General features: G+C 34.2%; 1 long non-coding RNA gene across 1 annotated transcript; it reads left to right on the top strand.

The window, feature by feature from the left end:
* Positions 1 to 27,225: 27,225 nt before the first annotated feature.
* On the top strand, positions 27,226 to 62,840 carry LOC129058327 (uncharacterized). The gene is made up of 3 exons (XR_008523429.2): positions 27,226 to 27,358; positions 61,912 to 61,955; positions 62,598 to 62,840. It is a non-coding gene; the product is annotated as an uncharacterized LOC129058327 (long non-coding RNA).
* The last annotated feature ends 9,249 nt before the right edge of the window (positions 62,841 to 72,089 follow it).

Below are 72,089 nucleotides of genomic sequence, written 5' to 3'. Positions count from 1 at the left end.
CCTCAAATTCCTATATTGAGGCTTAATACCCAATGTGGTATTTGTATGTGGAACCTTTGGAAAGTAACATGAATGGAATTAGTATCCTTATAAAAGAGCTACCAGAGGGCTTCCTTGCCCCTTTAGCAACGTGAGACCATGCTTCACACGTAAAGATAAAAAAGTGAAAAGACAGTTGTCTATGAACCAGGGAGCAGACCCTCACCAGAAACTGAATATGCTAGTGGCTTGATGTTAAACTTCTCAGCCTCCAGGACTGTGAGAAACAAATTTCTACTTTTAAGCCACCCAGTCTATGACATTCTTTTAGCAGCCCAAATGGACTAAGACAGAATTTGGTACCCAAGAGTGGGGTGTTGCTGTAACAAATACCTAACAACATGTGAGCAACTTTGGAACTGGGTAATGGGTAGAGGCTGGAAGAGTTTTGAGGTGCATGCTAGGAAAAGCATATGTTGTGAACAGACCATTAAGGGTGATTCTGGTAAGGGCTCAGAAAGAAGAAAGGAGAGCTCTAGAGCAAGTTTCAGTCTTCTTAGAGAACATCCCAGTAATTCTCAACAGAATGTTGGTAGACACATAGGTGGTAAATGCCAATCTGATGAGGCCTCAGATGGAAATAAAGAATGTATTATTGGACTCTGTAAGAAAGATTATTCTTGCTTTAAAGTGGCAAATAACTTGGGTGAATTGTGTTCCTGTTTTAGCATCTTGTGGAAGGTTTAACTTGCAAGTGGTAAAACTAGATATTTGTCTTCAGAAATGTCTAAGTGCTAACACAGTGGACTGGCTCTTCCTGACTGCTTATGGTAAAATTCAAATTCAAGATGGAAATGTTAAGCAAAAAGGAACCAGAAATTAAAGATTTGGAAAATTCTCAGGCTATCTATATTGAAAAGAATGAGAAAAGCCTTTGCGGAAAGGTCACCCCAAAAGACCAATCAGCCAACACAACAGAAGCTCAGGACTATTGTTCAAAACAATGAAAGAATAACTCTAAAGACCTGTCACTCATTCCTTCTTTCCTATTTTTCCCTTTTAGAACGGAAGTGGCACTTCCATTCCTGTTTCCCCATCGTATTTTGGAAGCACACAATGTTTGATCTCACAGGTTCACAGCTGGAGTAAAAATTTGCCTCAGGGTAAATCATACCTTGAGTTTCACTCACATCTGATTTAGATGACACTTAAATGAGATACTGAACTTTTGATTTTTGAGTTGACTTTGGAAAAAGTTAAATTTGGCCAGGACTGTTGGCATGAAATGAATTTTTTTAATGTTTTTTGCATATGAGAAATAAATTAATTTTGGGGAGCCAGAATAGAATGCTATAGACTGAATGTTTATGTTCCATAAAATTTGTATGTTGAAACCTAATCACCAATGTAATATTGAGAGGTGGTGCTTTGGGGAGGTGATTAGTTCATGAGGGCATAGTCATTATAAACGGGATTAGTACCCTTATAAAAGAGACCCAGGGAGATATCTTGCTCCTTTGGTCATGTTAGGACATGCAAAAAGGCAACCAGGAAGCAGGCCCTCACCAAACGCTGAATCTGCTAATGACTTGATCTTGGACTTCCCAGACTCTGAAACTATAAGACTTAAATTACTGTTGTTTATATTCCACCCAGCCTATAGGACTCTGTTATAGCAGCTAGCCTAAGAATTTCCATTTTCTAAACCCTTGTTCAGCATTTTATATTTCTATTATTGGCAAATAACTATCAGTTATTTGGAAGTAGTAGGTTGGAAGTAGGGTTCTTAATATTGACGATGCTTTTAAATAATATTGTTGTTCACAAAACATACCTCCTGTCGCAGGTTCAGGAGAGAATGTTTTCCTTATAAGTTTTCCTTTTTCATTATTTAACCTCCTTTCATTGTTTGTGTTATACTCTTCAAATTTTTACTCTGCACAGAAATATACTGCTTATTCCTGTCTCATGATGTGAGTTGCTGCACAGAAGCAAATTTTGCAATAGCACACCCAGGGCTCTCTACTCCTAAGAAATAGCCATTAGTTGCTAATGCTTTACTGTGTGTTATACATATGTTGTCTTCTGGTAAAATCTATTGGCTTTGGGTTCTATTGTTTCCAGTATATTCATTTGCTTTTATTGTTCTGATTGTGACTTTAACATTCTGCTTTTTTATGCATCTTTCCCAAGTCTTCTGCTCAGCTTTATTCTACATCCTTCCTTGCTGCCTCTGTGTTGGTTCTTCATACTCTGGCAATGTGTGTTTGAAACCCTGGTTTCAAACTTGTTTCCTTAATCACTTGTTGAGCAAGGCAGCAAATATTCTCCCTTGAAGCCATTTGAAACAAACACTCTCCAACTTTGAAATGTATTAATACTTTTCAAAAGAGAGGGCATTATGAGTTACACAGTAATGTTTGTCAACCTTATGTTCAATAATATGAAAATCTGCTTTGGAAAAAATGATGTATATGACTCAGCTTGTATACTATACACATTAATAGGTGCCCTTGAATCAGTCCTTGAATTCAGCTATTTTGCATCAGTAATCTTCCCTCTGGTCACTATGTCATTAGAGTGAACTTTATTTTTGGATTCTGCTTATCAAACCATGCCTTTTTGATGTTTGCTCATGTCATGCCTTGCTCATCTTCTCATGGTTTCTATCATCTTTCTGCTTTAGCTCCTACTGTCCTGCTGAGTAATCAAACAAATCTCTAGATACTGTGGTCTTGCTGCTCATCTCAGTAAAGGAAAAAAACAAATAACAGCTGCTGAAATTGTGAACCTTCCTTCCTGGCTGTCAAATTTAGTGAAAACAGATGCTTCAAGAAGTCGTTTGTAATTCAAGCAGGCACAGAGGAGAAAAAGAAACCACTTATTTGCTGAAACTAGAGAAGTTTTGCTAGGCCAACCTAACTTCCATCTTACACACTGGCTGAAAGAAACAGTGCATCCTTATTGTCTTGCAAGTGCCCAGAACTACCTTTCCAAAATAGGGTCATCTCTTAATTAACAATGCCTAAAAATATGTCCATGAAAAGTATATGTTATAGAAGAAAAATAATTATAACTAAATGAAGTAAATGTTTTAAAATTTTAAGTATTCCTCTAGAAAGGTAAAGTATTTCTACTTCTACATGTCTTGGCATGAACCAGAATACCTAAACCATTGGAAAGAATATTAAACCAGCTATTGAAAGATGTCAGGTCTGGCTAAGTAAGATTCCACAAGTCATTTATACCCATGACCCTTATATTTTTTAATGGTGAAACGAGTGCCACTGAATCTGATGACATCTACATTTTCTTACAACACTAAATTTCCATGATTCAGTAAATTGAATGCCACTTTTCATACTTTATCAGCAAATGATTGCCAACATAGCATCATCATTCTAATGAGGCCAAAAGTTTGATGATATATGATAATAGAAAATGTTGTTGAATTTACCAAAACATTACCTGTGCCCAGTTTTTTTAGTAACAAACCTTTAGCATAAAACATATTATGGCTGCAGTTAATCTTGTAGCTAACCAGCTAATGAATGTGTCCACTCATTAGTACTAGTGGGAGGAAAAACCCCGAAAACAATAAAAAACACAAACTTAAGACATCCACTCCTTTGTTGGTCTTGTAGGAAGAGAAAAATACAAATTCTAAGTGTATTTGTGGCTTCATACAATCAGAGAAGTATAAAGGAACCTTAGAATTCAGGGATATGGAAGAAGAGAAGATGGTTATGAGTCTGTTAGGATTTCAAGAGGACCAAAATACAGAAATCCAAAACTGGCTGGCCCCCAGGAAAAAAAAAACAGTTTGGGGGAGAGCATTAAAATGATGAAAAGTGAGAGGTAAATAAGAAAAGAATGAAGCTTCCTCTGAACTACAGATAATCACCGTTCATACATATTTCTCAGTTAACATATATTTGTTGAACACCGAGGAAAGTTAGTCACATCTAGACTTTCCTGTAATCATCTTAAATGCCCGTTACAGGTCCCAAGAAGTAATAAGATTGATATGGATGGTCATAAGCAACTGGCATTTACTGAGTTCTGTTGCTTTGCATTGAAGCATAAGTGCAATTCAGTTAAAACCTTATGCTTCCATTGAGATGTACTCCGATACCTTTTCTTGGGATCCAGCTTCTTTAAAATTCTTGACTTTTTGGTCAACATTTAAGAAGTCTAACTCCTTAGTGGACTGACGCAACTAGATGAGGTCTTAAGTCTCCTTTATTCTAAAATAAGCTTTCTCCTCTAAACTTCTTCTCATAATAAACTAATAAAAATTGATAATAATCGAGGTAAGCACCAGAATAAACAAACTTATATAGGCATCTATGCCTTAGAGAGAAACTCAATTTTTCCATCATTTTCCTCTGTATGCTTTCCTTAGTGTCACCTAATTCTCTACTCTATATGAAACAAAGTACAAAATAGCATCAGAGGCTGCCTTTACTTACATTTTCATAACATTTTATCTAGCACGGGCAAGTTGTTTGCTTATTTCTCCAAGGATCATCCCTAGATCACTAAGCAGTTTCACTGGAGATGCATTCAATAAACAAACAAAACAGAAACAAAAATCTTTATAGTAATAAACACATTTTATTTTTCCTAATGTATCCCATTTAATATTTCCTTCAAGGACCTGTGGTTATAATAGCCATTTGAAGGCTGTATTCAGGGATCCTGAATGGCAATCAAATGCCATACCTTCATAACTAATTGCTTTCAAAAGAAAAATAATAAATAAATATCACTCACTGTAGACTTTCCCTTAATTTACTCAGAATTTATCCAAATCTTGAAAGATAAGGAGGAAGACTCAACTTTAAAAAGTGCAGCCCCAGTACAATCCAACTGTGACCTCTATTGAAACTGCTATTGTGGAAATCAGTGACCATTAATTTACTAAATCTATTAATCTATTTTCAGTTCTCTTCTTACATAGCCTATCAATAATATTTGACACAGTTAATCACTCTCCACTCTTATAAACACATTTTTCACTTGGATTCCAAAACAGCATATCAGTTTTGTTTTCCATTTACCTTTACCTCTCACTAATATCTCTTCCTGTCTTGTTTCTTGGTTTTTACTTTGCTCCCTAATCTCTTAGCATTGAAGTGCTCATAGCTGTTTTAGCGTTTCTTCTCTGTTGAGACATACTATTTTGTTCACATTATTTAAAGCTTATGATGCCCAAAGTTTTATCTCCATCCTAGACCACCAGTCTCAAATCCTGGCTTGTATATTCAATTTCCAATTCAATATCTCCATTGGGTATTAAAATACGTCTCAAATTTTATCTCAAATTTAATTTTCAAATTGAATTGCTGATCTTCATTTCCAAACCTGTTTTACCTGTAGTTTTTCATATCTCTCTTAAAATCAATTCTGTCCTTCTAGCTGCTCAGGCTGAAAAGTCAAAGACTCATCATTGATTTGTCTCATTCTCTCACACACCTCATCCAGTCTGTCAAGAAATCCTGTGGGTTTTATATTCAGTATGTATTCATTTTCTGATCCCTTGTCAGCACCTCACTGTTATCACTTTGGGTCAAACCATATCATCTCTTCTCTGGATTACTGCAATGCCTCTTAAGTGATCTCCCTGCTTCTATCCTTTCCCCCATCTGGAATCTGTTCTCAACATAGCAGCGAACGTAATCTTTTAAAAACATTTATCATATTATGCTCTCATCTGCTCAAGTTCTTCAACGTTTTCTTTTCTCACTCAAAATGAATGACAAAATCCTTACAATAGACTACAAAGTCCTACATTATTCAGCCCCCTCATATTTTTCTAACGTTATCTCATTCTGCCTATTCTCTTAATCTGTTTTCCTGGAATCTTCCTGTGTACATCTGCATGACTCACTCCTTCAACTATTTTAAAACTTTACTTACTTTCTCAATGAGGACAACCTTACCTGATTTACAGGTGCAATCATTTTGGTACACCTTTAGTTCATTCTTCTCCAGACATCGGATCACCTTCCAACACACATACATTATTTAAATATCGGTTAGGTTTATTGCCTGACAACAACTATAAGGACAGGGATTATTATCTGCTTAAGACTACAATGTTGAATAGATGTAGTTACTCAAAAAATAGGTATAGAAACAATGAATAAATTAAAACAAGTGAAGGGTCTATGGGGGGCTGACCACATCTAATAGAGCAACACTGACCTCAGGAGGAAACACATACAGCAACTCCAAATGTAGTGCCCCATAAAAATTCTAATTTGCGCCATTAAATCCAACAAGTAGTGGGATTCGAGGAGAATTATTCTTTGCTATTTATGACGTTTCACTGCATGCAGTCTACTTTCCATTATTCACACATTAGTTTTATAATTCATTTTCCTTCTTGGTACAAATGTTGCCTAACATCCATTTCCTCTGTATTCCAGTTTATCTCTAACTCCTACTCTAATATTTTACTTAGTTCAATTTCCTAAATGTAAACTTACTTTGTGCAGCCTATCTCAGTCTCTGCTTGGTGTTTTGTCCCTTACTTTCTATTTACTTCTGATTGCTTCTAGAATGAAAAAGGCCTTCCTTAACTTTCTATGACTCTATTTAGTATCTTTACACATTAAAACCTGTGTAATCTACTGAGAAAATCATGGAACTGAGAAAAAAAGTGCAATAATAACAATAATAAGCACCCATTTTTGCTTGTTTGTTTGTTTGAGACAGAGTTTAGCTTTGTCACCCAGGCTAGAGTGCAATGGCACGATCTTGGCTCACTGTAACCTCCACCTCCCGGGTTCAAGCGATTCTCCTGCCTCCGCCTCCCAAGTAGCTAGGGTTACAGGGACCTGCCACCATGCCCAGCTAATTTTTGTAATTTTAGTAGAGATGGATTTCACCATCCTGGTCAGGCTGGTCTTGAACTCCTGACCTCAGGTGATCTGCCCGCCTTGGCCTCCCAAAGTGCTGGAATTACAGACATGAGTCACCGCACCCAGCCCAGCACCCATTTTAAAATTACATCTACCCTATGGGTTGGATAATAGTGTCACCATTTTCCAGATGAACAAAGTGAGATCCAGTTTTTAATTGACTTTTCTAACTTCACTTAGCTCGTATGTGTCCAGCTTTCAATGCCAGGTATATGCGCTTTCAAAACTGAAGTTCACTGTACAATGTTACATTGCCTCTTTAATCCATATATCCAAACTCACACTCTAGTGCTTTTTCCATTACATAGGCATTCTTCCCTCATGTTTTAGGAATATACTATTTGCTGTCTCTTCACCCTTAGGCATTTAATAATCATTTATTCCTCACACTTCACTTCAAAATCTATTTTATATACAATGCATTCATTATGCATGCTGAAATTGCAGCCAAAGTAGGAAAATATCCAAATATCTGTCAATAAAAACATGTGAATATTTGCTAGTGTTAGAAAAAGTCACTCTTCCACAGACGACTTTTTTTTCTTTTAAATTAAGGTTACTGGCCAGCCCAAACATGATCTCACCCATAGCTTTAGTTTTTAGGTTTTGTTTTTTTAAATTTTTTTGTAATTGTCTTTCCATGAGTTAAATTAACAATCCAATTAGCAGCAAATATAACACAGGCATTCAAATCAATATAATATTTATATCCCCTAAATTTAGATTATTTCCCAATAAAGAAACATGTTTTTTTTCCCTTTGACCTCAAAGGAAAAAGAGAAAGCCTCAAACCTCAGAATATTTATACTGCTCTTATTGAAAGTGAAATAATATCTGAATGTGAGCCAAAGCCACATTTTTCTTTTCATCTAGAATAGGGAAAAGTAGCTTTCTGGATGTCTTTTAATCCTGTTTCTGGGAAAAGAGTAGCTGATTGTCACTTTGACAATTCTGAATCTGATTCTGTGAGGTGAAACGGAGAAGGGATAAAAACTACCTGTTATACATATCCTCCCACTCTACTGCTGCATGATTAATACAAAACTAACATGATTTACTCATAGTGAAGCTGTTACTGAAACCCCAGGGGTTCCATCTAAGTCCTGCTGCTCACCATACAGAAAGCAGATAACTGAGACAGAAAGTACCGCTAAGGAAGAAGGCTTTAATTGGGTGCTACAGCCAAGGAGATGGGAGATCAGTTCTCAAATCCATCTCTCTGACCGACTAAAATTAGAGGTTTTTATAGTAAGGAAGAAATGTCACCATGTATAGGAAAACGGGAATTAAAGAGGAGTAAGCAAGAGGAGTTGGTCAACAGGAAGCAGGTGGTCATTTAGACAATCATGATGGGTGAGGGGTCTGACATCTCATTGTCCAGATACAGTGATCCGGTCAGTTTTAGACCCCGATACTATCCTGGAAGCCTGAGGGTTGGTTTCCTGACAAAGGAACTCAGGTAAGACAAATGTAGGTAAGACAAATATAACCTTCTCAAGTTTTAAGACTAGGAGAATCCATTTCCATGTTTATTCAAATAAACATCAGCTCTATGGAACAATTGAGTGAGTTTCAAAGCTAATAAAATCTAGAATTTACAAAAGTCTTGAAAACTCTGTGATTTATCTAAATGTGTCCTCTAAAGTCAAACCCCCAACTGCAACTTTTGATTTTAAAATTAGAAATTATATTTTGATTGTCTACATGGCAGCTCAACTAATTTAGTATGCTGATTTTTAAAAAAACTAATCAATCTATGTATGTTGTTGTCTAATCATGTGTTCAGCTTTCTACTTGACCCGGGAAACTAAAATATATGAAGTCTACTTGCAAAGAAGGGCAATCAATATAGCTCATAGGGAAAGAACAGTTAGAAATCATTCTATTAAAGAAAAAAATCACTAGATAAATGGGGAATACGTACATTAGGAAGGAGAAAAAGCAAAGGCAACTGGCAACAAGAATGAGGCTAGATAAATTGCATTGTTTTAATCAAATAAGTAACGTGAAAGTGATACTTCAGGAAGATGAAGTTAATAATCTGATCCAGAGAAAGAATGAAATTTGCTGACAGAGAAAAAATGCTTTCAAATAAGAAATTAAAGTTTGGATTTATAGTAGTAGAAATGAGATTTTATTTGAAGGAAAAAATCTATAGAATATGGAAAAGAGCTTGATGAGAAATATAAAAAATAAATACAAGTCAGTAAGAATCTAAGATAAACTTCTACGCAAGAGAGCCTACGGGTCCAAACCTAGGAAAAGAGCTCATGAGTTTGGGTTAAGAAAAGGACTGGAATAAGACAGTCAATGTAGCTACAAAGATGATCTGGAAGGTGGCACCCAAGGACAAAGCCAGAGAACAGAGTAGGATGCACCATAAAACTGGAACATCAATCAAAAGGAATTCAGGCTTCAGATTGGCATCATTTTTTCTGATAACTTGATTATGATTCTTATTTTAAAGCATTCTGTTTGTGGCTAAAAATGAACATTTATCTTATGCCTCAGTAAGTTAGAAAAGAATAGGGGAAAAAGTAGAAATAAGAAAATAATAAAAAAGAATAAATTAAAATATTAAATAAATGTGGAATTAAAAAAGCCAAAATTAGCTTTATATCTGTTTAAGATACAAAGGAGTACGCCACTGAAAAGAAAAACAAAAAATGAGGCATTTCTATAGATTTTAAAGCAGTGCATTGATAGCATAATATTATAAACATCTTGATAATAAATTTTAAAAATATAGTAGGATGAACATTTTCTGGAAATAAACACATTTCTGCTAAAATTGAACAAAGAATAGAAAATCTGAATAATTATATATCTAATACAGAAATTATATTTGTTTAAAAAAATGCACTGGTTAGCTCTGAAAAAAAAAAAGAGAAATATCAGTAATCTTCTGCAAAATATTCTAGTGATAAAAAAAGAGGAAACAGTTTCCAAACCATTATATGAAACCAGTATATAATTGATAGCAAAACTTTACAAGTTATAAAAAGAAATAAATATGTTCATGATAAAGAGATAAAAAATTTTTAAAATAACATATTAACTACATTCATCAAGTTACCAAAAGGATAATGTATCTCAAATGAGGTGTTTCTCTTTTCAAAATGACACTTTGTTTTAATAGAAAAAAAGTCTATGTAATCCACTACATAAATTTAAAAAAAAACAAAAAATAATATGATCACCTCATTAGACAAATAATAAGCACTTGAGAAATTTAAGGCAAACTTCCAAAATGATTCTTAGCCCCCTATAATCTCTTCCTCTAGAATGTGGACTGAACTTATGAATATAATGTGATACCACCCCCATGATTTAGTTACTTTAATTGACACTAAAATACAGAGATTATGTGGGCCTTACCAAATCACATGAACCTTTTAAATCTGGGTTTAGAGGTCGGAGACTGGGGAAGTGAGAGATTCAAAATACGAGGATTTGACATGCCAGCTTGAAGACAGAGGAAACAACATGACAAGGAACACAGAGAGTCTCTAGGAGCCAAGACTGGCCCCCAGCTGCCAGCCAACAACAAACTGTATTCTGACAATTGACAATGACCAGAATAAGTTTCAAAGCACAAATTTTCCCAGAGCCTCCAGAGGACAATTCATCCCAGTCAACACCTTTATTTCAATCTTCTGATACACTGAGCAGAAAACCCTGCCACTTCTGACCTACAGCACCGTAAGCTTATAAATGTGTATTGTTTTAACCCACTGTTTGTGCTAATTTGTTATGCAGCAATAAAATACTAATACAAATATCCAGAAATAGGTAAAACAATATCTATAAAAATCTATAGCAAACATCATCCTAATGATGATTAAAGGTGTTCGTCCTGAAATTATTAATGAGACAGGAATGCTGTTACTACATTGCACTGGAGTCCTAGTGTCAGTCTAACAATCTAGAAAAACAACTGAGATGAATAAGAAATGGAAAGAAAAAATTAAACTGTCGTTTTTGCAGAGGACATAATTGTATATGTAGAATATCCAGAATAATTAACACAGAAATTATTAGGGTTAATAACTAAACTTAAATAGCAGCTAGAGAAAAGATCAGCATGTGAAATTCTATATGCAAGCAAGAAGTGGATAATAAAAATTTTACCCTGAAATTTTCTTAAAAGCAAAAAATTTTAAACAACTGGGAATAAAAGTTTTGTGTTTTTTTTTAATTTTCAGAGAACTTATAAAAGACAAATAAAGGGTGATATGTTCAAGGATTATTAGAAGAGTCGATATTTCTGATATTCTCCAAATTAATCTATATATTCATTTCAATTAATGACAATAAAATACTTAGTACATTTGTGGTGTGCTTGTGTATGTAAATTGACAAATTGAGTCTACACACATACACAGACAGACACACAAACACAAGGGGCAAAAATACCTAAGAAAATGCCAAAAAGGCACAAAGTAGGAGGATTTAACAAGAAATAATGAAGTTAGGCAAATGGACCAATGCAAGAAAGAGTCTCCAGAAACAAACTCAAATATACAGAAACTTTTGATTTATGAATAAGATAGTATTGCTGAGCAAAGTAGTGGAAAAGAAAAGTCTTATCAATAAGTAATGTTGATTTACTTGATATCCACAGGGGTAAAAATAGCAACACTTCACATCATTTGCAAAAATAAATTTTAAATGGACCTAAAATATGTTATGAATTGAATTGTGTTACCCATGAAATTTATATGTTTAGATCTTAACCACCATTGCCCCAGAATTTGATCTCCTTTGAAAATAGAATCATTACAGATATAATTAGTTAAGATGAGGTCATACTGGAGAAGGATGGGCTCCCGATGCAATGTAATTGGTGTCCTCATAAGAGGATGAAATTTGGACACAGACAGGCACACAGGAAGAACACCATGTGAAGATGAAGGCAAAGATCAGGATGATGCTTCTCCATGTAAGGGAACGCCAAATATTGCCAGAAAACTACCAGAAGCTATGGGAGAGAGAGGCATGGAAAAGGTTCTTCCTAATAGCCCTCAGAAGGAACCAACCCTGATGACACTTTGATCTTGGATTTCTAGAGTGCAGAACTTGAGACAATAAATATCTTTAAGCCACCCTGTTTGTGATACTTTGTTATAGCAGCCTTAGTAAATTAATGCAAAATCTAAATAGTACAAAATATAAGATAGAGAAAAGTCTAAAAGATAACATAGAAGAAAATCATCACTTTTGCTTCAGGAAAAAAAATTTAAACAGGACACATATATCACTAACTAAAGAGAGCAACTAACAGATGAAAAAACCGGTAAGCTGAACAACATTAAGTATTTTCAGTAATAGTTAAGAGTAAAACGTCAAGGAAGAAGTCTACAGTCGGGAAGTCTACATTTAAATACCTAAAAGTGAAAAAAAAGATACACAAATATTTCCTAAATATCAGTTAGAAGCAGATAAATGCACAACAGAAAAATAAGAAAGAGATTTTAATAAGTACTTTAAATAAAACAGTTTCCAAATGGCCAAAGAATGTTTTTAAAAGAGCTCAACATCATTAGTCACAGTGGAAATTTTTGTGAAAAGCATGATGAGATATTAGTGCACATTGACAAAAATGACTAAATGTAAAAAAAAAAAAAGTCTTGTTTTTGGTGAATATTTAGCACTGTATCTCTCATACACTGATAGTAAGGGTGCAATTTCGTAGAAACATTACCTCCTAATTTAATTTACATGTGCCCTATGATCCAGTAATTCTGCCCCTAAAAATATATGTGTAAGTGCTCCAAGAAAACATGTGCTATAATGCTAATAGTTGTGTTATCCCTAATAACCAAAATCTGGAAGCAATTTAAATGTCTACCAATAATTAAATGTAAATGTATTGTTATGTAGTCATACCAAAATGCTATGCAGCAATGAAATTTAGCAAACTACATTTAACAATACGGGTGAATCTCAGACCAAAATTTTGAGCAAACAAATCAGATCTCTTATAAACCTACTATTTGATTCCGTTTGTAAACATTTCTAAAGAACATATAACTAATATACAGCGAATTAATTCAGAAAATCGTACTGGTTAAGATAGGTCATAAGAAGATTTTGGGTGCTGGTGTTGCTCTCTTTTTGATGTAGTTGGTGATTACACAGGTTTGTTCACTTTGGGAATTCAGTGACCATTCTCCCAGTCAATGAGTAATTTTCTGTCTCCATAATATGCTTTAATATAAAAGCTTACTTTAACAGAGTCTCTAGAAAATAAGTTTATTTGTAAGTAATAATGGTGAATAAATACAGTTATAATCACATAATTATCAATATTCATTAAAATACATGCTTTAAGATAGTTGTTATTATTGCATTTTTAAAGTATAATATTATTGATAAGAAAAATCATCTGTTTGTGACAAAACTTTTATTTTCATTGCTTGCAATTCTGTTTGGATGAATATAGTAGAATCAAATTCTATTATTTTGAAAACATTTCCTAATTATGATATATATTTAACAAAAAAATTTTAGCCTTAAGTACTCTAATGTGTCACCAGGATAATTGTTAATTTAAACCAGTGAAAATATAATTAGAATGACTTCTTAACTAAGGGTTATTTTTATGATAATTATTTGAAATATCACCGTCAAAGTGTTCATCTTAGCCCAGAAAAACTTTAGTGTTTCTTTCTCACGTATCGTATTGAGACCTTGGGTGGTCCATAGCTGGCTTAAAATTATCAGAGAAAAAACTAGAAAAGTGATTTTTTATATTGTGTGTGTATGTGTTTATGTATATATATATGTGTGTATATACATATATATACACACATATATACATATATACACATATACATACATAATATATATACATATATATATACATATATACATAAACACACAATATAAAAAACCTCTTCTGGTTTCATAATCACAGTGTATTTGTGTATATATATATGTATAAAATGTATATTTTTGTTAATGTATGTATGTTTCTGTGTGTATATGTGCATGTATAAAATCTGAAATGCAAATTATTTATAGACCTCAAAGAAATCCTGCTGGAGAGTTTAGAATTCAAAAATTATTTGTGATTGGTCATTTTACAACAATCACTGTACCTCATTCTTACTTCTTATGTCTCATTTCTTCCTCCTGACTTTATTTTCTTGCTGGAGTGAATCCTCTTTGCAGCTATCAAAGAAAATATGTGTATGCAATACTCAGTGAAGCCTGAAACATTTGGGAATATTTCATCTAATCTTTCAATTTTAATGAGTTACCTGTATATAAAATTCTGATTTTAGGTTATTTTCTTAAATAAATAAATATATTTATCTTATATTATATATATAATATATTTTTATATATTAGCTTAAGTATACATAAGCTATATATATATATTTAGCTTATATGTAGCTATTGTTTTTCCATGCCAGCAATACAGTTTATAAGATTAATGTCAATTTAATTGTTATCCTTTTGTAACAGATCTATTTTTTTCATCTTAAAGTTTTTTTTTAATTATTTCTTTGATTTTTAAATCTGGAAATTTTTGCTATATTGGGTCTAAGTATAAATATTTTCATAGTTATTCTATATAGAATAGCTTTCTACGTATTCTTGTAATATAGTCTTACATTTGTATCTGTGAAAATAATCATTTTTTATTTTTTTAAATAAATACATTATTTCCTCTGATTTCTCTTTTCTTTCCATCTGAGATCCATGTTGGTTGATGCAGGCACTTCTACATTTTGTATTCCTTAAAAATTTCCACATCCTTTCTTATTTTCCCTTCCTAATATTTCCTAACACAGTTTTCTAATTCACAATTTTCCCTATTTTTGTCATGTTTACTATTCAGTTCACCCAGTGAGTTCTTTTTCAAAAATTATGTTTTGGTGTCATCATTTCTTTTTTATTCTTCATTACTTCTTGTTACTGCTTTATTTTCCCAATTCTCTTTACCTCTACAAAAAATGTTTAATAAAATACTGTTTTATAAGTAGTAGTTTTGTTAGTTCATTTCCCACTGTGCTTGTAGATTCCCTCCTTCCTTCCTTCCTTCCTGCCTGCCTTCCTTCCTTTCTGCCTTTCTTCCTTCCTTTCTTCCTGCCTTCCTTCCCCTTCCTTCTTTCCTTCCTTCCTTCTTTCCTTCTTTCCTTCCTTCCTTCTTTCCTTCTTTCCTTCCTTCCTTCTTTCCTTCATTTTTCTTTTCTTCTTTTCTTTCCTTTTTTTCTTCTTTTTTTTCTTTCTCATGTTCCAAGACACATAGAGTTACCTTGTAATCTCATTACATATTCTTTTTGTGTTTTCAGAGTACTTGTCTATTAATTTCTGGGAGAAAAGATGTTGGTGAAAGTCTGAATCTTAGTTTGTGTTTATTCAAGTGAGTTCAGGTTTAGTGCCATTAGTGTTGTTCTTGTTCTCTGAATTTCATTCCCAAGTATCTTCTGATCCCTGCATGAAATTTCTGGTATTATCTGGAGAAAACTTCCTCCTGTGGCATTTGCTCAGCCTGTGAAATGAGAGTAGTTCACAAACCAAGAAGTAGGGCTGAAGTTGTTGCTATTGTTGCAATTGCTCTCCACCCAGAAATGATCTGGATTCCAGGGCTGTCTTGTTCCTCTGTCCTGAGGTCACCATAGATTGGTACTGCTTCTATTTTGCTCCATTGGAAAAAAGTTTGGTAACTGTCTTTCCAAGATCAATGAGGAAAATTTTTTTTCAATTAAAAAGTTCTTCCTTTTGCTCATGCCCTTGATTGAACCTTGTACATCTCCTACTCTGGTCATCTAAGCATATCCCTCCAATCCCTAAAATTCTGTAATGACAAACCTTGACACCTTGTGTCTCCACAAGGGTTTCTCCAAGATTTTGTGTCAGTTATCAAGCACCACTCTAAATTTATCTATTCTCTATAAATTCCATGGAATCTCCAGATCTGGATTCTAACTTTTCCAGAACCAGTGTTTCTTAGGATATTTTATAGTTTCATATCCATAACTTTAAAAAATAATTTTATATATGTGTTTCCTCATAATACAGTGAAACTCGGAATAGAATTTAATGATTTTGCATACCCTACATCTAGTACTATGCCTGAACATCTTTAGGAACTTAATAAATATGTATTGAATGCATAATCTTTCCATGTTGTATAAGAAAAATATTGCTAAACCCAAAAAAGGACAAATTAAGGACATACATTTAATAGGTTATTGATTGACAGTTCTTAATATCTCAACTTCTATAAAAGGAGAACACCTTCACATGAAGAAGCCAGATTAATTTCCACTTCAAGTCACTTGGACTTCCCTTGAGCTTTTTCAGATTATTAACATAGCCTATAAAAATGTCTGGTTAGAGAAATTATTCATAAGTTATTGTTCCTCTTTTTTAAAAAAATCAAATAGGAAATTGTGTATAATCCTCTGTCTTTAGGGCTTGTTTAACAACAAATAATAATATTTAATAAAAATCACTGGGAAACTTGTGCATCCTATAGGAAATGATTAAAATTATCTAATTAATGGGGAAAGGTAGTAGAAATTGCAATAATATAAACAAAGCAAGGAGAATGGATAATGTATTATATTCATTGACAAAATGCATTAAAAACAATGAGAAAATGTATTTTTAATGCTCAAGATACAAGATTAGGTCAAAAGAAAAAGAAAGATCAAATCAGAACAATGTTCACAAAATGATATTAATAGATCTAAAATTATTCTATATGTTTGTGTATATACATTCAAAGGCATTGAACAAATCCAGGAAAAAAAAATCCAAAAGGCTGAACAAAGCATACTGGGAAGGAATGGTATTTGACAGCAGGGCTGTGAAAATATTGCCTTAAATATGCATTTTCTGGGTTTTTTTTGTTAAGTATATCTATTTATCTGTGTGTGTGTGTGTGTACTACATAGAACTATCAAGTTATTTAGAGTTAAAGAAAGTGAAGAGGCAGAGAAAATTGATAATGGGTACACTGAATTGTGGAGACCTGCCGATGTCTAGCTTCCCTAATCCCTTCTTGCTATCCAGAGTTGGAAACCTATGCCAAGTAACATTTTTGGACAGGAAATGGTCATTATTTTATAGCCACAGTACCAATCACCACATCAACACTGCCTTCTTCCTAACATGATTGAAAAAGTTCCTTACACTATTTCTTGCCAAGAAATGGAATCTTCTACTATATTTAGAATTGTTTTAAAATAAGAACAGAAAAAAGGAACAAGGCGGCAGGTTGGCAGTGTTTCTTCTACAACTAAGTAAAGAAAAAAGCTCACAACTCTGGAACTAAAGGGAATCCTGCTCTTGCTTCTTTCCCAGGCTCAGCTCCCTCTGGGAAAATGGCCCTTTGGGAGAAACCCTAAGTGGCAGCCACCCAAACTCTCTCTCTGTAGACTAAAGGAATGGGCAAATTGCCCCAGTAGAGAGAAAAAAATGGCTTATAGAAGAAGTTTTCCCTCCCCCATTCAGCAAAAGCACCAGCCCTCAGGGAAATATTCCTTGTGGGCCAAATGCCAGGACAGAAGAACTAGAAACCCCTGCTTAAGATTCAATCGAAAGTAAGGTTCTATTCAAAGACATTGGAATGTAAAAAAAAAATGAAAAGGAGTTTATTGGAATGTGAAGGAAAGGGGGAAAACATTGAGGCAGGCAGATACATAGAAATGACAGACAAGATCTGTTAAAACAGAGTTTGTAAAAACTTTCTACAGTGACTAATAATATTACATGGAGCTACAGGCAATGAGAGAATTGTGATTCTTTACAGACAGAAAAAAGATTCTTATTTTATGTTAGTGATGGTATTTCCTGGATGTCTGCAACATTTTTTCTTCTTTCACATTCCAATAAGAGATTTTTCTTTTCAATTTGTTTTTCCTTTAGAGTTAGCTATATTTGGAAACAAACTATACTTTGATACATGATTTACTTATGTGATAGGACCTTGAGACACTCCTTATTTTCATGGACAGATTTGAATCATCTGGAAGCATCTAGAGGGAAGTAATTGGAATAATTAAATAAATGACCTATCTATTTCACTCCCTCCTTCTCCGACACCACCTCCAGTGGCCAAGTCACAGCCCTTTAAAAGAAAAGAGGAATTCCATGAGAATAACATGAAATGTGTAGCAGCTTACTGACGGAAAATTGATTGGGGTGAAGTTCTTTAGAAATGAATCTTTGAGAAGGCAAAGTGTTTACTGTGGTACCCTTTCTGGTCTAATGATGCCCAGTTTGCTTTCATTTATTATAGCTTTATTGCAAAATATCCTTACAGCAAAAGAAAGAGGCTAGGAAGGGAGATGAAGTTGGAGTGAATGTCTAATTGCCAATGGGAGCTTATATCATCAAAAAAAAATCTTCCTGGCCTCTTCACTTGAAAGATAAAGGAAAGCGTGCATTGCATTTGAACTCTCCAGTCTGGTACTAGGTTGTGTCTTCTGACTTCAAAGAATTAGCTCATTCCTTTCAACTGACCACACACGAAGTCTCTGAGCCAGATAAGAAATCATTTTATGGGAAAAAGGGAGTTTCCCAAGGTGTTTATAGCATAAAGCATATAAGAATAAAGTATAGAAGTATGGGAAAAATAAGAGACTTGGAACTTACTATTTATATTTCTTCTCAGAATCTCAAGTTATTTCCCCATCCTTAATAAGATTGTGATGCTGAACCTACTCAAAGAGAACAGAAAAAGAAAAATTAATACCCTCAGATAAATAACAAATTGATTGCAAAATTAATATATGATCCAGGGAGTGTTAGGCACCAGGTCATTGCACAAGTTCAAAATCAGCCCTTTATTATTATTCTCTAATGATTTCATACAGAAAAGCTTATGGTAATATGTAAAGTTCTGCTGCAATACTGGAAGGCATTATCTATTTGTTTTTAATTACCTTATGTAATATTATTCCAGCTTTGTGCTCTGATGGCTTCTGTTCAAATGAGAATTTTTTTTTTAGCAGATTCCCTTTGGGAGTTACAGCAATAGTGAGAAACGGTACACAGATAACAATACTCAGAGTGATAAGAGTTTAAAGTACAGTAATTATAATTAGCAAAGAGATAATGACATTTGAAAAAAAGATGAACAAAAAAACGGCAAGACCATGTGAGCATGAATTTACCGAGTTCGTTGTGCCCAAATGTTCTTCCAATAATCTCTGTAAAACTATAGCTCTGGAGCTCTGCTTCTGAGATTCAAATTATTTACAATTATGCAAAACTAACTCACTGGAAAAAGACATGTACAGGGCAGAAAGATTATTTGCAGAAGCACCATGCTAACTAAAAGTTGAAAGGTCCATATAAAGAGCCCTAAGGCCCTCAGAACCTTGTATTACCAATGGCTATTTTACACCAACCACTGTAAGTTCTGTTTCAGCTTTAAAATACAAATACCATGAAAACTGTCATGGTTTCAGAATTTCTTCACAGAAGAGGCTTAAGAGCTGCAAATTGCCTGGAAAGGGGAATTGCATACGGAGATGAAAGATTTGGAAGCCCACTGACTTCTCTTGTTTTGTATGATATAAATATACAAATATAGTTTTAGTATAGTGTTAGTAGGAAGTCTAAAACGTATTTAGAAATACTGTAAAAATATTTCATACTTAATTTATTAAATGTGAAATAAAACAAGGATACAATTATAAGCATATTATATTTACCTCAGTAAATATCAAGTGATAATCAAGTGACATAATCAGTGATAATCAAGACTTCTAGAATCAGAATATATTTCTTTCTTTCCAATAGCTAATTATTTTAGTGATAAACAGTTTCCTCTCTGTCCATATTAAGTTGTAAAATCAATTAGTTTAAGGACTTCACACAAATAATTTTGCAGTTTTTATGTCAATTATTGTGGTCAGTATTCACACTATTTCCCTTTTACTTTATGTGAGTTGCCATATGCAAATATACCTCCTAGCTATAAATGATGTTAATATTAATTATCAACAAAATAAATTAAGGCATTCAAGAGGAAATGATAAAAAAGTCCACTTTTGAACTGAGTATGCTTATAAAATAGGTCACCATTCTGGTGGCCTCAAATATGCAAGAAATCAACTCAGCTGACAGAAATGACACTCTGTAGTGCTGGAATCTTTAAGCTGGAAAGAAATCCAGTCTTGAAAGGTAGAGTCTACAAGTCATCACTAAAAGAAGGGTCAGAAAGCAGATCTTGGCTAGTGAGGGAAAGTGGTAAGGTCCAATCTTAAGATTAAAGATGATGGCTTCAGTCTACATCATCATTTATCAGCTTAGAAGAAGGACAGAAAGAAACAAAGGAGTCCATCACCATAATAACGGTATAAGTATATGATATTCTAATATTTGTTTATTTTATTATTAACCATTTCTCTGTTTACTTTACTATTTGAAGTCTCAGTACTAAATAGTGATGTGTCTACTTTTAAGAGAAGAAAAAAATTAAATATAAGAAGAAAATATGTTATGCTTAGGGAATAAAAGAAACAACTCCAATACAAGCATATGGAGAAGTAGCCATGAAAAATTGGAATTGAGACCCGGGGTCATTCCTAGATGATGTTAAGTATGATTTGAACTTTGCTATTGGGGTGGGACTATAAGTTATTCTATCCAGCCCCTTTTCAATTTTCCTCCAAGGTATACCTTGAAGGAAAATCCAAATAAAATTAACTGTTCTTTTTCTTGTCTTCCTTTGGAAGTCTTTGCTTTTCTTAGACGTCTTGGCACTTGAAATGATTAAAAATATGCATTTATTGAGATTTAGCCTCTGTACATAGCTAGGTGATGACAATTTGATATTTCAATGTATCTCAGAGAAACATGGAAACATCAGAATTATTGCATTTACAGATAAAAAAATGGAAAAGTAGAACTGAGATATATCCAAGATTATACAATGTGTTGAAACTTGGATTTACTTGTGTGGTTGCTGATTTTTAAGTCCATGGTGTCCCAACAGATCATCCTAAATAAAAGGTAAGTGTCATGGGAAAATTATTAAATCGAAGATATACAAGCTATAAGAGGTGAGACTTGTTTTATTATTCAATTGTTTATTTGTTTGCTTATTCAAAGAAAAATTTATTGATTTATTTTTTGTCCATTTATTTCACAATATGTATTATAGTATACCTGACATATAGTTGAAATATAGAAAAATAAAATCTATATCTCTAGTTGAGATATAGAAAAATAAATATATAAACAGACATAAAAACAAAACATTTTAATTATGTGATTTCTGAAACATTTTTGGTATAGATTTCCATGCTCAGCCACTGAGAGATAAACATTCATTAGAATTATCAGTCTGTCAGAATTCTAGGCAAACCCAGAATGGGTCAGCAAAGAAAACATTGTTCCATTCTAAGGATTTTGCAAGTTCATGTAAGCACTATCTAAATAAAGCAAACAAAACCCATTAAAACATGCACACATTTACACAAACACACATTTTTAACACATGTACACCAGAGACATTCTTACTGCATACTGCATCTTCTAAGAATTCCTATTTTTTATTTTGCTGACTACAATACAATGTGGCTTTATCAAGACAAGTTATTTAATTTGTGAAATGTTGTACAATGGGAAGAGAAGGAATAAATTTTAAAATCATGAAGATTCTTTAGTCTGTTTCTTCCTTTGAAGGCACATTATTCTTCAATAGGGTAAAAAATATCTCTCAGAATTTGTATTTTTGAAATCTCATGAGCCTACATTTATGCCAACTCAGAGCCTATAAAAATTCTCTGAGCTAAAACATCTGGAAATTGACTATGTCATTCATAAGTTGAAATATGGCTTTATTTATTTTAAAGTTGCTAGAAGATGGTTTTTCATATTTCTACACATTAAAAATACCTGAAAAAAGTTTCTGCGGCCTTTACAATGTGTATAAGTTGATTATAGTACTTTGTTGACAGACTTCTGGTTTCAAAGTCAGAATGACTAGCACATTGATTTTCTTGTGAGTGATTAAGTCACCCCACCTAGCAGCCTCACTGAGACCTATGCATCCAAGCCAAGCGATGCTCCTAACAAGGCCTGACACTTGCACTCACCATCAATAGATATTAGGGACTACTTGCAGGAATTTTGGTATTGCCATTTCAAAAAAATAAATGCCCATGATTACTATCAGACACCCTGTCATCTCATAGAGTTAGCTTTTTTTTTTTTTTTCTGGATTTTGGAGAACAGTCTACTACTTGAAATTTGATAGGTTGTCTCATCTGGTGCTCACAATACCTCCATAAGAAAGAAAAAGTGGTCATTTATAAAATGAGGTAACAAGTTCAATATGATCAAGTGGCTTAGGTATAGTCACTGCTGATGAAGACTCCCAGGCCTGTCAGCTAGGATGGTGTACTTGAGCTATGAATCTGGGAAGCTGACCTTCAGTATATCCTGAGTAACATGTTGAGGCAACCTGATGTACAGGAAAACATCTAGGCAGAGTTTCCATAATTGCAGAGAGGTGCCAAGAGAGGATGAAAAATAAAACCTATAAGGATGCCAAAAAGAAACTTTTTAAGAAACCTGAGCAAAACTGTGAAGCCTTTTCAGCAACAGCCAAGGCTCTTATGGAGAACTGAAGTCCAGAGAACCTTGACCAATTCATGAGAATGGATGATAAATTATGAACCGAATCAATACTCTCTTCCAAAACAAAAGCTGAGACATGCATTATAGATTTAGAAAACACAGAGGCAAGAGAAATCAGAGTACAGGATCAGAGTTGAACCTTAGGTATTCTTGTCCAGCCTCTTTTTAATTTTGTTTACAGATGAGGAAAATAGGGTATAAGAGTTAAACAGATAGCAAACTTGATAAAGCAAGCTAATGGTGAAACTTAGACTGAAAACCTGATTCTTCATCCTAATCCAGTGCTCTTCTTACCACAGATCTCAGCTCTGTCTGCTACATATAGGAAGGCAGTTACAGCTTCTAGAAATTCCTCCCATATTCTGGTCCCAGAATTTTTGCATTAGATGTACTACAGGGTGGTCTTCTCTTTCTGTCTCTCTAAAGATTGCAGTGCTTTGGACTGGGTTTTTTAATGAAAACACCAAAAGATCTTGCATTGAAGTGCAAAACAGCCATTATTCACACATATGTGAGACAATATCAGACTTAGATCTCTGTTTTATTTATGGCTTAGATCAAAAGAATAAAGTTCTTACAAAGCCTCTTCACAAGAGGTAGTACTTGTCAAAAAAAAATCTCTTTTGCTCGCTGACTAATCAGGTAGAGCATCTATGAGTATATGCTTCAAAGGAGGTGCATTTTCATTGTGTTCTGGCATAAATACAGTGTATGTGGCAGCCACATGGAGTTTCAGGGATTTTCCCAGTACCAAAATAAACACTAGCTTTCATGGGTTTTTTTTTTTTTAAAAAAAAAAGGAGGAATGACAAGTATCTTTGTAATTTTCCCTCTAATTTATTTAATACTTTTCATGAGAAGGTCTAAAAGAAAAACTGAAGTGGCACAGAAATTGCTATTGGCAATGATTTAAGTACGTGCGCTTTGGTAACACAGAGAAGCATAAACATGATAGAAACTATATTTTTAAATACTTTGTGTTCTTCCAGAGGAAAGAAATTTGGCAATTTAACTTTAATTGATGCCCTGAGAACATAGCTGGAATGTAAAATGAAAGCCAAGAACCCCCTACCAACAAATCAACTCAGAAATACATCTTATATAAAGAACCTCTGGAATCAGAACTAAAAAATAACTTTACAGACAAAGTTAAGCTATATACTTAAAAGTAGGCACAACTAAGTATAAAGAGGTATTATTATTATTATGTTTTTCAGATGGAGTCTCTCTCTGTCGCCCAAGCTGGAGTGCAGTGGTGTGATATCTGCTCACTGCAGCCTCTGCCTCCCAAGTTCAAGCAATTCTGCCTCAGCCTCCAGAGTAGCTGGGATTACAGTCCCACGCCAGATTAATTTTTGTATTTTTAGTAGAGACAGGGTTTCACCATGTTGGACAGGCTGGTCTTGAAATCCTGACCTCAAGTAATCCGCCCAGCTGAGCCTCCAAAAGTGCTGAGATTGTAGGTGTAAGGTACCCTGCAATAGACCTAAAGAGGTAATCTTAATTTATGACCTGGCGCTAGGAACTTGGTGGTTGTTAAATGAATATTTGATGATGAAGCTAAAAGAATTCACTGCAACAATGAGAATACATGTAGATAAATAGATGCACACATTTGTAACATCTGTTGGGTAGTTATTCAGTGCCAGATACTGCATGAAGTGTTTTAAATGCACTATCCAAAATTTTCTTAAATAGCCAATGTTAAAACTAAAAAGCAAATTCAGGGCTGCTAACTTTGAAGACCAAAAATTAAATTACTAAACTGTAGTGACCTCCTTTTATTATCAAATCTACCATAAATAATTTTCCATCAATTCTTTTTGCTTAGAAACATCAAAGGAAATAATTCTTGCTATTTCTATTTTAATAACATATGCAAAAAAATTGTCCTTTGCTTTCACAGCTTTTCTTCCAGGGATACCACATTCAAATTCACTAGGGATAAGGGTTGAAAAAAAATTTACAAGAGAGAAAGACTTGCACAGCCAAATCAGTCTACAGTTTCACAAATACATAAAATGGTACAATTCATTATGTCTGACTATTCCATTATTAGACATATTAAAAAGATGGATAGTGTCAGCTCCAGGGTATGTTATCTCTTGTTCAGTCTCAAACTAGCATGTCTATAGTGCACCAAATGATTCATAATATAGACCTTTAGAGAAGCTGAATGTAACTAAAACATGAAATAGGTTTGGCATATTAAACTAATCTGCTTTGGTAAGTGACCTTTCTGCAGCAGGCAAGCAACTATTCCATGGGTGCCCTGTTGATGTTTTCACTCTGATAGGCCTCATCACACAGTTTTATCTTGTTTCCCCAGCCCCCTTCCATTGATCATTTCTCTCTTGGGATAATGTGCTCAACAGTTATGTAAATCAAAGTGAAACATTCTTAGTTATCTACTTTTTCTGTTACATTGTCTGGATTTGGACATAATTGCTCCTTTTGTTCATTATTCCATGTTGATGAAACTTAAAGTGAAAATGTAAAAACAGTGTCTACCATAGATACAAACATCAATACATAAGAAAATATCCAAAGTTTCTTTGGTCTGGAGAAATTTCTGGAAATATCTGTTAAATTCATGATAAATTTCACCCAGAATCACTGATTTCCAAGTACATGCAGTGTTGAGAGTTGGACTCTAGAAGTGTTTTGTTCTACTACCCTTCTGTGTTTTCTTTTTCCTCTTTTCACTTAGATATCAGAATTAAAATAAATTTATTATTTTAAAGTCGAAAAATATACAAATATCCAGGAAAATAATTTTAAAATCAGGTATTATCTTATAGCTCAAAAATAGTAAATTATCATTTTATTGATGTTCTCCCAGACATTTTTAGTGCATGTATTTGTGTGTTTGTATGTGTGAGTGCTTGTTTTTATACCTAAACTGGGATGATAAATTGCCTTGTTATTACTTGGAGCACATTTTTCTCACTCATCTCTATGACAAGTTCATTTTGCATGTTTATTAATTTTCTATGCCAACATATAAAATTACCTCAGAATTTAGCAGCTTAAGATAACCTGTATTTATTGTCTTATGGTTTATGTGGGTACGATAACCTGGGTTCTCTAGACCAAGGTGCCACACAAGGCTAAGACCATGGTGTCAGCCAGGGCCACAGTCATGTCAAGGTTCAGCTGGAGCATGGCTCAATTCTAAGCCATCTTAGTGATTCTTTGTGGGTTGCTGGATTGAGGGCTTCAGTTCCTCACCGTCTGTTGGCTGGTAGCTACCAAAGAGATGAAAATTAAACATGAGACCCTATTTTTTACCAAAATATTAAAGTGATTAAAATGATAAGAATACCCTGAGTGAGGCTTTTCTCTCATGTATTGTTGATGGGATTGTGTATTAGCAATATAATTCTGGATTGAGATTGGGAAGAATGTTTGGAAGAATGCAGCTACCTTCAGTTCCTTGACACATGGGTCTCCTTATCCAGAAACGCAGAGCATGGCAACTTGCTTCATCTGAGCCAAATAATGAGAAGATCCAGAGAAAAAGTGTGAGCAACATGGAAGTCACAATTTTTCAAAGCCTAATTTCAGAAGTCAAAACAAACCATACTTTCATTGCATCCCATTATTAAAAGCAAGTCCCTGTGTCCAGCCACACTTAAGTGGAAGGGATACACACAGGGCGTAACAGGAAGGTGGGCTTATGGGGACCCTGTTAATTGTTGAGCATAATACCCTTTCTTTTACAAATACTCTTTAGGCATTCATTATTATTTCTTTAAGATGTTTACTGACTGGAGCATCATTTGCTGAAGATGAGCACAAAATGTAAGACTCTTGAAACATTCTTCCAAATCTCAATCCAGAATTATATTGCTAATATACAATCCCATTAGCAACATATTAGAGGAAATTCCACTTCCTTTAACCCTCACTAAGGGTATTATTGTCATTTTAATCACTTTAATATTTTGGTAAAAAATAGGGCCTCACATTTAATTTTCATCTCTTTGGTAACTCATGAAGTTGAATGTTTTCGTTTTACATATGCTTATGAGACATTTGGGTATTTTTCATTATAAATTGTTCATATTATGTTAAATTTTCTTATTGAGTCATTATGTATTGATTTATCAGTGCACTGTATATTAAGAATATTATGCAGTTGTCTACCTTATGTCGAGTTAACATTGATTGCAAATTTTTCATCTGCCTTTTCAACAAATAAAAGTCTTTATATATTAACATATTTTCTTCATTGAAATCTAATACAACAATTACCCACTTGTATTCCAATGATGTTTCTTGCAACAACAGAAACACATAAAAGCAAACAAATACAAAACATATTTAAAATTGGACAATTCAGTGCTTTGCAAGATCCCACAGAAGCAGAGAGGTTCAGAAACTGAGGTTTTTGAAAAAGTACAGAAAAATAACTATGCAGCTAGAAGCAGCCTAACCTTAAAATGAAGAATTTACTTAAGGAGAGAGAAGAGTATTTTATACTACAGGCCAGTTTTCCATGTGGCCTTGGATCAACCCAGTTCCTCCCTATTTTCTGCTTGTAGTTCTCGGGAATAACTGTAGAACATGCTGGGAATGCAAAATCCTGAGATAAGGAGGGACTGACCAGAACAGCCTGAGCAGTGCTCCAGTCCCCCCTAGAAACAGGATGTTCTTCAATGCTTCAGCTCAGCACTTTATGTGACTCCTGGGGTATAAAACCTAGGACAGGTTACTTTCTAGGTTTCCTCAGCTGTGGTTCAAGTGGAGCAAGTGCAGACAAGACTCCATCTACCCTAGGCAGCTTTCCTGAGCCTTTGGAAACCAGTTTCTGTTGTCTCTATTACCTGTCTGTAAGTAAGAAATCCATTTCATGTAAATTGTGTATGTTGGTCTTCTGTCTCACTGGACTCAGACAAGTTGGTAATCAGTGCACAATGAGCCGTTTTTATACAAACAACTGCCAAGTGATGTTAAACTTTGAAAAGAGAGAGGAAAAAAGAGTAGCAGCCTTATTTTATTATTGTCACTACAAGTAAAACTTATGCCAGCAATCTACATTACTTAGCAAAAATTTTAGTGTGAGATCTTTGTATCTTTATGCTGTGACACTGAATGAAGAATGGCCATAGGGGTCTAAAGCTTTTGATGGTTAATACTGTGTGTCAAGTTGATTGGATAGAAGGATACAAAGTATTGATCCTGGGTGTATCTGTGAGGGTGTTGCCAAAGGAGATTAACATTTGAGTCAGTGGGCTGGGAAATGCTGACCCACCCTTAATCTGAGTGGGCACAATCTAATCAGCTGCCAGTGTGGCTAGGATATAAGCAGGCAGAAAAATGTGAAAAGAGAGACTGGCCTAGCCTCCCAGCTTACATCTTTCTCCCGTACTGGATACTTCCTGCCCTCAAACATCAGACTCCTAGCTCTTCAGTTTTGGAACTCAGACTGGCTCTCCTTGTCCTTCAGCCTGCAGAAGGCCTATTGTGGGACCTTGTGATTGTGTGAGTCAATACTTAATAAACTTTCCTTTAGATATATATCTCTCTCTTCCCTTAGTTGTGTCCCTCTAGAGAAACCTAATACAAATACCAACTTGACTACCATATATTTTAAACATATTCACACAATTATAAGACAATGTCTATTTTTAGAATTAAAGTTCTAATTAGCCAATTTGATTCATAATTGAATTTTATTAATGGAGTATATTAGTAGTTAGCCAATTTGATCAACTCTTTTTCTTTAAACATTGTAAGCACATTAGTAAATATATGTAATTCTTCTCATTATTCCCCATCCTTAGGGAAAAGCCTCTGCTCTTTTTGCACAGTAGTAAAGGCATAATTTAACTATCATCATATTGACACACTGTCTCTATTCTTACCCTCCTAGATGAGAACAGTCTCTGAATTAACAATTCATTTTTCCACCATTTAATTCAGATTATGTTTACTGTCATTTTTAATTGTTTTGTTACTGTTTAAAATAATTATATTTAGAAATGAAACTACATTTTCAAACATATTCGATACACCTGAGAGCTACTAAAGAGCTGCAATGTAAACCTAAACCGATGTGACACCTCCAGATACAAATGGCAGATTGAACACATGTTTTCGTCTTTACTCCCTTCTAAACTGTTTAAATGAGTTGTGATAGAACCACACGATGGAGTGCTAAACACTGATCAAAAACAAGAAGACAGCTGGGAGCAGTCACTCATGCCTGTAAACCCAGCACTTTGGGAAGCCAAGGTCAAAGGCTTGCTTGAGGACAGGAGTTTGAGATCAGTCTGATCAACATAGTGAGACCCAGTCTTTACAATAAATATATATTTTTTAAATTAGCCAGGTGTGGTGGCATGTACCGGTAGGCTCAGTTATTCCACAGGCTGAAGCAGGAAGATCACTTGAGCCCAGAGTTCAAGGTTGCAGTGAGCTATGATAGAACCAGTATACTTCAGTCTAGGTGACAGAGGAAGACCCTGTCTCCAAAAGAAAAAAAAAAAGGAGACTATTTTAACATACTGCTATGAGCAATTTTCAGCATATATTTAGTGAAAAAAGCAAGGAAAAAATAAGTGTGAATAATATATCATGTTACTTAAGGTGTATAAGTACATACATATTTAATTTTTTTAAATAGAAAAGTAAAACAAAGCTAACAAGCAAAATTGACTGGCAAAGAGAATGAGAAAACAGAATGAACACAGGATCTAAAATCTTTAAATATACCTTATTTGTATATTTGACTTTGGAACCGTATTTTGATTTTAATGTTTTTAAAAATTTAATGCTTTTTGTGTTTTAATGTTTTACACAAAACATTTAAATATTTTTTAAAAACCCTTAAAATTAAAAAGATTAAATGGAAGAGTAAATTGAGAAGAGTAAATTGAGATTTCAATTCAGTTAACTTTCAAAATGGTAATTTTACACAAGATATCTTGTAGGATATATCCTAAAATAAAATAAACTAGAAGTCTTAAAGTGATTTAATATTCATATCATTATAAGTAATTTTGTATTCTTAAACAAACACAAACACACATATACAACATAGAGCATGCTTGTATATACATAAGAATTATATATATATTCTTGAATATATATTACATATACACATGTGTATATATATACAATTGGGTTGTTTCATATATGTACATATGAAACATATACACATATACATATATGAAACAACCCAATTGTCCAATAATAGGAGAACTGTTGAAAACAACAACAGCAAGAACAACAATAACCAAACCATGGTATATCTGCATTTAGGTATATCTACGATTAAAGAAGTTCATAAAATTACTTAAATTTGTTAATGTAGAAGAGAACAAGAATTTCAACTTCAGAGAAAAGGTATATAATGAAAAGCACTGTTAAATAAAAACTTGACAATTTAAATATGAATTGGAAATGTTAATGGGAATTCAAGATGCACCAACTGGCTCCCAGTACAGATAAGAATATTTACATTAGAACTTTGAAGAACAAAAAAACTTAGCTGGCTAACAACTCACAAGCATCTATTTTACCTCTTCAGGTATAAAAACACATATTTCCGGATTATTTATAATGGTATTATTTGTACTGAAAAATGAGTTAGGAAACAACACAAATGTCCAATAATAGGAGAACTGTAGGAAAAAAACCGCAACAATAATAACAAAACTTGGCTGGACACCGTGGCTCACACTTGTAATCCCAGCACTTTGGGAGGCCAAGGTGGGTGGATCACGTGAGCCCAGGAGTTCCACACTAGCCTGAGCAACATGGAGAAACCCTGTCTCTACAAAACACACACACACACACACACACAAATCAGCTGGATATGGTGGTGCGGGCCTGTAGTCCTAGCTACTCAAGAGGCTGTGGTGGGAGAATCACCTGGGCCCAGGAAGTTGAGGCTGCAGTGAGCCGAGATCACATTCACTCCAGCCTAAGTGATGGGAATCAGACCCTATCTCAAAAATAAATAAATAAACAAATAACAAAACAGTGTCATATCTATAACAATGGCTCTCAATGTGAGATGATTTTGCTCCTTACAATATAATTGGCAATGTTTGGATAGATTTTTGATTGTCACAATTGAAGGGAAGGATCCTACTTGCCTCTAGTCAGTACAGGCTGGTACATTTTCCACAATGTACCTGCAAACTCCTCACAAGAAATAATATTTGGTACAAAATATAATCAGCCCTTCATATCAGCAGGATTCACATCCTCAGATTCAACCAACTACAAATTGAAATACTTAAAAATAAAAACAATACAGTAATAAAAATAATATCAATAAAAATGCCATATAACAACTATTTATATAGCATTTAATTGTATTTGTTATTACCAGCAATCTAGAGGTGATTGAAAATATGTGGAAGGATTTGCATCGGTTATATTCAAATACTGTGCCATTTTATAAAAGGGACTTGAGCATTCAGGGATTTTGGAATCTGTAGCGGGTCCTGGAACAAATATTGTCTCTCTCTTCTTGTAAATACCAAAGAATGATTGTAGCAATAGTGCTGAGGTTGAGAAACCCTGATGTATACTGGTACTGTACATCCATAGTAAAGAATAAAAATTTGTCTTCCTATATTAATTTAGGCATATCTACAGCTTATCATAAAGAGAAAAATCAAGGTATAGAACAGTGTATCTAAAAAACTAACTTTAGAATTTTAGGTGGGATTTGGGATGATAACAATGTTTTTCTTTATATGCCCCCGCAGCGACATACACATATGTTTTATTTATGAGAAGTAACAATGGAATTGATAGTAATTACTACATACGGGAGAGAGAAAGAACAGGGCAGAGAAAGCAGAAATGGAGGCAAGATTTATCTGCGTATATCATATAACTTACTGAGGAGTTTTGACATGTGTTAGGGCAAATGCAATACTTGATTAAAATTATTTAACTATCAAAAAGAAAATCATAATCAAATGTAGAACAATATAGTCAAAATAAAATATTCTTAGAATACTTGTAAGAGCCAAGAAAATCTTCTAGGTAGACGAACACAAAGAGAAATATGAACAATAGTAGACAAAGAACAGAAAATTATGGGATTAATCCATTTTTAAAAGGAGTGCCTGAAATACAAGACAGAAAAGTGAAGTAGGAAGGACTTTTCAAATACATTCTTGAATATTTCCCTGAACTTAACAATTGAACCTCTAAATAGAAAGGGACTCTTAAGTATTAAAATGAATAACAAAAATCCACACTAAAGCCCATCATTGTATAATCCATAACACCAAAAATTTTAAAAAGGAGGTGTGGACTTCAAAGTATTTATTTATTTTATTTACTTATTTTTTTTTGAGACGGAATTTCACTCTGTCACCTAGGCTAGAGTGTAGTGGCGCGATCTCGGCTCACTGCAACCTCTGCCTCTAAGGTTCAAGTAATTCTCCGGCCTCAGCCTCCCAAGTAGCTGGGATTACAGGAGCCCACCAACACGCCCAGCTAACTGTTGTATTTTTAGTAGAGACAGTGTTTCACCATGTTGGCCAGGCTGGTCTCAAACTCTTTACCTCATGATCCACCCGCCTTGGCCTCCCAAAGTGCTGGGATTACAGGCATAAGCCACTGCGCCCGGCCCTTCAAACCCTTCAAAGAATTTATACACACACACACACACACACATGCACACACACACACACAACCTACAGAAATAATTAACTATTCAAAAAGCGTCATGCTCTTAAGAACAATACTAGCTGCTAAAGCATTGAAGCAGCATCTCCAAATTCTGAGGTTCTGTGGATGTTGGCAAAAGTGGGGTATGTTAATTCCCGATCTGCTCCTCAATGATGTCTTAGTTTCCTCCATACTCTTTCTCTTTATTTGACTGCCAGGCACATGTAGAAAATTTTCTGCAGGAACCCAGATGTCAGCAGATCCCCACAGGGCAAAGAGTCAGTCTCAGCTTTTGGAGCTGAGTCCTCACTCTGACCTAAGTTAGATAAGAAGTGGGTATGAAATACTCTTTTATTATTTAAAGCCACTAAAATAATTGAGTAGTTCATTTCAGCAGTTAGCATACCCCAACTGATAGACATAGGATTTAGATAAGGAGATCCTAAGATCCTACACAGTGGAAAGGTAATGAGAAGTCCAAGATCAAAAGCAGTTAAATAGTACTAAAAGCAATCAATCCAATTGAATAATCCAGGAGAGGAGGTCTCTGGGTGACAAATGGTTAACTGATAGGTTTACGTGGAAATTTACTTTCAAAGGCTGTTGGAGTGAATGAGAAGAAAATTCAGAATTGTATTTATTTTAATGAAGAAATATTGACTCCAGGAAAAGCAACGAGAAGAAAGATAATCATGGTATATTACTTGGATTAGCAATGACTAACATACATACAGTCAAAACTTGTGATGGAGAATAGAAAGACCATAGGTGATTTGAAGCTCGATATATAAAAATAATACATACATATTAATTGGAAACATGTATGTAAGTATTAAAATAGGCAGTTAAGGTTATTCAAAGTGACTGTCTCTCTAGAAAGAGCAGGCTAGTGTAACAGGGAGAGAAGAGGCACCCCATCTCTCTGTTGCTTCTCTTTATACAATATTTAGTGCTATTTAACTATGTGTGGGAATGCATATGTGTACCTATATATGTGTGCATGTATAAATGTACAATTTTAGATTAAAATTTAAATGTATTTGATAAAATAAAATTAAGTTTGAACAGGCAGAATGCGGTTTGGAGCAATAATTATAAGAAAGAGTTGATTGAAAGCAGCCACTGTTGTATTCACATTCCTCTCCAATTTATTGTTCAATCTTCTGTCTACTATGCACATCTGGATAATATATTTTCTTGCTCTCCTAATATAGTTTTCTTAGTTGACCCTTTATTTATACCTATTGACACTTTTGTTGGAATACTCTCTCTTTTCGTCTATACTATTGACAAGTGAAGCCAGCTGGATTTCCTGGGTGGAGTGGTGACTTGGAGAACTTTTCTGTCTTACAAGAGGATTGTAAAATGCACCAATCAGTGCTCTGTAAAAACGCACCAATCAGCACTCTGTAAAAACTCACCAATCAGCACTCAGTAGCTAGCAAGAGGATTGTAAAATGCACCAATCGGTGCTCTGAAAAAACCACCAATCAGCGTTCTGCGGAACACACCAATCAGCAGGATCCTAAAAGTAGCCAATCACAGGGAGGATTGAGAAAAGGGCCCTCTGATAGGACCAAAATGGGACAAGGGATGGGACAAACAAGGGAATAAAAGCTGTCCACCCCAGCCAGCAGCGGCAACCCACTGGGGTCCCTTTCTAGGCTATGGAAGGTTTGTTATTTTGTTCTTCACAATAAACCTTGCTACTGCCCACTCTTTGGGTCTGTGCTATCTTTAAGAGCTGTAACACTCATCACAAAGGTCCACGGCTTCATTCCTGAAGTCAGTGAGACCACGAACCCACTGGAAGGAAACCAACTCTGGACACACTATTAAATCATATTTGTTTTAAAAATACAGCCAGTTTCTCAAATACTACAAAAAATGTCTCCAAGTCTAAAGTCTGATATTCTTATTGTGATTCCCTATAGCTTTTTCATATATTGTGGCACTTGACAACACTATTTTTGAAATTCATGACATCTTTATTCCTCAATGGGTTTTTAAGCTGTATAAAAGACCATACTATCTCCCCGTAAACACGCAATAAATGTTGGTTGAAATGAAATTATATTAAACCAAATAGTGCAGTTGTGTCCCATTCAGCCAGCACATTTTTAGGCACAAATTTCATTTTTTTTAAAATTAGAAATCAAATGAACTGAAATGAACTAGAATCAAATATGAATGGCTCTAAGAAATCGTAAAACGTCTCTCTTCTTATTAGTCTAGGATATAGGTGATATACATTGGAGAAGCTGATAGAGCTTTTTTCTTATATTTAAAAAACTGTGATACTTTCCTATTTACTCACTACTTTTAGAGGTCAAAAACTTTAGAAAATTTCAAACGAAAAAAGGAGTCAAAATGGGTTTTTAAAATGAGGTAACATTTCAAGAAGAACATATTTTTATCTTGGACAAAAATCTCCAAATAACAAACAACTACAAACACAATGTTTTACTGCTTTTTATTTATATTTGGATTTTCTACTTCCCAAGGTGTCAGCTCTCCCAGAGGTACCCTAGATTGTGGCTTCTGTCAACAGTGCAAACTGTATCCAACTTTTAAGGCCAAACAGTGTTTTCTCTCATTAACGTTTATGGTCTTTGGTTTGACTAATTTCAAATAAACTTAGATCTCTAAAATTAGTGCCAAAAGACAGGCACTTTACCCATTATCAGTAGGGGAAAAAATAAGCTGTCAACATCAATTTCAGTTTGAAAAAGAAGTTTAGTCTGTATTTAAATACAGATGTTGAGGCCTCCAACACAAAAATACTTTCTCTTAGCTAAGCCTTTATTTTTTCCTAAGAAGGACAACTGTGTTAGCAGCTTGTTTATAAAAAAAAAATTCAATATAGAAACACATAGCAGCATGTGGCCTGAATCTGACAGCATGAGTGCTACATAAAGGGACAATTAAAAAATGTAATAAATGTTGCCACATCTCACATAAGAATGAATTCATTTCCCAGGATCTTTTCAGTTACAGCAGCCTTAATGCTATCAACACAGGTATGGAGAGATTGTAGGTATCTTATTGTTGCAGTAAACCTACTGGAGAAAGACCAAAGCATGATGTGTTTTGTGTTTTACAAAGTTAGGAAAGTGATTTAGTATGACATTCCTGTCACTCACAAGGAGTAAGCAGAAAAATTTTAAAATGCTTTTATTTAATGATCACAGGCTAAAAAAAAAAAAATAGAAGTATGAGTTTTATGTCTTTACCCTGAGGTTGAACTTAGCCTGGTATGCTAATTGGAAATTATTGCATCATTAAGGACCCAAAATTATAAAATCAAGATGAGGTCAGAATTGGTCATAAGGGTGCAGGCACATTCTTATTGATTATCTATGATGTATCCTGCTGTATGCTTAGTTCTCTATATAAGTTATGACTGCCTAGTGACTAATTTCCAACAAATTTCAAATGTCAACAAAGCCGAAAATAGCAAAAGGAGGAGACCAGTAATCTTTGCTCTGTAACCAGAAGGGAGTATCCTAACGGACAGGAATTATGTCACTGAATCTGTATCCATGCAAACAAGAGAGAAGGAGAGAGGCCTGTTAAAGGAGAAATTGTAATAAATTACAAGAGAATATATAGCTATATGTGGAAATGCTGAGTTATTTCTAATGCAGGGTCATTTCTAAGGACAAATGTCCTTGAAGTGTCACTAATCACTTTCTTTCCATTTTGGGGATTTTAAGTTTGTTTAGACTATTTTTCTAAGTAAAAGTGCAGTGCAAGACTTCCCCTATTACTACTTTACTAGGTTTCTAGTTTACTTATAGATATCTGAGGAGAATTGTCCACACAGACAGAGACACAGAAACACCCTTTTTACAAAGGTGTCTGTCACTCCTGCTGTTAAGTGAACAGGAGCAGAGGTAGGGAAGTCTTCCCATACATCCAATTGAGTAACCACTGAGCAAGACATGGTACAGGGATGAGAGGTTCATGCTCGAATGAAGCTGAGTGGTCTGGGATGCTACATTTCCCTGGGCCTCTAGGACTTTCATATGAGGTTTCTCATAGTGATTCTTCTCTAGGTCAGAGCACCTAACTTACATGAAATCGGTTTCCAGCCTCCCAAATGTACTTTGTTTGCTCTTTTTTCCTCTGTTCCTTCCTACAATTTCCCTCACAAAATTTTGTTATTCCTTCATAGTTCACTCTTTCTTAAATGCACAATGAATACCCCAAGCCTCATTTTTCTTAAATGTTACTTCTCTTTTTCATTTTCAGGATTAAACAAGAGAGCCCATAAAAACAAGAGCAGAGAGGAGATTAATCTTCAAATATCCCCAGAAGATAAAATAAAATACTGATGTTTCACAGAATAAAAAATAAAACTAAAGAGTTCTTTCCCTATTAAAATAGGTTGTCGTATTTTAATGTGTCATAATAATAGCGTGATAAATTCTAGGTTATTGGATTATTATCAGGATTATCTTTTATCATGAAAATAATGGTGAAACTACACAGTAGATATTATTAGATACAGCCCAGAGATCAGAAAACTAAGACTCAATGAAATAACAGGTCCAAGTCTCAGAGCAAATTAAGCAACCAGCTTTACACAATCTGTAAGACTCTAAATTCTTTTTCACTGAACTTTAGCCAAATTAGCATAAAGTACAAGAAAGGAATCGGAAGGAAACCAAGCTGTATAGCCTCAAAATGCACAGATTTTAATGATAGAAATAGAGGCAGTTCTAAAAGCAAGAGTAGAAATGGTCTTTTTGAAATAATAGTAGCGAAGTCTTGTATGATTCCAAATACTGAGAAAATATAATGCCGTGCAAAATGCCTCCATGAAACCAAGGAGAACTGTGAAGCCCAACTCAATTCAAGCCTTGTTAGAGCTGAAGAGATTCCAATAGCTTCTCACAATGACTGGTAGTTCATAGAGGCACATGTTTACATATAGGAATATCGTTTTATAAAGCTGCCATGATTTACTCGGATAGTTGCTTTCAATGTTAAGTCTTCTCAAACAGATATTATAGTTTTTCTCAAGTTCTCCCTCGCCTCCCCTTGGCCCATGGCATCTTATTCTGTTGGTCAGGCTGGAGTGCAGTGGCATGATCCCAGCTCACTGCAGCTTTGATATCCTGGGGCTCAGGTGATCCTTCCACCTCAGCCTTCTGAGTAGCTGGGACTATGGCATGTGCCACTATGCCCAGCTAATTTTCTTTTTTTGGTATATTTTGTAGAGACAGGATTCCATCATGTTGCCCAGAATGGTCTCGAACTCCTGGGCTCAAGCGATCCATATCCGCTTTGGCCTTCCAAAGTGCTGAGATTATAGACATGAGCCACCAGGCTGGCGCACAAGTTTTAACTTAGAAATTGTAGCAGATGTTATAGCTCAAATATTATATAACCATAACAATGTCAATCAGTTTAGCCTTACAGAGGATGAGTACCAAGATGATCATGATCAAGATACTGTTAACACTATGGTTCATAAGTAAAGATGATTATTCAAGTGGCATTAGATTAATTTCTCCAGAAAAAAAAAAGTCTATACCAGAATGATGATGTCTGAAGCAAGTTGTCCTTAAACAGAGAGAGCCCCTGATTTTAGGGAGTCAATGGAATAAAAACTACTTAAAATTTAAACTGAATACTCAAGTCCACTTTTTGCCTCATTGTTATTCCTTAAAAGAAACATTCTGTTGGACACAATTTCCTTGATTTAATTGGTCGTTTTCAGAAGGAAGAGAATAGTCTTTATCAAATAAGAATTAATATGATGCCAGATGAGATTATCTCTTCAGTGACCTCAGGAAGATCATTTCCTAAATTGGTCATTAAAATTAACATGTCCATTATTCCAAAAATACAAGACAATTAATTGCTTGAAGCTAATAACTTTATATATTAAACGAGTAAGTTGATGAATAATTTGAATACCAACATGCTATTCTCACTGCCATTTATTATTTCATTGAAAATGTTGGGTAAAAAGCCAAAATAACACTTCTGAGGCATTCACACATATTCTCAAATTTTGTCAGCAGATCTTTGTAAAAGCAGGAGATGGACAAAGATAGAATTATTATTTATTCACACAGCAAACTGTCATCTGAACATCTCCTTATGCTTCTGAAATATGTGAAAATGAAATGACTCAGAATATAGTAGCCACTTACCTATTACCCCTATATTTAGCTAAATTTTTTTTCTTTTTTTTTTTAACTCAGATGGCTCTCATGCCACTCATACACTGAAATAGTCTTCCAGCAAAACACAATTTGGTAGCATTCTAGAATTGGGGGGTTCTATTGATCTAGTAACCAGGAAAAGTAACCAGTCACCATTATTAATACTGCATACAGAATGATGCTAAATAAAAAAGAATGCAATAATTATACTTAATGAAGTCTAATTGCTGCATGTACATACATATCACATGCATACACACACACACATATAGAAAGACAATACTTATTCTTGGATTTATAGCCCACAATCACGATTCAGGAGGATCCCATCAACATCCTTAATTTAATTACATTTGAATAGATGCTTTTTTCCTAATAAGGTAACATTCACTAGTTCCAGGGTTTTGATGTAGATATCCTTTAGGGGACCATATTTCTGCCTATCACTCCAACATAATCATTATTGATCTCAAGTGTTTTCCCTCATTTATATGAAGAAATATAGTAGTGCACATTGTTTCCAGGACCAAAGGTTGATTTTACTTCCAATATTGTTGCTTATTATAATTCAGAGCTGAGACCCATACACTAGGATTAAATATTGCAATAACCAAAGCCAAAAGTAGATCTCAAAATTATTGCTCTTAATTAATAGCATATTGCTTCTGAGAGTGATTAAACTCAGGGGTGTGTGTGTGTGTACGCACACGTGTATACATACATATATATAAATGTGTGTATACACGCTCGCACACACATATATAAAATTTGAAACAGCATCAGGAGATGTGTTATTTGTTAGCAACATATGAATCTATAATATCCACACAATACATATGCCCCTTTATTTGAGGACATATTTGAGACTCCCAAGTACATCTGACTTTCTTCGCTTATTGGAGACAGCTCTGGCGTATGTGTATATTTTGTCTTTATTTCTCCTTAACTGGGCATTACATATCACTAAGGATTCAGATATACCAAGTCAAAAATTACTTCTGATTTCAGAGCAGTAGTTGAATTTTGTTATATAACTTCTAATTTATTTAAAACAATGTACACTTACATATTTAGCAGGCTTCACTGATAGCCAATTCCCCAGGCACTGATCCTGGTTTTGGGTCTCTACTTCGGAGGTGTAGAGCAACCTCTCCATGAAAATATTGAAAGTTAATATGCTCTATTTTCAAGGCGAAAACAGTTTGAATTCACTATTTTTATTCATATGAGTGAAGGGAAAACTCTTATGGTTAATAATAATTATGTTGGAGTGGTAGGCAGAAATATGGTCTCCTAAAAATTTTCTGTATCAAAACCCTGGAATTAGTGAAAGTTACCTTATTAGGAAAAAAGCATCTATTCAAATGTAATTAAATTAAGGATGTTAATGAGGTCATCCTGGATTACCATGGTGGGCCCTAAATCCAAGAATAAGTGTCTTTATAAAATACATCCAGGAAAGATTTGACTGGCAGAAGAGGCAAAGGCAGTCAGGTCATGGAAGCAGAGACTGGAGTGATGAAGCTATCAGTGACCAGAAGCTGGAAGAGGCAAAAATTGGAATCCCCACTAGAGCCTCTTGGGGAATCAGGGCCCTGCTGACACACTGACTTCAAACCACTGGCTTCAGAACAGGCAGAGATTAAATTTCTGTTGTTTTAAGTCACCCAGTTTCTAGACATTCATTACATCAGCCTCAGGAAACTAATACAGGTGGTAAACCATTTTACAACTGATACACTGAATGATGATTAATAAAAGTACTAAGAGTTGTAGGGACAAGAGAACAAGGAAGAATGTAAAATTAAATGTGTGATATGTGAGAAAAAAAGCACGATCAATTTCTATGCTGTGCTGTAAAGTAAAGAAATATATGCAAGATGACTCAGGAGGGGTGCGTGTGCGTGTGTGTGTGTGTGTGTGTGTGTGTGTGAGAGAGAGAGAGAGAGAGATTGTATAAAAACACTCTACTTAGGAAAACCACCAAAGCAGTGAGGCAAGTTGCATGGTGGGGGGAGGTGGGTAGCAGGTGGTTTAAGGGATAATGTCATTGTAATTCAGTCAGAAACAGATTGGGGTGAAACAACTGAGTGTACCAAAAGCATTAGATCTGAAAATGAGCTTCTCTCTGGGGTACAGATACTAGTGTTAGAAAATTGTGAATTACCATATTTATCTATTCATGAATTTTAACTTGTATTACTTTTCTAAAATACCCATAGACCACAGACATATGTTTCAATGATATCAGAAGTTTTCATAACCAAAATAAAATTTTACTTTCTATTCATCAATTAACACTTTCAGTGGAGGCCAATATATAACAGAGATGGGCTACATCATTCTACATTATCCTTTAATGTACTCCTTTCCAATCAATTGTAAGGTGGGACTATACCCTAGTTGTACATAGTTAGAAGTAGGGGGCATGATTTAATTTAGCCTGTACCATTAGCTTTCAGATTTCAAGACCAAGTAACAGACTAAAAATCAGGGCTTTATCCAGTCTATCACTGATGGTCATTTAGGTTGAGTCCATGTCTTTGCTATCAGAAACAGTACTGAGATGAACATACATGTGCATTTTAAAAATGAATGAGAACATATCCTTTACAGGATCATGGATGGAGCTGGAGGCCATTATCCTCAGCAAACTATCACAGAAACAGAAACCCAAATACCACATGTTCTCAGTTGTAAGTGAGAGCTAAATGATGAGAACACATGGACACATAGAGGGGAACAACACAAACTGGAGACTATCAGAGGGTGGAGGATGGCAGCAGGGAGAGGATCAGGAAAAATAACTAATGGATACTATGGTGATGAAATAATCTGTACAACAGACCCCCATGACAAAAGTCCACCTATGTAACAAACCGCACATGTACCTCTGAAGTTTAAAGTTAAACGAAACACAACAAAACAACAACAACACAGAAAATCAAGGCTATGGACTGTGGCATAAATCCAACAAGTACCTTTTCTAAGCATTATTGTCTCATTTGTGAAATAATAATAGAGGGGGGTCAACATTAAAAACAAACAAATTGAAAAAATATCATAGTAATAGATGATTCTAGATTATCAATCGCAACACTAGAAATGCATACAATATGCTTAAAATGCCTCAAAATATATTTCCACTGTGAAGTGAGTAGTGTCTAGGAGCCCCAAATTCAAATGAAATAAGGATTCCAACATAGGCACTCTCTTTTCAGATAAACCAGTTCATACAGGGACAATGCCAGCTATTGTCTCTCCTACTAGCCAGGATATAAGAGCAACTTTTGTGTCTGCACTGGTTGAAGAAAGAGGAAACTTACAGCAAATGCTAAAAGGTTATATGATTAAAGATTGTTTTATGCAAGGTTATGGAGGGAGGGTTTGTTCTCATGGCACAGAAACTGGTTGACATAAAAAAATTGAAAATAATGCCTTATTGAATCCCTGCAGATGAATTCAACCACATGTGACAGCATATATATAGGACACCAATTTATGCATGTTACTATTTTGTACCCATGCCATGAAAAAAGACAACAGTCACATCACAGACTTAGGATTGGTATTAGTATTTAATTAGGCTGTAGATATTAACACATATGAAAAAATGAAAGCCAACTTTGCAAACAAAAATATACCCCAAAATTTTCTCCTCATTTTTATTGAATAGCTTAAGTTTATTTCAATATACTAAATAAAGAGATAGCTTACAATATTTTTAGCTGTTTAGGTGTCCAAATATTTTCAGATGAATTATAAGAGATCTAGAATTTAAAGACATTTCTTTACATTTGATTAGAAAAAGAAATGTTCATTTATAATGAATACCTTCTAGATAAAAAGCTTTCATAACATACAGCAAATTAAAAACCCAAAATGTGCAAGCTGTTTTAGAAATCATCACTAATAAAACCTGTAAAAAAAAAAAAAACTAAAATATAGTAAATCTTCTTTGGTGGCCAGATAAACAGAGAGATTTATGCTTTACTTGGAGCATGACACATGTTCTAAGGTACATTTGTGCAGTGTGATAATTTATTGTGGTAATATATTATAATGCTGTTCAGCAAATTTAAACATTCCACAGTAAAAAAAAATTGCATGTGAGTGGACAGGGTATGCAGAAACAGAAATGAAATACAGTTCCAGATCTCTGCTGAAAAAGTGGAATGGTTTATAAAACTTTTTACATAAATATAAAATATCACTGAGGAATCTTAAAACATGTACTGAGGCATTTTAATATTTCAGATGATTTGCTTCAAAAGCAACTTCTTATTTGTTAAAATATTAAAAATCACCAAAATTGTACATGAAGAAGAGTACACTTAGCCTAAAGAATAATTTTAAGACATTTCTATGAACATTTCAGATACATATATTAGTTTGCTAACTCGGTAAGAATAAACAATTCTCTGAAATTTTTCTGTCTGCTTTCAGCAAAATAAGATCTCAATTACTTTAAAATGTATAGTGATACCTAAGTACATATACTCTACCTCTAATCACATCCGCTTAAATCTCATGAGCAAAATTGGGACTTATGGCTTACCAATATACCAACATATCTGCATATTCCATAGGAATACAGATTGTACAAAAACAAGAAAGAAGGAAGGAAGGGAGGGAGGGAGCATGAAGGAAGGAAGGAGAAAGAAATACAGAAAGATAAAAGAAAAGGAGAGAAAGGGAAAGAGAGAGGAAGAAAGAAGGAAAGAAAGAAAGAAGAAAGAAAAGAAAGAAAAAAGAAAAGAAAGAGAAAGAAAGGAGAAAGGAAGGAAGGGAGGGAAGAAGGAAGGAAAAGGAAGAAAGAGAAAGAGAAAGAAAGGGAGAGAGAGGGAGAGAGGAAGGGAAAGAGAAAGAAAGAGAGAGAGAAAGAGAGGAATAAAGAGCATGAAGTATACTTGAAAGAAATTTCCTAAGAATTAATAAGTATATCTGACAGTGCAAATTTTTGAAAAGGGAGTCTCCTGAGTCAAAGGTGATAGTTGTTTTAGGTTCAGGGTACAGATGCATTTGATTCCATTTAGATTCAACTTTTCCGCCAAACCCTTCCCCAATCCACAAAGTCCCTAAACACTTGGAGAAAAGGGGACATCAGAGTTCATCAGGAGAAGATAATGAGCATTGCAATCAAGAATAACAGTGTCTAGAGGCGATTGAGGTAGCTGATGAATCAGAGCCACCATCTGTGTTGCCTCAGTGGGGCCCAAAACAGCAGCAATAGCTATAGGAATTAATACAGCAACTACATGCTGGAGGTACAGATGCTGATGGGTTCAAAAGAAACAGTGCCACAGAGGGGTGTGGAGCTGTAGACAGTTGCTAAAAGATGAGAAGCAAGGCTGGGATATGTCCATTTGACATGTAGGACTTTTAGATGGAGAAACTAATGTGATTTTTCCTGTAACACAGAACATGTTGAGGTCAAAAGGCATTTATGTTGTGTATGCTCTAAATTTAAGTCATATGTCTCATTGGTTATTATTCCTTTATCTGCAAATAATCTATCTTATTTCTTGAAATTATGTTGAAACCAATTCAATGAATACCAAAATGAGAATAATCTGAATTTATAGAGCAAGTAGGCAATTCATTAATCCACTCATAAAATACATATTTTAACAATTGTATGCAAGGAATAATTCTCGGTGCTATGAGAAATTCGAAGATAGCAAATAAACACATTGATTAAACATCTGTAATGAATCATTTCTTTGCTAGCTTGCTAGGTGCTTCAAGAAGATCCTCAGTTTTTTCTTTTTCTTTCTTTTTATGCGGTGATGGTAGGAGTATATGAGTAAGTGAAGAAATGGACAGATAGAGATGGGGTGAGGTAAAGCAAAGAAAGCACTTAAGCTTAGGGGTGCAGGTTCCTATTTCATTGCTCTTACAGCACACTAAGCTATCTCAGACTACATGCCATATACATATCTATGCATATCAAAAATATATCATAAAGCTATTTTATAAAGACAATCATATTCTAACCTATAAAAATAGGAATAAATACACAGTAACTGATTTTCTCGAATCATTTTTCTAATCTCTAGTTAAAAACTAAATATATTAGTAGTAACAAAATATGTCACAACTGTAAAGTCAGTGGGAATAGACATATATAAACTCTGTATACTTAGATCACAGACAAAGGGGTTGAAAAAAGGAACTGGGATTTGTTAGACTCAGTCATAAATGTGGAACCTCAATTCATTTAAACAATCCAATTACCCACTTTTACTATTCTCTTCATATGTACATATATATACATACATATATATAGTGAAAACTGAAATTACTTTTGCACCAACCTTATATATATGTGTGTGTATATGAAGACGCACACACATATAAACTAATGCATTAAAAGTACTCATGATGGAAAATCTTTTAACCATATTTTAGTTTTCTGTTGCTATGTAGCAAATCACCACAAATTTAGCAGATTAAAACAACACACTTTTGTTACCTCACTGCTCTGTAGGTCATTTTAAGTGGATTCAGCTGAATTCTCTGCTCTAGCAGCCATGCAGGGCTCTTACGTAAATGCTCTGGAAAAAATCTGCTTCCAAGTTCGCCCAAGTCTTTGACAGAATCAAATTCCTTGAAAGGAGGAGATTGAGATCTCTGTTTCCTTCCTTGATTTGGGGAGCTACGCTTCTTAGGGAAGCTCTCATTTTTTCCTCACTTGACTCTTCACCTAACGAGGTTGTGTTTGATCCTTCTCGTGCTTCCTATTTCTCTGACGTTTCCTTTGCCACCACCCCCAAGAAATCACTATTTTTAAGGGCTTGTGTGATTACACTGGGCCTACACAGATAATCTAGCATAATCCCCCCATTTTAATGTCGACTATGTCATAGAACAATTAGACCTGCACATTTTTAGCAAGTCATTTAAGAAATTCTGCTTGCAACAGGTGTAAAATTGCATTGCAAGAAGTGCGAAACACAGTGACCACACAATACTGATATATTATTTTATCTTATCCTTCCCTACTTTAAAAAAAGAACTTCAATCAGTAGAGTACAGGGGCTATCCATTTAAGCTGTAGCTTTATCCAGAAATGAAGAATGAAGACATAATCACGATTGTCTGGCACTGGAACATCTTGTGGCTGCCTCTCTGGGAGCAGCAACGAGATCAATGACTCCTTCCCTCATGTCTTCCACATTCAGGTTCATAATCCTTCTAAACTACCAGGATTTCTAATATGTTGCTTTGGTACATGGATTTAAACTTCCATATTTAATGGGCTTAAGAGATAAATATAGAGATATTTTGTGATCATAAAGAGTTCTTTTTACCCTGTAATTACTACTCTTTACTGAAACTTAGAGACAGACAGAAGCCTTTTGAAAGTGAGCTCATTAAACCTCAGCCCAATCCCTTGGCCCATGTTTTAAAATGTGGTCTTCATATTCCTAGCAAAAAACTTTTAAAAGAGGAAGAAACAGGAGTTTATGATCTCATGTTTTTAATAGAAAGTTATGCTGAGTGGACTCTTTAAAAGCATGTTTCTCATAGATTCTTCAAGTGTTTATATCTACCACTTAGAAAAATGTCTTAGAGAAGAAAGAATCATAAAACATAAAAGTTATCTTCTCTTCTACTTTATGTCATTAACTTAACACTATGCTCAAGGAACACCACAAAACTTCTAGTATTCAACATTTCAGATTGTTTAATTAAAACACAGTGTATTTATCACACAGCACACAGAGACAAAAAGTTGTCAAACATATATATGCAAATATGTTTATATTTACCTGTATATTTATATATTTATGTATATATATTCTAATAATCATCACATACACTAATCACATTTATACATTTGCATAATTATCTGAAGAAGCATCCACTCAAGTGTTTAGACAACCAATTACAGGTTCCCAAAAGATGTTTAATTTTTCAGACTGTCTTTGTGTATTTTAAAAATTCACTTTGTTTGTAAACACATGACAATAGACATGATAAATTACATTTGACTGTTTCAAGCAGGTCCTTAATCAAAATGACATATTATATGTTCTTGAAATAATTATATAACATTAAAAATAATTTTCTAAAAAATAAAAATATTTCCTATAACTTCTACAAAACTTTGCTTTTTATCTATAATCCATGTTTACTTGCATACATATTTTTAATGTTTCTTGTTTTTCAAATATTACTCAAATAACATTATTCCCATAGACACTGCCTATGTTTCTTCCAAATGTGACATAATTTTGTTTGACTTTCATTAATTCATTACCACATATTTTTCATTAGGCATTTTAAGTGATTTCCAGTTTGAGTGCACATGTTTTGTGTTTTTTTCTGGTCCATCTCATTTACTAAATCATTACAGATTTTAAAAAATTTTCTGTAGGTAGCTTTACAAAGTACCTGGTTGAAATTAATATTTTTCTATTATTGTATGTTTTATCTTTTTGGTTCCTTTTCTGCTTCTCTCTACTTGACTGCTGGCCCAACTGATTCCAGCAAAGGTTGCCCACTTCTAGAATACAGAAGCACATCCAGGGGCTATGACGGTGTTTCTCCATGCGCAGTCCACGCACGTTTGGCTCAAAATACTCACGTGCTCTCTGAAATAAAAGAAAACTCTGGCCCCATCCCATATTTATTTAATCAGAATCACTATAGTGAGGGTAGAGGTTATAATTACTGGAATCTTTATTTTTAAGAGTTTTTTTGTTTGTTTGTTTTGTTTTTGTTTGTTTGGAGACGGAGTCTTACTCCGTCGCCCAGGCTGGACTGCAGTGGTGCGATCTCGGCTCACTGCAACCTCTGCCTCCTGGATTCAAGCGATTCTCCTGCCTCAGCCTCCCGAGTAGCTGGGACTACAGGCACGTGCCATCACACCCAGCTAATTTGTGTATTTTTCGTAGGGACGGGGTTTCACCTTGTTGGCCAGGATGGTCTCAATCTCCTGCCCTCATGATCCACCTGGCTCAGCCTCCCAAAATGCTGGGATTACAGGTGTGAGCCACCGTGCCCGACTTTAAGAGATTTTTTTTTTTTAAGGTTCCTTCCTTTTACGTGTTATGAAAGCATTTTTATTTCTCCATGTTGTTTCTTCAATCTATTCTAATTTATCGATACTTTTTTTTGAAATTTTTAATTTTTAGAAGCAAACTAATAAAAAATGATGATCTATTGGTCACTGCATAGCACATTCTCTAAAATGGTATTTCACAAAATCAATACCTATATTCAGACCTATTATTTATAAATGCCTTACAGGAAAGCCAGCCTACATTTTCTTTCTAAAGCTGAGTTTGCTTAATAATTTGCTTCTTTTTAAGTGCAGAACTTATTCTCAAGGGGACTTTTCTTGGTGTTCTAACATCTGCTGTAGCTGAATTTGAAACGGCATTTGCAATTTATTTGATTTAATATTTGTTAACTAGTACTGCATTTCACAACAGAATCTACAGTCCAGCTTTTTGTGGGTTTATTTTTTTTGAAAAAAACATTTTTTAAAACTAAAGGATACTACCATTTATCTATAAAGAGGCCACCCAGATTTGCCCTCAAGATTACAACTGCTGGGGCTAAAGTGGCACAGAGAGTGAGTTCAGGAGGCTTCCATAGTCTCATTCAAGAATGCAAGTTTACCTCTCAATCTTTCAATCATCACAATTATAACAACTTTAAAAAGAGCCAACACGGATATTTTGCCTATCACTTTTCTATTCACATTTCCAGTGTTAACTCATAAGTGTCAAAACGACCTTGTGATAAACACTACTAACATCATCATTCCTACTATACAGATGATGATAGTGAAACATAGGTTAAGTTGCCCAGGGTCTTATTATTAAGGGTCATAGCCAGGATTTGATCTCTTCAGTAAAGTTCTAGTCAATGCTCTTAACCATTAAGCCATGCAACACACCCAGAGCCAACTGGGTTGTGTTGATGATTATAATGTTTGTTTTAACCAACAATAATTTTTCCTAAATATAATATAGAGTTTCCATAAATACCATAAATTCTTGATTATTTATTACACTTTATTCAAAAAAGAAGTTGAATTCTGAGATTTAAATGAATAGCAAACAACAGTTGCTTAATTTCACTACTTTTGTCACTTGTAGCCAGTACTTAAAAAGAGATATATAATTTATTTTTGTTGATTTGCATTTCACATATAATTGTAAGAACCTGGAGAATAAAGACTATATGTGTTATACCATTTTACTCTCTCACACAGCGTGTAGGCCTAGGCTTTGTGCATAGCAAGTGTTAAAAAGTAATGCGACTCATGATAGTTATTAGTTTTATTGAAATTCAGAAATTTAGGGAAATGCACAATAAAATGAACATTTTGTGATTTTGGTCAAAGTACTTAAAAATTATATTTTTCCTATGAATAATTTTTATTTCACTTAAATTATTTATAACAAAATAACATATGCATAATTAAACATTTACCACAAAGAAAACATTTGTACTATTGTTATCACTGTAAAAACTTGCTACATAAATTCAATTACAATTTTGTGGAAAGTATCTTCATTATATAAAAACAATCTATATTTAGAATAGGAAAATTGTACAAAACATGAAAATATAAACAAATTAAGCAAGAAGTATCTAAAAAACAACTCTTCAGAATTTAGGAGAATTATCTAAAATAAAAAGAATTTAGAAGGTTTATCTAAGAAACAACCATAAATATTCTGATGTATTTAAGACTCATATTCTAGAATCCTGACTATTATTTTTTATACTTCTATGGCTAATCTCAAGTTTAGTTTTATTTTTCTAAATCAATGAAGCCTGTAGAATATTTTTTCAGAATTCTCTGAGGTTTTTTATTTTTTGTCTTTCCTGTCATAGTATGCCAATTATTCATGGGTGTATAGAATATGTATGCACTGCTAAGAGCAGCAAATCAAAATATATATGTGCTATTTATTAATTCATGTTGCTTTATTTAAATTACTTGAAAATGATAAGAAAAAAATATTGTATTTACAACAACAACCAAAGATAGACTACCTGTACCTACATCTAACAGGATAAATAAAACAAAATATAACGTACAATATGTAGTAAATATATTTATAATATATATGTTCATAAATAACCTATAACTTACTTATAGTAAATATATATATCTACTGAGATAGTACCACATTTTATTAAGGATTAAACTTTTAATAATTCAGAAGAATAAATATAATAAATTTCATTTGTCCTCAAACTAATTTGTTTTTATTTGTTTGTTTTTTGTATTTTAATTTGACAGTAATTCCAAGATATTTTGGGGTATATAATGAGGTGATAATTGCAAAGAAAATTCTGAAAAGAAAAAGACTAAGGGTGAATTAAAAGTAAAATTCATTAAAAGGTATAATAAACTGTGATACTGTAACAATTATTGAAAATATATAAAAGAAAAAAGTAACATCAATAAATAGATTCTATTATATATGTGAATTATGTTAATAAAAGTGACATTTTATTTTCAATCCACAATTTCTGAAATATATATGGCAATAATTTTCTGTTTTATTTTTTCAACCTCTAATTACATTATTATATTTTTTTCTTTTTCTAGAATTTACTCATATTTTCTGTGTGCCTAATATATGATTATTTTTGTACTAACATCATTGGTCCTGGAACCAGACTATATTATTTGCAAGGTAGAGCATCAAAATATAACAGTTAAATAAATACTTTTAGTTACTTTAACAACCTTTTATCTTTCATTATAATTTTGGAATTATAGTTTAGTACAATACAGATAGTTTTAATATCTGTTAGAGTGAAGATATTTATATATATATATGTGTGTGTATTTCTGAGATGGAGTCTCACTCTGTTGCTCAGGCTGGAGTACAGTGGCACCATCTTGGCTCACAGCAACCTCTGCGTCCCAGGTTTAAGCAATTCTCCTGCCTCAGCCTCCCGGGTAGCTGGGACTACAGGCACGTGTCACCACACCTGGCTAATTTTTTGTATTTTTAGTAGAGACGGGGTTTCACCGTATTAGCCAGGATGGTCTGGCTCTCCTGATCGCATGATCCGCCCGCCTGGGCCTCCCAAAGGGCTGAGATTATAGGTGTGAGCCACCGCACCCGGCCCGAAGATATTTTTACTAAAGTCACACACGTATACTTGTACATTTTGTTCCCATGTTGTTCAGCACAAAGTGATTCACAGCATTTGTATCTTCAGTCTGAATTGTGTACTGTAGCAATCTAAATCCCTTAATCCTTTGCAGGTTGATTTTAATTTTGCTTGTCTGTTTGTTTTTCATGGGAACATAGGGTTTACGTGACCTTGTATAATTTTTGGTCGCAAGCATTCAAGAGAGTATGTAATAAGACTCCACGTGTCCTTTGACTAAAATCTCTCAATTTTGTACAAAAGTAGCAGATGTGTTCTCTACACCCACATACACATTGATGTAGTCTCTTTCTCATACAGCAGGACAGCCTGACAGGGGGCAAGGATAGCTTGCCATGTTTTCTCTTCTGACCACAAGTTTATATAGTTTGTCAAAGATTTCTGATGGTCATTTTATTTTAGCTCTTCCTGTTTATTCATTTTTGCTAGAGACTTGAGGACTGGTTCTGGAGGGCAGGAAATATATTTTGAATGTTAACTGAGTAGGAATTTACTTGCGACTTTTGTTTTTAGTTGAGTTGATTCTGTGTTGAATTAAAGATATTAATTCTGACCTACTCATAGAGTTCCTTTCACCCTGTCTACTGAAGAGATTAATTAAATACACCATTATAGTGAATATATTTGATCTTATATTTGCCATGCGGTTCTATGATGTCTGCGTATTGCTTCCTTGTTGTTTCCTTTTGTTTGTTATGATTCTACCTGTTGTTATACCTTCTCTGTAAGTTTCATCTGGGATGTATAGGCAACCAGCTGCTATCAGTTGTTCATTCCATATTAGAATTGAAAAGCATTCAGTTCTAAGTATTAAAAAGTAGTCAGAGTTGAAGACATGATTCAAATATAACTAGTTTAGTTAAGCATGAAGTTTTAACCAACCACGATACATTATGAGACAGTACTTGTCTAAGAAAGGAAAAAACTGGGTCCCGCTACTTCTGCAGAAGACAGAACTTCATATATAATATATAAGCTTCTCATCTTTCCCCCCATCGAGCTATTTACTTGAAATATTTTTTAAAAAGTGGTGGGTAAATTATTAAATATTCCACTTCAGGCAATGTGCAATTCTAATATGCCTCTACAAGGTAGTAAATGAACAATAAGATGTGGGGCAGTTTGGTATGTAGAACGTTTAAAAGTCCAATAGTGAAAATGACAGAATAGGTCCCAGATAGCTCATCTTCTTTTACCAATTATTTTGGTCAAAAATTGAGACAAATAGCCATGGGGGGATCAATTACCCAAGGGCAAACCCCAATTGCTGTAAGACTATCTTTTGACTTGACAAATTGCAGCAATGCAAAAATAAAATTGTTTACTATCATGTTAGCCTGCGGGACCTCTAAAAGTCATAGCTTGAATTCTGATTTCAAAGTTCCGTAATTCAAACAACCCCTGAAGCCAGAAGTAAACACTTCAATGAAAAATTATTGTTAAAGTATTCATCAGATTTTATTTTCAATGGTTTAACTTTTTATAAATGTATTGGATCAGTTTATTTGCTATCTACAATATGCCAAATCAATTTCTGAAACAGAAATGCACTTATTCTTAATAGGGCAGCTGGCTTTGTATCATTGCCTGCCCTATTGTCAGGCATAGCAGTCAATACTACATAGTATGATTTGAGCAGAGTAAGGAAAGCTCTCTGTGAAAGTACTTTTTTTCCTTAACCTGGTGTCAAAGTGACTGAAAGTCTACTACTCAAGACTAATTTTGTTTGACAGGTCAGTGCCCACTCTAGTTGAACTGCCTTAAATGAAAATATCCCTCACTAGCAAACACTTCAAGTCACTGGCACTTCAGTGTTACATATTTTTCTCTTCTTTTCTCATGTTGGTAGCAGGGAACCCAGCCTCATCAGAATCCTGAGCATGGACTAAAGAAAGGAAAGTTAAAAGACTCTGAGAATTAAGTGACACAAAAGCAGTATGAGGAAGTTGCAAGGAAATTCATTCTTTTTAAAAATATATTTAAACATAGATCCTCCAAATCTGTCAGTGGTACTGATATTCCTAAATCTCATTTGCCCAAGAGTGAGTCACAACTCTTACTAGAGTTTCCCATAGCTCAATTCATAGTAGGCGGTAATGTTTTGCCAAAAATTTACTAAAACCTCTCACTTTGTAGAAGGAAGTTAAACACAGAAGTTAATGTAATAACCCTGATGACCAGATATGTCATATTCTCAATAGTCCTTTGGGTGCCTTTCATCTTCCTGAAACTTAAAAACTTGAATGTGTTTACATTCCAGAAGTTATAAACTTTTCACCTTCTTTGTCTTCTGTATGCCTGCCACTGACTATATGGAAAACGAGTAGAAAAATCTCATCTGTTCTGAAACAGTTTCAAGTTGGTGCTCTCTATCTAAAATATCCGTGTAGCAAAGTGAAAATGAAAAATTAAAGATACTTATTTATCACTAACACAAACACAGAAATGTACCTAAAGTGGAGGCAAGTGATATGAAAACCAAGATCAGCATAAATGACAGAAACATTCTGAAAAAGTGCATACTTTCTGCTATTGTTGATAGTGTGGTTTTACACTTCTTTAATATGATGATCATTTTTATCCACATAGAACATAGTTCTTTGGAGATCTGAGGAACTGATGAAGATCAGCTATTGTAGCATCTAAAATTCACAGGTTCATGGTGACTTCCACTTTCCAACTTGGTCTTGACTTTTTTAAGTGACTAAATAAAACAAGTGAATTAATATTTAAAGAAAGTTTTCCTTGCCTTGGTTTTGTTTTTATTAAACTTATTGAAGTTTGAGATGAGGAGAAAGATGTGCTTTTAAAGAACGAAGACTTCAGTGGGATGCTTAAAATACCTTAGGACTTTTCTTTTTTTCTTCACTGCTTGATTAAAACTACAGGCTGAAGCAAGAAAAAATGAGCGAGCTCAACTCATTCTTTCTAGATTTAGGTGCTTAACAGAGTCTGCTGCATTACGTTGTTAAGGACCAATTTGACCTCACACACAGATAAAGAGGTTAAAGATTATTGAAGGCATAGAAAAGACCTTGTTGCTCAGTTAGCCAAAGTGATACACTGGCCACTCTTTTTTTCCTCTTTGTAAGTTAACTCTTTCTCTCCCTTCTCTCCTTATCACTGATACGTAGTGCTAACAAGTGGTCTGATTCTTTGTCTTAGATCTACATCAAGGCCCCAAAGTAATGCCTGCATATATAGTATCTTTAGTATTTTTTTGCCCCTTCCTTTACTGCAGTACCTGCATGTTTGTCCTCACAGCTTACATAGGAAGACAAGTACCATCCACATGCACATAGCCTCCATTATCATGAATTATAGAATATGATGCTACCATCGATTATGTATCCCAGGTGAGAGATACTGGTGTTAGCCTCAGTACTAGGGTTCAGTGACTAAACTTGCCATAATGGGATGAAATTCTATGCATACATAATTTATACCCATATCTTTTAATTTGGGTAAATAATAATAATAATTATTATTATTATTATTTTGATCCTAAACTTACCATCTCCCCTAGCCCTACTGAACCCATTCTGAATAAGACATTAATTATGAAATACTTAGCATTTTTAATATTTAAAATATTAAAATATTATATTATATATAATATAATATTTATTATATATAATATATAATATATATAATATATAAAATATTATATATTTAAAAAGCATTTTTAATATATAAAAGATTATATGCCAGGCCCTACAGTTCCAAATGGAAAACTGAGGCACAGAAAGTTTATGTAATGCATAATGCAATTATTGGGTGTAAGAAAGAATAAAAAGAGAAGAAAGGAAGGAAAGAAGCCATGTCATATTGCTGACTCCCAGAAAACTTAATTGCAAGACAGAAAAAAATTTTTTATAATAAAATTTAATCAAGATTTCTTCAATTTTAGCTAAAAAATAAAATTTAGGACTTTGGAATTTGCTAAAAAATAGTTGATTGCTACTCTGGAAGAAACTATTACTTCCTTCAACTTCTTTTCCCCCTGTTTGACTTAGAATTCTCAGGAAGGACAGCTTTTGCTCAAATGTACAATTGACCACATTAAAGTTTCACAAAGAGAAGAAGAGACTGGTTGGGGGTGGGGGGAAGAAAGGCAATGAAGAATAGGCAGTGGAAAGTATCTAGGAGGTCAAGAAAATGAGAAAAAAAAAAGAATTTAGAGACAAAATGTCAGCATGTAAGTCTCAATTGTCTTTGTTACTGACTGTGTGGTCATTAGAAAGGTGTTTTTCTTTGATAAAAGCATTATGTTTGTCTGTAAATTTAGTATAATAATAATAAGAAAAAGACATATGTCTATTCTTCCATAAATATTTTTGAATGCTTACACTGTGGTAGGCTATATGTTTAACTCCTGGGATGCAATGATGGGCAAAAATGGTCACTTGATCAGAACTCAAGGAATTTACAATAGAATAAAGGAGAAATCCTATAATTAAATGATCACAACAATATTCCAATATTATGACTGAGAGATGGGCTATTAACAAGGAGTATATGCTATTAAAATTTTAAATTAGGAGTAATCACTTAGAGAAATAGGAGGTAGTTATGAGTTGAGGGGGGATTTGAAAGAAGAGTAGAAATTAATGAGGTTTGTCTGATTTGAGATGACAAGTATTACTACCAGGGGATAGAAATAATTTAAAGACCCTATCATAGGAAGGAGCATGCCTTTTTTAAGAAATGGAAAATTATGAGCATGTTGTAAAAGAAAGATCGAAAAGAAAGATGAAACCCAGATTGTCAACAGCAATTTACTTCATATGCCTCATGGCTACAATACATGAGAAAATGCTTGTCTAAGTACTTGGCAAACATACAGTTCTACATAAGCATTTGATATTTTTGCGATGTTAATCCAGAAAGATTAGTTCTATTCCAGCAAGTGTAATAAGACTAAAGTGTAGGAACACAAAAATTAATTTTAATTTAAGTAAACTATGAGATTCTAGACTGGAATATTATATTATTGTGATATCTGTCTTAAATCGATCCAAAAACAATTTTCATGATCACATTGAAAAAATTGCCTTTTGACCACTGAGGAACTGCACAGGTGATCCCCAGACCTGACTTGGTGCATTATGTTTAACAGGAATGAGAAAGAAAGCAACAAGCTATTAAAAAAAAAATATGCAACACTTATGGTGGATACACAATTACACTATCTACCTTTTATTTATAAAGGATACTTACTAATCATTAAGGAAAAAGTGTGCTTTCTAATAAAAAACTGTTATAAGAATGTCTGCTTGTAATTATCCCAAGAGGAAATCTGAATGACCATTAAATGCAGATTCCACACAAGAATGTTGCATTTGCTTTCACTCATAAATAATGCCCTTTTTAGCTTCTTAAAACAAGTAATTGAACACCTTTTTTCAGGTTAAATTTCCTTCTTTGTTTTAATAAACACGTCTAGGGTCATACCACGTCATAGAAAGAAACCAATCAATGCTTTCGGGCCCACAAGTTGTTATTGCAAGGCTTAGGATTAAAAGGTCAGCTATTCTGAACCATCAGCGAAAATTTTCTTAGCCTATTTTTGGTTTGAAGGGGATGTTTATAACTCATTTATTCCCTCACAGTTTCAGAGAGGGCCAAAGCCTTTGGTGGAAAGAGCCTTAACATCATCGGATGAATAATAATGAGTTTAAAACATTTTCGCATTAATGTTGTTATAACATTATTTAATTGATATAAATAGTTTTATTAAAGACACCTGGAAAACAAGATAAAAATAATTCATCTAATTTCAAGTGTCAGAATGATCCATGGAAAAAAATTGTAAATGGGTGCTACGCCTTTTTTAGAGTTATTCTGTGAGGACAAAAATCTAGTTTAGTAGCAAAGACTGAGAAAGATGTTCAACCAATGAAAATATTGAATATGGACATTAGAGATAAAGGAAAGCATAGAGATATTCTTGTAACAGCTGATGAATTAAAAACAGAGAGCTCAGAAATAATGTGGTGCTACTTTGGAAAGAAAGGCCTATTGCTTGGGCACCTAGGTCTTGGCTCTGTCTAACATCTCTCTGCCTGACATGCAGCCAGACATGAAACACACATCACTCTGGCATCTTAGCCTATCTTTATTTTTCATTTTAGCATCCCAGTCCACTCTCATGGCTGACAATTGCAATATTGGCGCAATTGGTCTGGCAGCCCCCAGCCTCAATTTGCAATTGACCCTAGGCATGTCAATACAATCACCTAATCAGAACAAAATTTTTCCTAGCTGTTCTCTATGCTCAAAAGCCTTCAATGGCTGATCTTTGCATACAGGATAAGTTCGAAATATTTAATAATATCCCAAGTCCTTCTCAGTTGAAATATTATCTTCCTTTTATATGCCACAGCGATAAAATTTACACTAATTTTGAAGAGAAGAGTGATTTCAAAAAAATACAAAACTATTGGAAAGTGATTGCCTCAGTGCCTTGTGATTAGTATATATTTGATAAATGTTTGCTGATTAAATTTAATTGTACATTCTTTCTTACTTCTTCTTGCCATAATATTCTTTACCACAAACATTTCAGGGTACTTTTCTTGGCCATAACCTTTGCTGTGAAACAATTGTATTCTGTAAAATGTTACTCTTCCCCACCCCCGCCCACTATTCCAGCTGTGGAGCCATCTGTGGAAATTTCATACAGAGAGGCCTCTCGGTATATTTTTCTCAGAAGCCTAGTCACTAATCCTCTACAAACAAAGATGTGAACTCAGTCTAATCTTATAATGATTGAGCAGGGTAGGAGAAGGGGAGATAAGTGAATTAGTTCACTTAAAGGAGGAAAAAGAAGAAAGAGGAGGTACTTTAAGACTAGCACTTCTTCTAGGATCTTAAAAATGAGTCCAAACACATCTATTACTGAGATGAATTTATTTCCAAACAACCAGTTCTGTGACTCTGAATATAAGAAATTGTTTATTCTCTGATTAATATAACATTTATTCTAGTTCTTAACACTACTGTTGTTACACTAATAAAATATGTGTTCTGCAATAAAATAAGTGTTCTAGTTCTTAGTTAATTCTCTCTGTCTTACACACACACACACACACACACACACACACACTCACAGCCACTGAAATTCTGAACTGACTTGATCATGCAAATAGATATGCCTGTATTGTTCAACAAGAAATTATGGTATGGATGGGTGCTTCATTTAACCCCACACAAATATGCACGATATTCTATGAGGTAGGCACTAATTTACCCCATACTGAGAGAAAAGGACAGAAAATAAAGAGCAGAATAAACTTGTTAAAATGCAGAAATCCCACTCACAGAGAACAGGAGACCTCATGTCTACATTTGGGTACTGAAGGCTTCCAAATTGCAGTTTTCCTATAACCCTTTATTATCTTATAAATCCCTCTTTTCATTTGTTTATATTTAATTCATTTTTGCCCCTTTTAACCATGGACATCTAACAAAGATTATCCCATCCTTCTTCCCTAAATATCAGATATCCAATATGCATTTCCTTAAGAGATGGGTCTCACTGTCTTACCCAGGCTGGACTCCAACTCCTGGGTTCAAGGGATTCTCCCACCTCAGTCTCCATAGTAGCTAGTCAATAAGCATCTTTATCTCCATTTATTTGTTAATTCTTTTTTTCTTCTATAGTTTCTTTTCCCTTCTGTTCAGCTATTACTTCAAAGATGAAATAAAATCTCTTTCTTCCAGGCTTTCTTCTGGGAAGCTTTCCCCAACATCTGCAACTTTGAGTGATCAATCTCTCACTGAACTATGACATTGTTGTATGTACTATTCATTTAGCACCTAATTTTCACTCCTTCATTTGACAGTTTTGTCTGTGAATATCTATCCTCCCACATCTGATTGTAATCCCTCAATCATAGTTACCAGGTTTTAAGCATGTTTCTATATTGAATGTAAACTGCAGTGCTCTGAAACTTCTTGATACTTTACAAAACTCAGTTGACTATGAAGATGATAAGAGGACTAAGAAAAAGTTACAGGAATTTCACATGATCATAGGGGCAATGTTTCTCAAAATGTGATTTGAAGACGACCCGTCCTTCGAATTTGAAAAACTGATTATCTGGGATCTAAATTTTTTAATAGGTAGTTCTGCTTGATTAATAGGCACCCACTACTTCATGAACTGACCAGATAGCCATGATATTCTACAACTGGCAAGAGCCATAAATGTTTGTTACTAATTTCTCACTAAAAGCAAGATAAAAATACTGAACATATATGTATTATATTAGTGAGGTACAGGAGCACTAAGTTTTGGTCATTGGGACTGGGATTCCAGATATTTTACACCACGCTGTGTAGTATCTTATGCCACCCCTATTACAAAGCTGAATCTGCAGATACTGTACAAAAATTTTATGCCACAACCTACAATGAAGAAAATATTATTTTCAAGCAACTTTCTGGATGGTATTGTAGAAGGACTTTGACAAAGAGAAATATATTTATTTCCAATGTCACTGTGTTTTGCTTACAAAGGAGTTTTCAGAGTTATTTCAAATATTGGAAACACATGAGATGAAGGTAATTTTTAGTGAGTATAAGTCTTCAAAAATACAACGAGAAATTTCTGATTAGGCTCTTTACCAAACATAGCTGACAAAGGCACATTTTCACCTCAGACATCCCATTTCAATGATTTTGCCTATTGTTATGTTGAATTATCATTCATCTGCTATAGATGAATCAATTTCTGCAATTAAAATGGTGCTGTACACCAAGTGACAAGGGAACAAAAAAGCATAAAGACAAACCCACTGGCCAGAGAAAGTGGCAGGTGATGGGTACACAATGAAGCCATTACACCCGGCTGTTAATTTGGACAATCAACCTGCACTTCTTAAATTTTCCGTTTTCACATGAACCCAAGTAAACATGCACTGATCTCTCCCTCTGAATTGTCAAGGCAGATGTTGGTATAAAGCTGGCTTGACAGGTATAAAAATATGCTGAATTATCCATCAACTAATTGCAGCAGTTGGCTGGAGCAGAGGTTAGCTCTGAGTGGCCAACCAGACAGCCAGACACACAGTCTATCATTTTAAAGAAGACTACAAAGGACAATGTTGTTGATTGATTTAAAGAAAAAGTCTACTGTGGTACATATGAAAACTAAATAAATTATAAAACGTGGATAATTTGCTACACTGACAGCAGCAAAATTAAGGGATTTAGTTTCCCACACCCGTTTAATTCACTAATGTCCCTACTGAAACCATTAGCAGGGTGGCATTTGCTGTAATTGTAATTTTTCCCCCTACATGTGCTTAATTTGCAGTAAGTTTAGCATCTGTGAAGCTGCTCATCTGACGGCCCCAGAGATTAAAGTCTGTTTATTGGCATAGGGGAGAGGCTGAGGCAGTCTAAAATCTAGGCTAATATTATCACCTTTGCCATGCATGTTTTTCCACAATCTGGAGACTGGTGAGCTAGGACAAAGAGGCCTGTGAGACCCATTAGACAATGACTAATCCCATCTGCAAAAGTATGCTTTTTGAGCTGGGCATGATGAGATTACAAAAATCAATTCGGTGTTTATTGCAAGACAAAATATTTTCTCCCAGAAACATCTTTTTAAGGACATAATAGCTAGAATCCAGGAGTGTGATAATTATTGGAAAGTGTTAAATTAGAGTTCTGGGCCACTAGAAAGAACATTTTATAATTTTCTGGCCAAAGCCTACTTTTGCTAGAGAGACAACCAAGTGTGTACTGTGTAAAGCCTGGGCTCTGTCATCAATTCTTAGGGTGAACCCTGCTTCCAACATTGACCGTGGTTTTGCCAAATTATTTCTCCTTCTTCTGTGCCTTTCTTTTTCTTTAAACTAGACAATAATAACTAGTACCTACATTGTAAGTATTTGTGAGGATTAAATGAATTAATACATAGATAGTACTTAATGTTTGACATTAAAAAAACAAGCAATATTAACTATCATTGCTATTCTCATGCAATAATATCAATAACTTCCCTAACAAATACCCTACCTTGGAGTGAGACTCTTTTTTCCTTAATGATATAAATAGGTAATTTCTCCATGCATGTCTTTCAAAAAGTACATCCATTCTTGTGCTCTCTCACCCTCTCTATTTCCTTCTGTGTCTCTCTCTCATTCTCCCTCTTGCTCTTTTTCTGTCTCTCATTTATATCTCAATTAAAAAAAGTTAATATGGATTTTTCAAGTTTTGTCTCCCTTTGTTCAATTTCCTTTCTCTCTCTCTAGATGTACATAAAGAAAAAGCAATATCTGTGATACTCCTTATACTACTTTGTGGAATGTGGATACTTCTTATACATCATTTATGGAATGAGGTGATCATACATGACTAAAGATGGCCCCACACAGTTATTACAGGCTTTTTAATATTATGTTTCACATCCGAGAGAGATGTGTAGATCTTTCAGCTCTTGCTGCTGATTATGCCAGTACCTTGATAGCATTGATTCTTTAATCTTCTCTTGATTCTTCCTTTAAAAGTGTCTTTGAATAATTAATTTTGTACAGGGCCTACTACATAATTTATGGGGCCAGTGAAAAATGAGAATGTGAATCCCTTGTTGAAAAATACTGAGAATTTCAATACAGTGGCAGCAAAGTGTTAAACCAAATGCTGGTTCTTCTGAATGCTAGGCCCTGTGGGGCTGCCCAGGTCACGTGGCCATGAAACTAGTCTTGATTTTAAGTGTTTGGCCCTTAGAAACAGAATCTGAACTTAATTATAGTCATCTGTAACCTTTGTATTGGTGCCTTACCAATAAGAATTATTTTGTCTGACATGTGGACATAGGCTTTTATTTATAGGACTTTTTCACAGGCTGAAAATTGCTAAGTAACTACCCTTACTTTTTAAAAGTTGCAAAGTTTCCTGACTCTTCAAGAGCTTCCCTGAATATTTTAGAAAAAGATAATATAAACAAGAACACAAATTTCATAATTAAATACAAACCTTTGTGTCAGCTCTAAAAGAAAACTATCAGTTGACTGGTTGGAGGGAAGGAAATTTAGCATAAAGGAAATGAAGGAGCAGCAAAAAAAATAAGAAAAAAAAAGTGATGTACCTGAGGATGCATAAATTCTCCCTTATTTAGCCTCTGTTTATATCACATTAATATTTTTGTTGATTAATCTATTGCTTTTAATACCTAACCTTATTTACGAATGGGATGCCTTAATTTTTTTCCTTCTCATGACTGAAAACCAAAATATTTTAGTAACATTTTCTTAAATGTATCTGTTATTTTTCAAAACTGTTACTTTTATTTTGAGAATTTTTCATGACAATAGAATTTAAAAATATAACATCACTGACTGTCGTTTCAAGTTTCAGTGCTCAACTTTCAACATTATTATTATTTCTAGGAAAATCAATGGAAACACCACAAAGCAGAATATTACGATGTAAGGTAAGAAAACTATAGAAAATTCTAACAATAACCAAGAAATAACACTAATGGCCTTAGATCTCTACATACCAATTCATGAAGCATTGGTAACTAAAGGAGTATAGTTATGGTTCTAATACAGAGACACAAATGAAATCTTTCAGGTATCACTGCTTTGTGATTTTCAGTATTATTATATGGATGTATTACCTTAAAACTTATTAAAAGATGATATATATATTTTAACATACATACTCAAAAATACCTGTGAGGACATCAATATTATGCCCAACTTTATAGAAAATGAAGCTCAGAAGAGTTAAGTGATATTTTCCAATGTTATAGAGCTAACAGCAAAACATCCTTGGAGAACTTGTGGGAAAGGGTGTTAGAATCAAAGAGCAGAAGTGACATCATTGTAGCTGTTTACAATAAGTTATCTGGGGAGGTGGAAGGAATAAATGATTGGCTCATGAAACATAAAAGAGAACTGCCACATGTCTATTTACTGATTAATTCATGTTTGCACCCATTTATACATTCATTCAAATACTCTTTCTTTTAATAAATGCTCACTGTTGAAAACTGCAACGAATGTAGATGGTTGTCTTATTCAAGTAGAAGTGGTGAATTGAATATATTCTTGACTTTTCTTGTTGACAGTTTCATCACTGCGAGGCCAGGAAATGATGAGAAAACTTCTGCCATGAATAGAATTCTGCCAAGCAGGGAGAATATTTGCTGAAGTGGAAGTGGTGGGAATCTCACAAAGAAGGGGAACAGCCAGTACCAGCCATTACAAAAGGAGGATTTGAAAATGTTTAAAACATTTTTCTTCAGACTTGGCTACAAATTAAAATAATCCAGGGAGTTTGTTTTTTTTGATAAAGTATTCATAGAACACTTCCCCAGAGATTTTGTTTTCATTAAATAAAGCCCAGGTGAGTGTATGTGTGTGTGTGTGTGTAGATGATGTGTGTGATTCTGTTGTGTGTTTGTATGTTCCCTTAGGTTTCAGAAATTAATTCAGGAACAATAAACCAGAAATGGCAGAAAATGGTATCTAAATGGTAGAGTGGAAATAAGGAAGAGAGACTAAAGATGGGAATTAAACTGCTCTAAGAAAGCATTTTGAACTCTCATTTTAAAATGTATAAATCTTATTTAAATTTTAAAAATAAAGTTAAAAAGGAAGCGAAACAAGAGTAAATACTAAAATTAAAAGTAAACAGAAAGCAGTGAGCAAGAAGTCTAATTGCACACTTAGGCTATAGTGTAAAAACAAAAATGCTACAAACACACGTGTAGTTTACATAATAGATTTACTATGTGTATTTTTATCATGATCTTGGTATAGTAATAAGATCTTAATTTTTTTGTTTTATTGTAGGATACAGCAAAAGAAATACAATTATATTTCTAATAGCCAGGGTTGCCACCATGGGTGAACGAATATACAAATATGGAATGAAAGAGAATGCGAAAGAACCCTATGGTGTTAGATTTCAACTGGACTTATTAATATGGAGTTTTGCTTAGATGTATCCCTCATTGTAGATCTGCTTGCCAAAAGGACATAAAAACAATAAAACCATAGGAGTCACAAACACACACAGTAGTACTCAGATCAGGTGTCTAATCACTGCTAAAAGGAACTAGTACTCTTTGAAAAGTCGAGTCAGAAAATAACTTCTTTGGCCAGAAAGCAAGGAAGATCTCAAAGAAAGATGAGGACATCGTCATTCAGTTTGAACAGAATCCCAGTAGCCATATTTGGCAAAAATTTAGCATAAAAATAATGACAACGATAGATTATAATAAATCGAATAAAACAAAAGTCCATTAATCTCTAATACGCAAAGTAAGGGAGAAGAAACAGAGATGACACTGTTTTTTTGTTTTTTTACGGAGTCTCACTCTTTCGCCCAGGCTGGAGTGCAGTGGCACCATCTTGGCTCACTGCAAGCTCCGCCTCCTGGGTTCACACCATTCTCCTGCCTTAGCCTCCCGAGTAGCTGGGACTACAGGCGGCTGACACCACACCCGGCTAATTTCTTGCATTTTTAGTAGAGAAGGGGTTTTGCCGTGTTAGCCAGGGTAGTCTCGATCTCCTGACCTCGTGATCCGCCCACCTCAGCCTCCCAAAGTGCTGGGATTACAGGAGTGAGCCATCGCGCCTGGCCTGACACTGTTTTTAAAAGAATGTCTGCTAATAAATGTAGAGGAAAAACTAGAGTTAAAAAATCACCATTTTTTTAACCACCAATGTAATAATTGGTAAGGGTCATCATTAATTAATAAAACTATTCTGGTATTTTTACAGTCTCATATCATTGCACCACAAATGGCTTATTTGTTACAGAAGGGGAACGACACCTTCAGAAAGGAGAGCTCTAGTGGAAAACATTTGAATATAGGATCCAAACTTCACATCGCCAGAATTGAGACAAACTACATCATGCATTTACTGATATGATGCAGTGGGAATAACATACTAAGACCTGTTGAGAGAAAGTCCTAACTTTGACTTGAATCTAATCATGAGGAAATAATCAAACACATGGGATATTTTATGGGTCAACTATCTTAGACTTACAAAATGCCATTGTTATAGCAAAACATATTCAACAAATCAAAAAAAAAGAAAGAAAAACAAAGGAAAGGGGAAAAGACCCAGGTATTGTTCTAGAATGAAAGCAATTAGAGATATTACAACCCAATACAATGTATGGCTTTTGTTTATCTCTCAGATAGAAAAATTTAAAAAAAAACTATAAAAGAAAGTTTGGGCATAAGGGAAGTAATTGAAATATAAATTATATTTTAGATTATATTATTTTATCAGTATTAAATTATTGGATATGCCAATGGCCCTGTTATTTAAAGAAATGTTTTTGTTCTTAAACATGTGTTAAAATTTTAGAGCAAAAAATATTGAAACTTCAAGTAGCTCTGAGCATGTGGAGAGAGATTATGGGGTGGAAGACAAAAAATCAATGTGGCTTGTTTGGAGGTTCTAGCAGGGCAGCACAACTACTCTAATACCCTTGACCAAAGAATAGTCTTCCTCCACTGAAGAAAGTCATCCTACTCCACTGAGCACGCAGCTTGGGAAGGACACATATGGAGCAGTAGGGGAGGAAGGTAGCACCTGCCTAGCCAGTTACACCAGCTGAATCAACCTTGGAAACCAGTGGAGTAATAAGGTCATTATGTTAAGTGAAGTAAGCCAAGCACTCAAAGACAAATATTGCATGTTCTCATTTTTATGTGGGAACTAAAAAAAGTGGACAAGTATATCCACTGTTGCCACTTTTATTCAACATAGTACTAGAAATCCTAGCCAGAGCAATTAGCCAAGAAAAAAGAAATAAAAGGCATCCAAACATAAAGGGAAGGAGTAATACTGTCTCTGTTTGAAGATGATGTAATTTTATATAGAAAACCATCAAAGACTTCACCAAAAACTGTTAGAACTGATAAACAAATCAGTAAACTTGGAGGATGCAAAATCAGCATACAAAAATCAATAGCATTTCTATACCTGATCAACAAACTATCCAAAAAAGGAGTTAAGAAAATGAAAACAATCAACAGAGTGCAGAAACAACCTACAGAATGGGAGAAAATATTTGCAATCTATACATCTGACAAGGGGTTAAGACAAAAAATATATATAAGGAACTCAAACAACAGAATAACAAAAACACAAATAGGCAAATTAAAAAATGATTAAAGTCTGGAATAGACATTTATCAAAAGAAGGCATACAAATGGCCAACAGGTTTGTAAAAATGTTCACCATCACTAATCATCAAGGAAATGCAAATCAAAACCACAATGAGAAATCAGCTACCCCCAGTTAGAATGTCCTTTATCAAAAGACAAAATATAACAAGCACGGGAGAGGATGTGGAGCAAAGGGAATCCATTTCACTGTTTCTGGAAATGTAAATTACTATAGCCATTATGAAAAATGGTATGAAGCTTTCCCTAAAAATGTAAAAATAGAAGTACCTTATGATCTAGCAATCCCACTTCTAGGTACATATACAAAAGAATTAAAATTAGAATATTGAAGAGATATCTTCACTTCCATGTTTATTACAGCGCTATTCACAATAGCCAAGATGTAGAATCAACCTAAGTGTTCATCAATGTATGAATGAATAAAGAAAATGTGGCGTAAGTACAGTGGAATACTATTCAGCCATAAAATGAATGGACTGCTGCCATTTGCAATAACACAAGTAAATCACATAGAAGTGTAGAGTAGCATGGTTGTTACTCTGCACATGAGATATTGGTGAGATGGTGGTCACAGGATAAAAAGTTTCACTTAAACAGGAGAAATAACTTTTGAGATGTATTTCTCAGCACGTTGACTGTAGTTAACAATAATGTTGTGTATATTTTAAAATTGCTGAAAGAGAAGATTTTAAATGCTTGTAACACAAAAGAATGATAAGTATGTGAGGTAATGTGTATGTTAATTATATTGATTTAATCATAATCCCATTTTATATATATATATATATATACATCAGCAGGTAACACTGTACCTGGTAAATACATATAATTATTGTTAATTAAAATATAATATTAATACAACAAATAAAAAGTAGTATGATTTATCAATTAATATAGAAAATTTTAACTTCACCATTAATTTTTTTAAAAAAACACAGAAATTAATACATTTATAATACCCATTATGAAAGAGGTTCAGTAAAATTATACTTATAAAATTTGCCTGGAAGACAGCTTTGCAAATACTTACCTAAAGCCTTAATAATACATATTTTTTTTTACTTCAACTTAAACCTGGAAATTTTATTTCAAGAATTAGGAAGTTCTAGCCAGAGCAATCAGGCAAGAGAAAGAAATAAAAGACCTCCCAACAGGACAGAAAAGATGTCAAACTATTTGTCTTTGCCAATGATATGATTTTATACCTAGAAAACCCTAAACGCTGCCAAAAGTCTCCTGGTAAACAACTTCAGTAAAGTTTCAGGATACAAAATTAATGTACAAAAATCAGTAACATTTCTGTCCACCAATAACATTCAAGCTGAAAGCCAAATCCAAAACACAATCCCATTTTAAAAGCCAAAAAATAAAAACTAAAATACCTAAGAATACACCTAAATGAGGAGGTGAAAGGTCTCTACAAGGAAAACTACAAAACACTTCTGAAATAAATCATAGGTCACACAAATGAAAAAACATTCCGTGCTCATGGATATGAAGAATCAATGTCATTAAAATGACCATACTGCTCAAAGCAACCTATGGATTCAATGCTATTTCTGTAAAACTACCAATGCTATTTTCCACAGAACTAAAAAACACTGTTATAAAAATCATATAGAACCAAAAAAGAGCCCTAATAGTCAAAGCAATAGTAGAGCAGAAAGAACAAAGCCAGAGATATCACATTGCCTGACTTCAAACTCTGGTATAAGGCTATAGTAACCAATACAGCATGGTAGCGGTACAAAAACAGACACATAGACTGATGAAACAGAATTTACCCTAGAAATAAAGCCACACACTTACAGCTATCTGATCTTCAACAAAATTGACAAAAATAAGCAATGGGGAAAGGACTCCTTAATAAATGGCGCTGGGATAGCTGGCTAGCCATATGCAGAAGAATAAAACTGGATTTCAACTTTTCACTACATACAAAAATTAACCCAAGATGGATTAAATATTTAAATATAAGACCTCAAACTATAAGAATTCTAGAATAAAACCTAGGAAACACCATTCTGGACATCGGCCTTGGAAAACAATTTATGAATAAGTTTGCAAAAGCAATTGGAACAAAAAAAAAATTGACAAATGGGACTTAATTAAATTAAAGAGCTTTTGCATGGCAAAAGAAACTGTCAAAAGAGTAAAAAGACAACCTAGAGAATGGGAGAAAATATTCACAAACTATGCATCCAACAAAGGTCTAATATCCAGAATCGATAAGGAAATTAAAATATCAGACAAACAAAGAACAAATAATCCTATTTAAATATGGACAAAAGACATGAACAGACACTTCTCGAAGACAGACATAACCTGGGTGAGGTGGCTCATGCCTGTAACACCAGCACTTTGGGAGGCTGATATGGGAAGATCACTTGAGCCCAAGAGTTAAAGAACAGCCTGGGCAACGTAGGGAGACCCTGTCTCTAAAAAATAATAATAATAAAAATAAATAATAAATAAAAAAGAAGACATATAAGTGGCCAAAAACCATGAAAAGTGTTCAACATCACTAATCATCAGAGAAATGCAAATCAAAACCACAATGAGATACCATCTCTCACCCGTCAGAAAGGTTATTACTAAAAAGTCAAAAAACAACAGATACTGGCAAGGCTGTGGAAAAGGGGAACACTTATATACTGTTGGTGGAAATGTGAATTAGTTTAGACACTGTGGAAGCAGTTTGGAGATTTCTCAGAGAATTTAAAAGAGAACTACCATTTGGCCCATCAATTTCATTACTGGGTATATATCCAAAGAAAATAAATTGCTCTGCCAAAAAAACACATGCCTTGTCTGTTCATTGCAGCGCTATTCACAATAGCAAAGACATGGAATCAACCCAGGTTTCCCTCAGCAATGGACTGGATAAAGAAAATGTGGAACGTATACATTGTGAATACTACACAGGCATGAAAAAATAATAAAATTATGCCCTTTGCAGCAACACCAATGCAGGTGGAGGCCATTATCCTAAGCAAATTAACGTACGAACAGAAAAACAAGTACCACATGTTCCCACTTATAAGTGGGAGCTAAATATTAGCTACCATAGGATAATAGACAGTGGGGACAAGTAGAGGGAGAGGGTGGGAGGAAGAGAAGCAGGGGTTGAAAAACTATTGCGTACTATGCTCAGTACCTGGGTGATAGGATCAATCATACCCCAAACCTCAGCATCATGTCATATACCCAAGAAACAAACCTGTACATGCACTCCCTCGATCTAAAGTAAAAGTTGAAATTTGTTTAAAGAAGAATTAACGATTTGGAATTAAGGAAACACTTAAGACTTAAGTACAAAGATGTTTACCATAGCATTGTTTATAATTGTGACAAATTAGAAATAGCCTAAGTAGCAAAAGTAAAGGTTTGGTTAAATAAATTGTTGCACATGTATACAATTGAACATCTTGTGGCCATTAAAATATACATGGGACAATTATATTTATTAACGTGAAAATGTCAGCATATAGAAAAAATAATACAAGGTTATAAACTAGCACAAATCTATTTTATTTACAAAACAAAATGTTTGTATAGTATATATAAACAAATAAAAGGAGATTCAGTAAATTATTATGTTTAGCTATTTTTGGTGAGATGAGAGGTATTTTTTCTTATGTTTTTTTATTTTCTAGCCTTTAAAAAATAGTAATGCATATGACTAAAAAATATGATAAAAAAAGAATATGCAAATAAAAAAGATTGTAAGGGCTACCAAGGGAGCTCTAAAAATCACTCCAATTGTGAAGACTTTATTCAAATGAAATACAAGAGCATTTGTAACACTAATGAAGGTAGTGACAGGAGGGTCGAGGCCACATTGAGCTTAGAATGATACAAAATAAGATGAAAGGGGATGATTTTTATTTTTTACTTTTTCAGAGCAGGAAGAGAAAGAAGAGAAAAGGGTGAAGGAAAGACAAAGAAGAAGGCAAGAACAAAAAAAGACAAAATAAGAACGCTTTACGACATTTTTCTGTTAAGAAAAGTGATGTTCAGATTTTTAAAGGCAGAACAAAGTTTACTAAGAGAGAATCAATGCCCGTAACATGCAAAAAAAGACTGCAAGAAAGCACTTACATATTAGGGACTCTGATACACAGGCAAAGGTAGTAACAAGGAAACGGAGCAAGGAAACCAGGACTAGTCAAAGTAAATAGTTATGCAAAAATTTAAAAGATGGGATGAATTGAAGGGAATGTCTAATATTTGCAAGTAAATGGAAATTCTAGGAGTATAAGACCCTTGAAAACTGACAGTAAATACAGCTGCTCTGCAAGGAGGCTGCCTTAAAACTGCTCTGGCAAAAGAGCTGCAGGGCCCTCTCAGCCCAACTAAGGCTTCAAAAATCTCTAATTCATCAAACTAGTCGTCCAGCAAACTGATTTGTTTGTAATATGGCCTGCTTCCTTTCAAGTCTTTACCAGAAGATCATTTATTAAAATAAGAATAATCTTTGAATAAACCATAGCTCTCATTATAAGATATAATATTAATTAATATTATTAATTGATATTAATATTATTAGTTGATATTAATGAATAAATAATGTATAATACTTTGTGATTATTAATCCTGAGCATTCATCAAATGCTTATTTCATAGCCAGACAACCCTGATGTATGCTGTATGCTTTTATTTACATTAGAACATTAAATTATTGCATCTACACTGTGAAGTAATTGCAGTTATGTTTTCCAGTTTATATATAAGAAAACCATCTGTATAATGGAAACATTTAAATGACTACTAAAACATTGTACTTTTTACCTTCCTTTATGAGTGTCCTAGCAATCAAGGGTCCTTAGTGCATAATATAAGGGAATTTCATTTGTCCCAGTAGTTGGCAAATATTTTATTTCTAATTGATTAGTTTTTGTATGTTTGTTAATTTTTTTCGTCATTTTACTTATGCTTCATTGTGTAACATAATTTGATGTTCTATGCTATGTCTTTTAGGTTACAAAAAGAAATGTAGGGTGACATTGTGAAATAAAAACACTCGAAGTAAAGATCCCTGGTATGAAAACTAAGTTGGAGTTAGACAGCTAGATAGTAGTCTATTTGAGGCTCTGCAAATGACTTTCTCTAGTACATCTGGTTCAAACTGACAACACTTTTTTGATGCTCTACATGCATCTGGATCTTCTGTAGAAAAACATTTTCTCACATTACATTGCACTGCTGCAGGAATCAAACTGATTATAAACTGGTAAACAGGCTGGTATGCAGGCCACATGATTAATTTTTAACTGTTGCAGTTACTTTCATAAGACAGCTTGTCAGGAGAGTTTAAGTTAATGAAAATAATTAGGTCTCTTATTTCTAATAAAAATATTCCATGTACAGTTGCTCTATCTTGACTATTAAGTGGATAGACGAAAGAGAAAATATGTCTTTCTGCAACAGTTTCTTGTGACCTATTAACATAAAAGCTACACCATCTATTTTCATTGTACATGCTTGTTAAAATTAGAAAATAAACGCATTTGAACATTTTCTACCACATCTCATCTCAAATGATGTTTTTAATCTCAACAGCTGACTTTAAGGAAGTGAGTTTTGCTTGATTTGTTTGTTGTTTTTTTTAATACCAGATCTTCTTACCTTTTCTGTTAGTGTGTGTTTATTAGAAGTTAGTGCTTTCTTGTTCTGACATAGATAAAAATGAATATTGTCATGCAACTGTGCTAGGCGTAAGTAGAATGAGAGGCATTAGAACATGCCCACTGTACTGCCCCAGCAGAAATGTTAAGTGTGAAGAAATATCCTACTTCAGACCGGGTCCTCACATAAAAAATTTTGTGGTGAGCTGGTGGGCATCCTTGGTGGACTCTCCAAACTCCAAAGATATAGCTTTTATTAATGTGGTGTTTCACAAATGGGCTGATTCTAAGGGAAGTTTGTAACAGCATCTGAAAAAAATTACAAGAGTAAGTACTAATTTGGACAAAATAATCCATCTCCAAAAATACTGAGTAATGGATGCTGTGAATAACTTCCCAGCTTAAGCTACCTTCCTCCCATTGTCAGAATGATTGCTTTCTTTGTCGTACCTAAACTGCATATGAGAAACTATCCATTTACTTGTAGTGGCATTAAATCCTCTTTCCTACAAACTGTAAAAGCTCCATTTTCTCAACTTGCCAACTTTTATCCTACCTACCAACTATGCAATCAGAAATAGTAAAAAATGTGGGGCCAACAAATTGCTGAACTATTCTATCAAACAATACGTCAAGGTCTAGGTCTTTACTGCCTTTTAAGAAAATTTACTGCTTTTCTTGTACGTGCTGATAATCTATAGCTCATACAGACGGCAGTTATACCACTCTCGTTGCCCTCCACTCAACACTACCTTAAAAGACACACTGATATTTATGA

This window comes from Pongo abelii, chromosome 2 (assembly GCF_028885655.2).
Source record: "Pongo abelii isolate AG06213 chromosome 2, NHGRI_mPonAbe1-v2.0_pri, whole genome shotgun sequence".
Taxonomy (NCBI): Eukaryota; Metazoa; Chordata; class Mammalia; order Primates; family Hominidae; genus Pongo; species Pongo abelii.
This window is presented reverse-complemented; position numbering and strand designations above follow the sequence as displayed.